A 72,089-nucleotide genomic window follows, 5' to 3' on the forward strand; every position below is an offset into this window, starting at 1 on the left:
CCAGGGACACAAAGAAAGAGGGAGAGGGAGATTTTGTAGCAGTAAAAATGCTTTTCTCACCTTGCACGTTGACTTTAAATGTGGTCTTGACATATGACTGCATCACAGCTTGCAAAAATGAGAATTCGGAGAAGCGACCGACTGGTTCCTGCCAGCCTATAAAGAATAATGTTGAAAGGCTTTTTTATTTACTCATTTCCTTCTGTAAAAAGAAGGTGATGATAGGGAGAAAAACTAAACTTAACAAAAAAGCTGAAGTTTTCTCTCCTCTGTTGCATTCCTTTACAAAGTAGGCTGCATCTTCCAGCCTTAGAAATCTCTGAAATCCCAGAGAGCAGGAAGCTCCCATTTCATCTCAGGAAAGATGGTAGCTTTGGCCCAGTGTTTGTTTTGCAGGGCATATACTTCAGGAACATAAAAGCAAATTTATTTTAATTATATCAATTTATGTTCATTAAAAAGTCTTCTCCATAACTAACCCTGGTATTGAATTGCTTTGTATCTCTTCCTAATTCACTCACACAATGTTTATTCAATTTAATTGACAGTTAGGGTGAATTTATAGGACTATAATTCACATTTCTGGTGAAAGGAAAAAACAACCTGGAACTATATTATTTGCTGCAAAAGTGAAGTAGGGAGATTCATCAGAGCAAACTGTATATACAATTTTAATATTTTCCTTCATCAGGATCTCTTAATAGGGTTTCTTTTGCAATTACTTTAGCCCATTTAAAACTGCTTATTATGAGAAGCTGCCAAACAATATTGAAATAAACTGAAGTATTAGAGGAGTTTTTAAGAGCATAATCTGTTCACTTCTTTCTTTTTTTGATACCACTTTCTCTGGAATAAAAATATTGAATTTCCAAAAATCTCCATTTGCTGGAGAGCCTGTCTGGGTCACAAGTAAGGAAGGTGCCTCGTGCCAAACTGTTGGTAATTCTTGCTCAGCTTTTCTTGGCACAGATCTGTGGAAAAATCTTCAGATAATTTGATATCAAAGGGCAAAACCCCCCACCCTTCCTGTTGGAAGAGCGTTTGGTGTGTGAAGGTGACACCTCCAAGAGGATGAGGGGAGGGTGGCTTTGCCAGACCCCACCTCACAGAGCTCCTCTGAGAAACCCCATAAAGCTGAAATCAGAGTCCCAGAGTGGGTCTGGCCTTTCCAAGGGGGGAGCAACCAACTGCAGCCAAGTCCTGGCAGCTTGGGGGCTTTGGAGCAGAGGGGATTTCTGTGTGAAGTGAATTCCAGTAAGGACTAAAGTGGCATCTGGCCACCTGACCCAAGTGGGGGGTGCAGTCTGTGTTTAAGGGATGGGGTTTTAAGAAATTGCTGAGTTGCCAGCTGAGTACAGTACCCTTGAAATTATGAGATTTTTTCCTTTTGCTCTAATAAATAAAGGTAATATGATGCTAAGAATTAATAAGGGGAGTTTATTTGTCCAGGCAATCACCCTTCAGTATAAAAATCAAAGGCACTGATGAACTGTGGCCTCACTGTGTGAAGATTTTACAATATCATGATTACTATCAGATCTCAATACCTTCCAGTAATGTGTAAGTAGCATCAACAATTGCTATCACACAATTTCATTGGGCTTTCAGATAAGTATCTAGAAGTAGAACCAGGTTTTAGAGGTATAAAGAATGCAATTACCATTTTAATATCTCTGCACAGGGAACAGGAAGATTAATTTTTGTAGGTCTATTTTTGAGATTTTTTTCACAGGTTGGGAGAGATATGTAAAAAGCTGGCAACAATACTGTAGAAATAAATTAAGTGCTGCTGATAGCTAATTAAAGCAGCACAACTAGATAGCAGAATTACTGAGAAAAAAAAAATCTCTTGTGCGTTAAAATCAGGCAGTACTTGTGACTGGGTTTTCAAGAAGAAAGAGGAGAAATTTTGATATTGTTGACTCTTGTTTCTTAATGAATTGTAAGCCAACATTTTCAAAGCAGAGCTATGTCTCAGAAGTCCAGAGACCGCAAAAAAAAAAAAAAAAGAAAAAAAAGTCTTTCTTCCCCTTTAGGCTATATTTATTGTTATAACACTTGTGAGTGTATTTATTGTTACATGTCAATTCCTGTACTGTAGTATGTGGATACAGTGTATTTCACAGCTTAATTTTGGGCTCTTTCACTGCTTCCTGACAAAGCTTTTAGAGTTGGTCCCACAGAAAATGCACTCAGTTTCTGAACAGTGTGGATATGTGACCATATTGAGAACCAGTTTAAGAAAAGAGGTGGAAGCTGCCAAACCTACCAGAGAGCTGGACTTCTTCTGGGGAGAAGCAGAAGTTTTTTGGCACAGAATCAGCAGGAGATTTGCTGGAAGCTGCTGGTGACCTTCTGTGTCCCTTCAAAACTCCATCTGACCTGAGCAGCAGTAGCTGAGCTACATCTGGGGGGCACAGGGGGGACAATGTATGGCCAAATCAAGATGGACTTGGTAGTTGTGATTGGGATGATGTCCCTGCAGTGAGCTGATGTCCCTGGTGCTGAGATGCTGCCTGGGGTGGTGAGGTGGGCAAACAGCAAATGGGATCAGCAGGAGGAGCGTGCACAAACCCCGCACGGGGCACGTTCCACCTCCATCCCCGTCCCTGCAGCATCAGAGATATCGAGCTTGTGTTTCAGACTGGAGATAAGGTATGGAAAATCCATGGCTTTCAGATCTTGCTCCAAATTAATCCATTCACCAGGCAGGAAGCTCTAAAGTGGGTTCAGTGTCGAGGTGTCACACGGAGCTCTGCGAGCAGGAGCAGGCACAGCACGCCGTGCCTCTGACAGCTCCCTGCTGCAGCAGCGGGCAGGTGGCACATTTTAATGGCTCATTAATGGACCTGGCCACACTTCTGTGAGTGCAAGGAACATCGGTGTCTCCTGCAGCGTGTTTCTGAGGGTTTAGAGCCAGAGGTGTCGAGACTGTTGCAAGTATTGTGTAGAATTTTCTGGTTTGGGGGGTGTGGGGTGGGAGGGAAGCAGAAGTATGCAAAATACATATTCTTGGGGAATTCCAGAATATATAGCTGTGTTACCTATACTGGGCTTGTCTAGGGGCAATCTGAAGGCCATAAACTCCTTGCTACAGTAACTTTAAAGGTGTAAAATTACACAGCTGAATGATATCCTTTAGGACATTGGCATTCAAAAAACCACTGTGATTTTAAACTAGCCTTACTCAACTGTCTTTCTTCAAGAAGTTAGATTTATGATCACACCATTGACATCTGTTTTAAAGTAGAATTTAATGAAATAAGATTAGTTTGTAGCTAGTGAAAGGAAGTAAGGAACTTTTTCCCTCTGTTTTCCTTTTAGTGAGGAGGATAGCACCAGCCTCCTGTTTCCCAGTGATTATGACCCATGACTTGAAATGGTATTTCTTGACACATTTTCCCTGCTGCTACTTTTCCCCTAAATGTCAATATTAGATGTTCAAAAAGAAAACCATTAAACCACTTCAAGAGCACAAAGTTTTCTAAAATCAGGAAAAGATGTGGAGTTTTTTTCTCCCAAGTATTGCTGATGACTCTTCAGAAACATGTTTTTTAAATGCATGCATCTGAGTTTTGCAGAAGATTATTCCAGAGCAGGTGCACCCAGGGGTTAAGAGATGCTGTGTGAGAGCCAGAGAGTCCAGAATTACAACACACATCATTTCTGGGCAGCACTGGGTACTCACCCACCCACACCTGCATATCCATGGGGATGGCCCCAGGTGCTCTGGTGTAAAACCAGTGGTGAGAGCAGGTCCTGCCTTGGCTGTGCCAGTGAGGAGCATGTCTGCAGTCACACCACCAGGATATCTGTGTGGGATGTGCTCTCCATGAAACGTCCTAACTCTGCAGAGACACCTCTGCCTGTGGCTTGTCATCCTGCTGTGACATTTTGAAGTGTTTCAGCTCTGCAGCCTCACAGAGAATTCTCCTCTCTGCTGGCGCTGCCGACGAGCTGCTCTCTGCACAGCTCTGCAGCTCCATGAATCGTTTTGGGAGCTGGATTTTAGTGATCAGCTCCCTGCGGGACTGACAGCCACTGGCTCCTTACAGACCTCACACTTACCTGTGCACTGGGGCTGGAGCTGCTCCAACCCTGCAAGGCAAGGAGGAGCTGGTCAGACCCACAGACTTTGGTGTGACACGGGGTAAATCCCTTAGCAGCCCTTGCTGTCACCTGGAAAACAGAAATAATTCCATCCTCCAGCCCTACAGAGGGTTACTGATAAATGCCTCTCCCTTTTGGAGAGCACTTGAATTTCACTTAGTCTTATTAATACAATTAGCTAAAGTGCCTGGTCAAAAGCTGATGGGTATCCCTTTTTCTAATAGAATTATGTGGCTTGGTGGTGCTGAGCACTCTGCACAGAACAAAAAGAGATGGTTTTAACTGCTTCCAGCACAGCCAGAGAAACAGATAGTGGGTATACTCAGAAAGTCTTTATTTAAAAAAAAAAAACGGCATGAGGAAAACTCCAAATGCAAGAGAAGTACATCTGTAGTTTCTATTTAATTTCAACAGACCTCTGAATCCCAAAACCCATCACTGGTTTTGGGGTTTTTGATCATGACATGGATTAGCATTGTCACTGGGGATTTCCAGCTGGCACATTGGAGATACAAATGAAAAATTCTCTTGCCAACGGTGTTTTACTTTTTAACTTCATAGGAGGTTGTACTTTAAAGAGGGCTTTGACTTATTACTATACCAGAAAATTTTTTAATTAAAAGCAAAAAAATAAAAAAAAAAAAGGGAGAGAGGGAAAAATGCTTAGAAAAAGCTTTTAAAATGAAAAATTACTTTCTTTGTGACTGTTTCTGTGGGCCTCTTTCATGTCCACGTTCTCTGGATGCTTCAGCAGAGTGTGAGGCTGGCGAGGAGGATGGCAGAGCAGTTCATGGTTGTGCCTCACCTTGCACAGAGCTGTGCTGGGACCACATGTGAGTGAGGCTGGCCAGCTCCATCTCTGGCTAATCAAAAGGGAAAAATGCCACACATCTGAGATGAATCAGCAGGGAAGAGCAAATTTTGACAGTTATGCCAAAGTAATTTGAATTAGACAAAGCTTTGATGACTACAAAGCTGGACTTGATATCCCGGTGGGAGCAGATTTTCTTGTTATATGTTCATTAAATATTTTTTTTTACTCTGGGCAGAAATAAGGAAGAAATGGCTTTTTGACAGACTCATATGCTTGATTCTGAACTCCCAAGGAATGCAGAGAACTAGCCAGGCAAAATCCTGAAGAAGAATTAGCACGAAACTGTGACTTTTATTTCTTGATTACTTTTTTATTACTTAGGTGTCTGTTTGTGTGTGTGGAAATGATTAACTTTTGAAAAGTAATTCCAAGTCCTTACTCATGTTGCAATCTGTAATAAATCCAACTTATAAAACAGAGGGGCAAATCTTCAAATGATGCAAGGGATTTGTTGCATATTTATGCATACATTTGTTGAATTGAATGTGTGGAGGTTCTGCCTCGGGTAGATGTAAATGCAGTAATGATCTGTGAGGAAGGTCAACGCAGAGGAGGCAAAGCACATTTTTAATTTACACACCTGTGTGCTCATGGCAGGTGCTAAAACTGGCATCACCGGTTTCAGGAGGGAAAACACAAAGGATAAGGGAAGATGTCTGGCATGATCAGTTTTAAGTCGTGCACTTGAGAAGGATACAGTGTGAAGTGAGGAGTTTTAATGCCGAGAATTTTATACTTCAGCAAGAATGCTCCGAGCCTGACATTTGTGGTCAGTTATTTCCCAAAGGTCCTGGCAGTTTTATAATTAGGGCCTCAGTTAGCAATGCCTTCCTGCTCCTGCCTCACCCCACACAGAGCTGCAGTGCCAGGAGTTTCTGCTGTGGGTGTGATGTTTGACTCACGCTGACCAGAAGCAACTGGAGCAAAGGAAGGACTGGGATTAGCGTGAGCCTGTTTGTTTAGCACTGAGGAGTTTTGAATCATGCTTCCACTTCAGCAGGCTCTTCAGGGTCATGAAGTGTTCATTGCATGAGTGGGAAGATGTATCGTTGCAAGAAGTCTTTTGTCACCCTGGGATAAAGAAGGACCGTGTTGCCTGGGGACACAACAGGAATGGCCTCCCTGATTCCCTCTGTGCCAAGAGCGCTCAGGGGAGCCGCCAGAACTGCTGGCCAAGAAATGTTCTCTTCTTTTAACATTTTCATTGTTTCAGCTATTTTCCTAAAAGCAAATGACTTGTCTGGAGTGAAGCTTTCCATTCCAGTGCCACAGAGCAGAAGTGAGTTGTGCGATCATTAGCTGGCACTGTGCTGCTCCTCCCCAGCACAGAGAGCAGTAGTGGCCACATAACCTGGAGGTGACCCCATTGAGGTGACTTTTCCCTCTGCTCATCATTAAAAATGCTGTTTCCTGCCAGAGTCCCATTCTCAGTATCTTCTTCCATGAAAATATGAAGTTTTCTCACACATATTACTTTTCAATATGACTTTCCACTCAGAGGGATATGTGAGACCTGTGTTTTGCAATCTGCATTTGCAGAGACTGGACTTCACTGTCACCATCAGAGATCAGGTCTTATATACAGGATCAGAAAGTGCCACCTTGGTAAAGCTCATAATAAGCAGAATGAGGGGAAAAAAAGAGAAATAGTGAATTATTTCCATTGTTTTCATATCATAGTAAGTTTTGAGAAATACTTAAAAATATATGTTTTTTTTTTTCCTCAAATCTCTTGCCAAGTTATGTCAAATTGTGAGTATGCAGAGATAAACTATTGGAACATTTTGTCTGCATTTGCATGCATAGATGTACATACTTATATGTATAAACATGTGTATTAGTGTATTTGTGCACAGGCCAGCTGATCAATAATGTATGTGCATGTGTTTCTGTGGCTATATACACACACATAAGTATATACATGAATACACCCAAGAAAGTAATTTTCCATAGCCTTTCTGTTGTTTAACAATACTAAAATGCTGGCATTCAACAATCGAAATCCTCAAACGTGTTGGAGAAACGTAGATTTTAATGGTGTTAAATGAACCATTTAGCACAGAGGGCCTCTCACCTTCAGTGGCACACTCTCAAAATGAAATCCAGTGTTCAGATACAATAATAAAAAGAAGAAAAACAATATTACCTGTTTAAAGAGAATATAAAAATCCAATTAAGTTCTGAATTTTAATTTGCTTGCAAGCATGGGTTTGCTGCTCTGTGAAAAGAATGAAAATGTAAATGACATTTCTGTGTGTTATCTACATAATCCAGAGGCTAAAATATCCTGTCATGCTTATTTTGTCTAGTGATGATAAAACTAAACAGTTTTAACTGAATTTCCTGTAAATGGGCAACTAATCAAAAATGAACATCTTTATATTCTGATCTTTCATTAATTTATGTACAAATGCTGCTATAAAGAGATTAGCTTCTGCAGAAGAGATTGAATTGTGTCTGGCAGCTGCCAGCAGTGCTGGGCTGTGGCACTTGGAGTGCTGTGGGTGGGAGAAGCTGGATGGAGCCACCACTCCTTGCTGAGCTGTGAGCTCAGCCAAGGACTGGGGGCTGAGTCCTGGGCCCCCTGGCACACCTGGCACCACACAGAACATTGTGCCCAAGTGCCACCAGCCTCTCCTGGCCCCAGCCAGAGACACACAGAACATTGTGCCCAAGTGCCACCAGCCTCTCCTGGCCCCAGCCAGAGACACACAGAACATTGTGCCCAGGTGTCACCAGCCTCTCCTGGCCCCTCTCAGCCCTGGGGCAGGGCATCACTCTGGCCATTTGCTGGAATGTCCAACAGGATGAAGAGGTGCTGACCTGAAGGTGCAGGAGAGACTCAGTGTGGCACAGGTGAATCTGTTCCAGCCATGCCTGGGATAGTAGGAATGCAGTAAACTCTACTGCCCATTGCAATTGAATGTTCCTGCCTTTCCTTCTTCCTTTAAATTTGCTTTATTTGGAATAAACAACATTAAAAAAACAAAAACAAAAAAAAACCCCACAAAACAAAAAAAAAAAAAAAAAACAAAAGAACAAACAAAAAACCCCAAAAACCTGTGCCTGGACTGCTGGACTGTAAGTATTGAAATCAGCAATTAATTTGTGTCTACCAAAGGCTGTCCCCCACTAGCCTGGCCTAGCAAAGAGAATGCCCTCACAGGGAAAAAAAACAACAAAATATCCTTCAATGGCCCTGCAGGCTGGGGTCATCCATCCATGCCACACCCTGTATCCCTGCTCTTGCTCTCCAAGGAGCATTGCCTCCCCCAGACTAAATCAGCACAACTTCAGATACTGAGAACACAGACAAGTGAGATGGTTTGTGTTCTTTATATTGATATTTAATACATTGTTAGGGAAGGGTGTTTAACAAATTGCTAATTGAGTTGCGCAGAAAAAACCTGTGCAAGTGGTACCTGCAGAGAACTGGGTGCTACATCAAGGCTGGTGTTGAGTCAGGTGACCCTCACAGAATAACCTTTTATGTGATTTATAAAGATAATTTAAAACTGGAAAAAGGTAGAGTGTCCAAGCCACATTATTTGAATAGACTTCTGTGCCTAATGGTGGGATTAAAGATTCAAACAAAGGAGTCTGTTGGGTGTTGATCAAGACTGAAAATTCTTGGTGTCTCAATTTTACAATACCAATCTCTGTAATGATGGGTGCCCAGTCTGAAGGGTGTCCAGCCCTCCAGTGCTGGGAAATCTCCTCCCTCTGAAACAGTCAGAGAGGCTGTTTATAGGATCTCCAGGTTTGGATATCAGATGCAGAATAAATTATTAAATTGTTCTTGTGAGCTAAAATTGTACAGAAAACAGGGCTGTAAAACTACCAGATCCAACAGCAGATAGGAAGCAGCTTTGTGTTTTCTTTCTTTTTTTTACAAGCTGTATGTACTGCTCCTGGTCTTTAATCTCACTACAGATTCTGACCCATTTGAAATGTTCATTATATTGCAGCTCTATGGCAGAGATGGGAACAGCAGCACCTGAACTCAGACCCTTCTGTGCATCACCATTTGTGCACCCATTCTGCATTTCTCCAAGTTCACAAAGTTGGCAACTTTTATGGCTCTTCATGTCCTGTAAAATAATTAAAGTACAGCCAGGTAAGTTTTAGATGGAAGTAAAAACTAATCTTGCCTTTTGTTTCCTCTATAGAGATTTTTTAAAAAAATATTATTTATACTGTCTCTACTCCTAGAGCATGTCTGTTGCTCAAAGTTGTTTGTGAAACTGAAAATAATTATAAATGTATGCAGAGATGGAAAACACATTTACCATGACAAAGCTAATACTGCATGGTCTTAACCTTGTTTCATTTAAAGCCTCAAAACCATCCCAGGGCCTCATTCAGTTTCTTACAGGGGATTTGTTATGCAGGAAACATCACCTTCAGCATCTCATATGAAACCACCAGGTGCTGTTCAGCCCTTCCATGTTAACCTCCTTCATGCCTCTTCAAAGGCAGCATGTGAAAATTATCCACCCATATTTGCAAACACACTATAAACATGTTTTCATACTCATAAAAATAAAATTACAAAAATCTGAAAAGCTGTGATGATGCAGGCAGAATTTTCCCCAGTACTTGGGTGGTTTTGTTCCTGCACACGCTCCCCAGGAGTGATGCATGGCAGCAAACCCCAGCAGGTGCAGGCAGCAAAGCTGCTTTGCAAGCACTTCACTTGCTGTTTGTGCTCCTGGAATGTAAGAACTTGAGCGTGCCCTTATTTTAAAAGCCAAACACTAAATTCAATCAGCAAAAGATTAAGCAGTGCAAGTGCATTCTGATGCAGCTAAAAAAAGATGAAAATTTCACCTCAAATGAGTTATTTGTGTTTGAATATTGAATCTCTATTGTATTTGCAGTGTGCCCTGTGGCGGGAAGGAATGATGAATCTGACTCCATGTTCTCAGAAAGCTAAGTTATTATTTTATGATACTATATTATAGAAAAGAATGCTATACTAAACTATACTAAAGAATACAGAAAGGATACAGACAGAAGGCTAAAAAGAGAATAATGAAAACTCGTGACTCTCTCCAGAGTCCTGACACAGCTTGGCACTGATTGGCTAAAGAGTGAAAACAACTCAAAGCAGAAACCAGTAAAACAATCACCTGTGGGTAAACATTGTCCAAACACATTCCAAAGGAGTAAAACACAGGAGAAGCAAATCAGATAATTTTTGTTTTCCTTTTTTCTCTGAGGTTTCTCAGTTTCTCAGGAGAAAAATCCTGGGCAAAGGGATTTTCCCAGAAAATTGTGAATGTGACAAATCCCCAAGAAGGGGTGATAGCTTTTTGCTGTAATTTTGTGGAGATGGAGTACATGATTCTGAACAGCACAGTGGTGGAACAGGACTGGTTACTGAGCTCCATTCTATTCAAACCAGCTCAGTTTGCCAAAAAGTCATGCAGTGGCACTTGTCCATGTACCCTGCTACTTTAAAGACCTGACTCAAGCACTGCACAGGAACCAGCAGGTCTGGGAGGGTTTCAGAAGAGCTGATCTCTGTGTGCTGCCTCACAGGCTGCTCTCACCACACACTGCAAGTCCCTCTCAGCTGTTTGTGACACTGTTTGTGGCACAGTTTGTACAAATGGCATCTCACCCTGCTTGCTTCCAGTCCCAGTGGTCCTTTCCAAGAAGGAGCTCTGACAGTTTGCTGGGATTGTGTTCAGGCTGCAGGGCCCCTGGAGCTGTTCTGAGTGCATTTAACAGCTGGGGTCGGGACAGAAAAATGAGGGACTCTGTGCTGTGTGCACTCAATAGAGCATAATGGCTCTGCTGGGCTGGGCTGTCACTCCTCCAGGAGTTTTGGGGTATGCCACAGCTGCACAGCACTGCTTTTGTCATGACCTGAGGTCCTGCAGGAAGGACAGGCCTGCAGAGTGTCTGCTGGAACAAAGCCCAGGAGACCAACCCCAGCAGACAGCTCTGGAAACTGGGGCTCCACTGGAAACTCTGTGGGCAAGAGGTTTTAAAACCCACAGGGGAGTTCTGTGGCCAAAACCAGCTCATGACACCGTGCTGGCTCTGGTCATTTGCTGGTTCTGGCTGGTCCATTCCTTGGTGGCTCCTGCGTCCACGTCTCTGCCCACAGGGACAGAGGTTTCTGTTGCCTCTATATGTACCTGCAGAGGCAAGGACCTGGGGGGACAGCCCTCCTGTTAGACCAGGTCTGAGCAAGCTGTCTGGGATGTCTCTGTGATAATCTCTGGTTTAGGCTGACCTCAGACCCTCAACCCCTGCAGCCAAGGTGTGAGTTCACTGCTGATGGAGAAGATGTCACTGCCCTGCATTTTGATGTCATGCTGGGCAGTAAATGCAGGGCACTTGACAAACTGTGAATATTCTCAGCCAGTAAAGCTTGATTTCAGTCATGGATTTTAATGATACTGTGCAAAAAACTCTAAAGCAAATAGATATGAAAATCTATGTTTGATCTTACAGAACCTCTCAAGTGCCTGAGAAAGTTTCAGGCCCAGTGGCTGAAGTTAAGCTAAATTAAGCACTGTTGAAATGCAGAGTAGGCAGGGAACAGCTTCCCTTTTGCAGTCCTGGCAATGCAACTGCCCGTGCAAGGGGAAATCCTTTTCAGTGTCAGAGAAATCATTGGCTTTGAAACCTCCATCATCTGTGTTATCTCCTTTAATCTATCCATCTATCCTTTAGTACTGCAGTTTCAGTGTCACTGTACACCTTCCCAGTCCAGTACATGTGTTAAATTTTCAATATCAGTTTCTGAGTTCTGGTGGTTTTTGACTGCTTTCTTTTTTTATTTTTATTTTTATTAAATGAAGCTGGGGTTAGATTTGTGTATACTGCAATGCATTCAGATATAGAACACAAATGACCTGCCTCTAATCACAGTGCTGCTTTTGATAAGAAAATGTAGAGGTAACTAATTCATCCAGCTGAAGAGATCTGAAGTCTGGTGCTCTTCAGATTTGCAGGACTCAGTGCTGTGAGCATCCATCTATGTGAAGACAGAGAGTAATTACAGAAAATTTTTCCACATAAACATACACTTTTTTATGCCACTCCAACCTATTTTCAGTTTAACTATATCATTTTACTATATAAGCAGAACTTCTAAAATTTATTTTCAGAGCCTTGTAACTACCTGATCCTAACATACCTAAAAATGTGTTTGCAACTTTCAGCTTAACACTGTGTGACTTCAATCCTGGCATTAAGCTCACCTGTCTCAGAGCTCAGCATCTCCCTAGGTGAGTGCAAGCTGACAAGGTTTCATCTTTTGTGAAGAACTCTTCTTTTTCCACACCAGCTAGAGAGTGAGAGGCAGGCTGCCCACAGAAGTTGTGATCAGAAATGGATGTGTCAGCTGTTATCACCAAACCTGCATGGATGTAATCATAGCTGCTTCTGTGGGCCAGAAGAAATTGGGATGTTTACAGCTTTTCAGTGCAGCAGGAAGGAAACAATCACAAGTGAAATACAAACACACATTCACATGTAAAAATGCTTGGGAGAAGCACAGAAGTGTGCACAGGCATGTGTGCTCACACTCAGATAAAGAGGATGCCGAAGGGAGCAAGCAGAAAATGTGTTTGCAGGTGGAAAACGTGACCAAAGAGGTAGAACATATGGCAGCAGAGGACAAAGTGAGTGTCTGCAGAGCAGAAGTGATGGCAGCAGCCTTTCTGTTCCAGGGCTGAGCACAAGGATGTGAGGGTGAGTCAGCTCCAACACTTCTGGGTCTGGGCTGGGACAAACTGCACACACTCTGTGCGCTGGGCACTCTTATTATTGAGGCAGAGAAAGCCAGGAGGAAGGTGTTGTGTTGATGGAGAAACACTCCACAGTATTTGCAAAATCTAAGAGGAACAAGCTACTCAGAAACACTGGTATGTTCAGTCAAATTGATGCTGCAAGGAGGATGAAAGGGTCTAAATGGAGACAGAAATTTTCTGAGGGGTAATATAGGTGTGGAGATGGGGTTTGTGCCTCCCTGCCACTATCCTTTCTGCCAGTTCACTTATCCCCTTCTCTCTTTTTGTTCTTGAAATTGTGTGACTCCTGTGCATCCTCACGTGGTCTGAGCAAGTCCTATCCCCTCATGTGCACAATAAGCTCCTGCACTACTTCTGACAATGAGGGTAGTCTGAATTGTTCAGTTTCATTCCTGCTAGGGATTTTTTTTTGTCTATATGCTTTCTGGGAAGTCAGTGCTCAAAGGAGCAACCTGTCTATCTCTGGCTTACATGCAGTTCCAGCTGAACAGCACTAGGCTTCCAACAGAAGGGTTGAAAGAACAAAGAAAAAGATTAATTTAATTTACCTTGAGGGATAGTTCATTTTTCAAATAGAGACAATTTGAAAAACACAAGGCACTATGCCAATACCTTAGTCACTCTCAAAAACAAAATTAAGTCTTTCTTGGTAGGAAAATAAATGTCAATGCTGTGTACACTTGCATCCAGCAGCAATTCTGAAACTAATTTTGTAGTAATTGATAAGCTGCTATATTGCTTCATTATGGGTGTTGAAGCTTTAAACATTCCTGTCCAGGCCAGACTTGGCCTGACACCAAAGTGGTCATTTGCCATGTACCCTGCAGGCTGTACCCAGCAGGCTGAGCAGTAATCAGAGCTGCCACAGAGCTTAAACAGTGATGTTCACTGGTGGCTGAATACGGTTCAGAACATTATGGGCCAAAAATCCTAACTTACACAGTTAGGCTGCTTAATGAATCCCAAAACTGACCTGGACAATATGAAACCATCCATCAGATTAGAAAAAGAAGTTGCCCTTCAAGCAAGAGACCATTAAATAGCTGATAAATGGGTGTCTCTATGAGTAGGATTTCAGGACACTAAATTTAAACCAATATCTTCTTTTTTTTGAGTGATGCCAATAAGATTCTTTATTATCTATGAAAATGAGTGTGAGTGACTTTCTCAGCCTTCTGAGAAAGGTGCATAGTGGTTTATTAATCTGTTAGAAGGCTGTGTCTAGGTAGGCTTCATTCAGGCATCTTCATTAACTTATTTTTAAATGCAGAACCCCCATCAGCTGAGGTGTGCTGGGTTATTTCCATTGTTTGTTCTCCCAGCACACACCCACTGACCACTGCTGGTGCTGCACAGTGGGCTCTGTGTGCTCAGTGCCTGATTGTGCACCTCACTCTGTGTCTGCAGTGCTGCTCTGCCCACTTAGGGCTCCTGAGAGGCAATTCACCTGTTTATTCCTGCTCCTTCTGCTGGGAATTTCTACCAGGGACTAATTTCTACCAGAGGTTCTCGTTATTCTTTCTAGCTGGACATCCCAGACTCCACTGCAGTAAAGCCTCCTGCTGATGAACTCATCCTTTCACGCCAACGAGGTGGCTTCAGAGTGACACTCCCACTGCAATTACAGTGGCAGCCTGGGCACGTTTAGGGCTGGGATGGAAACAGCCCTGAGCCTCTCTCTGCAGTCTTTGCTTGAGGAAGCCCAAAGTGAAGGACAGCAAGGTTTTGTCCTTGCAGGACACAGAAGGACACATGTGCTCTGGGCTCTGCCAGGCGCCACTCAAAGTGCTCCCTCTTGGCTCCTGCTCTGAACCAACCCCTGGAGGAGGCTGCTTCCTCCCATGGAATTCAGGATAGGCTTTAGGAACCTTCCTGGTCATATCTGAGTGCAGCAACAGGGACTTTGTAGCTAAAAAATGACATCCATGAAGCCCTGCCTGCAACCTGGACCAGCATAAGGGTGGCCCATGGGGTTTTGTCGCATTTGCAAAGTGCTGTTCACCAATTCATGCAATTTCTCTCCTACATAGCAGATCCTCTTCAGCTTTCTGCAGCAAGCAGGTGTTTCTCCATATTTCCAGTCTGCAAACTTTAAGAAATCCTAAAATAATTTGTCATTTTATAAATAAGTTATACAAGCTGTCAGCAGAAATCTGTCACCACGCAGACAGATGCAAACATGCGCAGTGTGTGCTGGTACTGAGATCAGAATAAAGGCCATCCAAAAGCAATTACACTTCCAGGTATTAGGCAAGCACAATTATTTAAATTGCTAGTCAAAAACAGTTGATAAAATAGATAATTAAAAAAGATTGACCTAAAGCTGATTTTAAATTATTCTGTAACATGCACATAACTCATATAATTGCTCTCTCATGACCCAGCCTCCATTAAAAAGAAATTTCACCTAGGAAAAAAATTACATATGCAGCGCACGGTGATTAAAATAAATACTTATTCTCCTGAATGCTGGAAATTATGTGAGGAACTGCATTAAAAAGTAGGAACAAATTAGCCCTACATTGAAGACTGTAGTGTGGTCTGTCATTTTAATAAATCACACTCAGGTGTTACTGAAATAGAACATATGACAATGCATTAGCCCACAGAAATAGTAGATGACCTAACACATCTAGATATATAAAAATTAAGTTGGAAAAAGACAGAATAAGATCATGAAATCATTTAGTTTGGAAAAAGGGCCTTAAGATTATGGAGTCAAACAACTAAGGCAGCACTGCCAGGTAGATGCTGAGATAATGGGGGAATTTTTCTTATTCAGAGTAAAGGGGCTCCTAAATGACAGGGGGGGTCCTGCCCTGCCATGAGCACAGACCTCAGGGGGCAGCAGCTGCTGTGGATGGATTGCATTCACACTGCACCAGGCAGAAAAGAGGCAAAGAAGAGCAAGAACTGTGGCACAGGCAGGTTAAAGGCCAGATTTCCAAACATATTTAGTGCATCTTGATGAGGAAGATGGAACCCTTGGAGGAGTCTCAGATGCCCTTTGTGACCAGCTGGGGTCACACAAAGATGAAAAGCAAGTGTGTAGGCCTGAGGCCAAATTTGTGTCCTTAGTGCTGGGAGCATGGTGGCCGTGTGGCCACCTGACTGAGCTGGACACAGCTGGGATCAGCAGTAACTGCTGGAGAAGAAAAGCAGCTCTTTGATTCACTTTGCAATTAGCACCCCTCCCTGCCAGCACCCCTCCCTGCCTCGTGTGCCATGGGAATGGCTCACAAACACGGTTTGTTTGTGCAATGCTCTCATAAAAGAAGAAAATCTTACCCTGCCTCTGTTGAAAGATGATGATTCTGAGTTAGCTTTTAATGTCTGGATGCCCAGCTGGAGCAAAGAAACTGTTGAGACAGTGAAACCACAGCACTTTATACTCTGTTCTGTTGCTTTTGGTCTTCTTCATTTTGATTGATGCTTTTGGCACCTATGGCCAAATATAAGCATTAACAAGAATACCATCAAATGAAAAATAAGTGAATTTTGACCTATGTCTGCAATTTGCTGAAACTGTTTGAAGACATGACCAGAAGCAAAGGACATTTCTTGAGGAGAATCCTGTAAGACTTACATTTTAATAGCATGTAGCTCTGCCAGTCTCATTGCAGAAACATGAGAGCTTTCAATTTAAAATGCTCTCCTGCACACGAAGTACTTCTCCAAACCTGTCACTTCTCAGGAGGCCCTTTCTCAGGCAGTCTGCATTTTAAATTGAGCAGTTATGACAGTTTTCACTGCAAAAGGGGAAAAATTAGTGAAAACAGAATATATAGGAACTCGGTTACAGTAACAGCTAAACAGTAACCTGCTCCTGGGAAATAACTGGCTTTGATTTTTGCAGTGACCATCTACAGGAAGAAAAGAAAGTCATGGAGGACTAAAAAAGCTCACCAGCTTTGTGCCTAAAGTAATGAGTTACAAAATGGCACAAGCTGAGATCATTAATCCTGAATTTATTGACAAGTTTGAAAGCCCCGGGTAGACATTTGTTAGAGATTCAGCTGACAGTGCAGCCTGCTCCTTTGTCTATAGTATTTTGAAGCCCTCTGCAGTTTTAGATATGTTTGTTTTCCTGTGATGTCTCTGAGACAGGGTGATGTGAATCCCAGTTTTGGGGATGGGATATTGAAGCTCTCAGGCAGGTATGCTGAAAAATTACTTGAAGCAAATTTTCACCTGCTCACCTCCATGCCCCTTCTTCCCCCTTTGCAGACAAGTGCACTTGCAGAGTAGACACAGCTAATTTCATGTTGCAGGTTTTTTACATGAATTCAAGGCTCAGTCTGTGGCTTACCGAGCACCACTAGAATGGAATGGTTAGGAAGGAGCTTTCTCACTAATCTGCTTTTAGAGTCCAATTTTCACTTCTGAGTCTTATGATAGGAGATCAAAGTCCCTCATTAGGGGACTGAATCCAATATTTAATACACTTAATGTCACTTTATATACTCACAAGATAGTCTGGTATCCATATAAAACAACATCCAAGCTCCTTGTGACACTTAATGAAGGGACAGGAGTATTTTTAAGCCCTCATTTTCCATGCTGTTACATGGTGGTGGAGCAGGACTGACTTCAGTAGTTAGATGTCATACAAGCAGCCTGTCAAAAGCAGGATCAGTCTCCTCTGCTTTCCATGAGGGGATACAGAAGTATCCTTATTAATGCATCTGTCTTTCAAAAACTGTGCTGTGATACCCTGCACTAACATCTTTGGAACATCCTGGATTGGGGAATGTCAAAACTCAGGATTTGAGTGCACACTGTTGCTCTGTAAATTGTATTGGAACTGATTAACCTATCAATCTCTATTATTCAGCAGCTACTGGAAACAAGACACAGACTTCTCTGGAGATTAACCTGGAGTGAGATCAAAAGGAAACTCCCTTCTCCCCTTCCTGCATAAAGGTGCAAAATTTGTTTGGACTAGTGATGTTGAAAATAAATAAATATATGAATTGAGTGACCTGAATAACTCGAGGATTCCCTGGTGATTAAGGCAGGAAGCGTTTGAAACATGAAAAGTTGCACCCATACTCAAATGAGAGAGGTCCTGGTTAATTATTTAGAGCAGCCGAAAGCTCATCAAAAATTTAACCAAGATGTATTTCTCTATGATTGTGCAGGCACCACAATGTGCAGAAATGGAGGCTTTAATTCTGTTAAATGAAACCCTTGAGTTTTCACCTCCCAGCTTTCCATTCCTGGCTCAGGGCGGGAGGAGTGGGGGGGAAATGCATCCTTTTCTCCCATCTCCCCTCCTTGCCAAGCTCCTACAGAAAATTGCCTTTGGCAGCAGTGATGCACATTAGTAAGGTGGATTGAAATAGCACACCCTGGCAAATAAATAGCTTAAAGCATTGGAAGTGCTGCTGGAGGGGTGGCCTTGGCCCACAGCAGAATGTAGCTGCAGCTTTCCAAGGCTGTGACCATCCCTCCTTGGTAGACAATGTCAAATACAAGCCAGGCTGCAGCAGAGCCCCATTCCTCCCCCATCTGTGGTGTGGCTACCAGTTCTGAACTTGGCGAGCCTGAGGAAGGGAGGGAAAGCATGGACTGCCTTCCCAGTGTCCTGTAGAGCAATTAATATCCATATTCCCTCCCCCTGTAGCACTGGCAGGAATAGAAATGTTCTTGGTGAAGGTGAGGAGGGGATTTTACAGGCTCAGAATAAACCTCAGGGGTGATAGTTTCCTGGTTTTCCACCCATCATCATGGGATAGGTGCTGCATCTCCTTTTCTCTGTTTCTCTTCTTTGGACTGTATTTTTGTTTGTTTGTTTATTTGATTTTTTTGTTTCTCCTATTGACTCAGTTCCCTCACATGAGAAGTGAAAGCTTTGCAGCTCACAGACTGTTTAAAGTTCCCTCCTGCTGGATTTCCCTGTCCAGAGGTAGGTGCAGCTGCAGGAGCAGCTCTGCAGAGAGGTCTCTGCCACCCCAGTGAGCAGCAGGTACCCACAGACCTCGAGCCTGTGCTCCCTTCAATAGCCACTGCTGCAAACTGGTTGCTGTTTTTAAGCAATTTAGTTCAGATCTCACCAATTTTGTGCACACTGCCTCAGAGCTAGGTCTGGGCCACTGCCCTTTTCTTTGAAGTCCATTGCATTTGTGATTTTCTTTGATCACTGCCGTGGAAATGATGGAAATGTTTTTCTCACAGGTTTCTATGCACACAGACATAAGAGGGCTGCAGTGAAGGTGAAATATCTGACCTTATCTTGACTTGGTTAAGATTAAAGTAACATTAAATAGGCCAAAATTATGTACTAAGTACCTTGAGAGGCTGATGAGGGGGGAGCAACAGTATTCTACTTCTATCAATACACTCAATACTTAAAGAGCTTTGCCACTAAGCTTGGTGAGTGTCAGGGATTTAAAAATGCCAGACAGTACCTTAGGATTTCTGAGGCATCTTGTTATACTGAGCTTCCAATGATGGCACTTTAGACCTAATATTCCCAAAGGAACAAAAGGGGAGAGAGGGAAGGAAGGGAAGGAAGGGAAGGAAGGAAGGGAAGGAAGGAAGGGAAGGAAGGAAGGAAGGGAAGGAAGGAAGGAAGGAAGGAAGGAAGGAAGGAAGGAAGGAAGGAAGGAAGGAAGGAAGGAAGGGAAGGAAGGAAGGAAGGAAGGAAGGAAGGAAGGAAGGAAGGAAGGAAGGAAGGAAGGAAGGAAGGAAGGAAGGAAGGAAGGAAGGAAGGAAGGAAGGAAGGAAGGAAGGAAGGAAGGAAGGAAGGAAGGAAGGAAGGAAGGAAGGAAGGAAGGAAGGAAGGAGAAAGAAAAGGAATCTATTCTTTCTTCTTTTCACACAATCTCTGAGCAGAAAGGTCAGAAAAAACAGCAAATGGGGTTTCCTAGAGAAGTCCTGGTCTTGGTCTATTGTCCCAGATTTCTGGAGCTTTTCAGAAATGCTCTGTGCACTGAGCCACTGGTGAGAAAGAAACAACTCTGCCCCGGCTGCCTGTGCTGATTTGGCTGATTTCTTAGTCCACATAGCTTTGTTATAAAAACCTAGTTAGTAGAAAAATCTCTGAGTCCTTGTGTATAGCTCCTGTAAAGGCCATTCAAAGTTGAGAGGTGATCAACTAGGGGAACAGTGATGGGAATAATGTGGAAACTGCTGGAGAAGAAAATAATGGCATTTCTTACTTACCATTAGATCAGTCTGTGGTGAACCAGCTCACAGACCCCATTCGGGATCATCTTCTCTGGAAAAGATGAGAAAGGAACAAAAAAGGATGGTGAGCAAGAAAATAATGTGAGTTTAGAAGGAAGAAATAGTCCATACAAGAATGAACATCAGGCTCTCTGGACTTTCAAATCATGAAAGATATTGAGAGTATTAACATGGAATAATTCATCTTCCTTTTTCACAGTACATGAAACACTTTTTACACTGAAAAGATATTTGGTGAACAGCTAAAACAAACCCCCAAAATCAAGGGGAATATTTTGATGCTTTGCAAGTGGTAACTAGGGAAAGAATCTGTACAAGAGTAGGATTTTCATTTGAAGTATTACTGTACATTTTGATTTCTTTGTCTCAGTTCATGACATAATGGAGCATAACTGATATAACTTGGCTTGATGTGTCTCCTTGTTACACATACTGGAGCAATATCTGCAGAAACATTTGAAATTACACATTTTTACAGACATCTATTTTAAGGATCAGTGGCTTCAAACAAGCAGAGCACTTAGGCATTCTTTAAAGGCTTATTTCCTGCAATCATGCATGGGTCATGGCTTAATCCTCATCAGAAAGCACACTTTGGGATCCTGATTACAGGAGGGGGCAGTGAAGGAAGGACAGAGAAAAGCAAAATTAGCAGAGTTTTCAAAGGGAGCTCAGAGTTCTACCCAACCAGTAAATCTTGGATGCTAATTTGGAAGAGAGCTGATTTTTCAGAATTCTGAAGGAGGGAACCCAAGAGGCAAAACAAAGTTGATGATTCAAAGTATCTGTTAGGAGAATGAATGTCAGTGCTCAGCAAGGTGTGACCACATGTGACACAAAGGACAGGCTTTGGAGGAATCAGCTGGCCTGGCAGGAAACAGACAGTCTGATGGGAGAAGCTGCTAGATCCAGTATTTCTTGTTAAATTACTGAATTCCTCTAGTGCTTTTTAATATGGTTGTTAACCAAAAGGCAGGTCTATGAATTATTTTTGAGTAAAAAATGATAGGGTGGCTGTGTTTGACCTTGGACTTCTGTCAAATGAGATGGGGTGTGAAAGGATCCTGGTGTTTCGCCTGAGAGAGGTGGGAATCCAACAGCTTTGTGCAGCAGATAAGAACTTGATCCTGTGCCACTTTAAATAAGTTAAGAAAATAATTACCTGTGAATAAACTACTCAGGGAGAAAAATGCTAAATATAATAACACATACATATGTTTTTTTTGCAGTTTTTAACAGAAGGCTCATTACAGTACACAGCTGTATTCAAGAACTCCCCAGTCACACACATTTTCTGCATATATTCTGTGCAGTCACCACTTAATAGAATACCCATTTAGTGGACATTTAAAAAACTTATAACATTAAGGTCTGTGAATAGATAGCAGAAATCTGTTTATGCCTTTCAAATACAGCTAGCTGAAGTGTCAAGCATCCAAATTTCTGAAGTAATTTAGTTTGTGAAAAATGAGTATGTGACAGTTGAACAGGAGGCTTTTGTATTTTAAAGTATGAGGAAGGGAATTTCCATTGCATTCACAAATTATTGAGATGCCAATATTTCTGGATCATGGGATCTTTAAGATTCTCTGTTATTAAAATTATTATTATTAAGAATTCTTCCAAAATGTCCTGACAGGTGCTCATGCTCATCATTGGAAGGGCTTTCCCATCTCCTTACACCTTTTTGCTTAAAGATTTTTTCAGTGGATGTGCTTTGCAGAAGCCTCCAGGCTGCTCTTGTTCATGCTGACAGAGTGACCTTGAACTGATCAGGCAAAAAAATGGAGGGAGCACAAATCATGCCTTCATTCCTGCCCTTTGTGTCCAGTTATTGTCCATCATCTCCCCAGAGACTACTCCAGATACTGAGTTGTAGTTTTCCTCCCCCTTCACATTTTTACCTGCTGCCTGGTGGTGCCCAGGGGCTCCACCTGCACTGAGAACTTGGCTCTGGGTCATGTTTATGAAGGGTGGCAAGCACAGGCAGCATTTTAAGGCCTATTTAATAATTCCAGTATCTCAAAATTTGATATGAGCTTCAGTTGTTCACCTGCAAGGCAGGATTCTTCTTCCAGGGAGGTTCTGGCCTCTTGCACCCTGTGCACCCCAGTTATTGAAGGTGCTGCTGCCAAACCATGTCCTGAGCAGCAGCAGAGGCAGAGTGAGAAGGAGAAACTTTTCCCAGTGTTGTAAAAGTAAGGGGAGATTTTGGGAGGTATTTCAGCTATTCTGCAGGAGTGTGATGAATAACCAACCAGTTCCAATGGCCCTAAAGTGGGGACAGAAAGGTCCTGGCTGTGGTGTGGTGACAGCCATTGGCTTTGTGTGCATTTCTGCACCTTCTGAGCCCTGAGCTGCTCTGGCCTCTTCTCCAGCGCTACCCAAACTGTCCCTGGTTGATTCCTGGGGAAAGATTTTGTGTCCCACGATGCCACAACTGTGGCAGAGGTATTTCTGCTGCAAATCCTGTAGGAAATGCTTGAGATAATTTGTCTCAGAGCATCACCGGGGTCTGCCTGCATTAGGCAGCATTCAGGGCTGTGCCTGGGTGCTGTTAAGGTGCTGTGTTCTCTGAACTCCAAGAGTGCTCCTTGACTCTTCTCTCACTGAGCAGCTGGTAATTGTGAAGGGTGTTTACAAGCCTTTCATAAGTGGAGAACAAAACCAAAAAAGGCCAGAGTGCACATTTTATAATAATGTTTTTTAATTCAAGAGTAAAATATTTTGATTTTTGAGATAGAGTTTAATCTGACTCCTGTGAAAAGCCTATTTCTCCCTACCTGTTACACTCAGGAGCACTTCTGCAGATGAAAACCAACTTTCCATCCTGCAGCCTCCCACAGACATATGCATGCACATTATGTCCCATGTTTAATTGCTTTTCAAAACTGTCTTATCTTGGCACGAACTTGTCTTTGGTTTATCTCTGCTCAGGATAAATGCATACCTAATCTTATTACTGGATGCACTCAGAGCAGACAATCTCATTAATAGGCACCCTTGAGGGATTTTTATCCATGGATCAATTTCATAATTGGAACACAGCTACATAATATATAAATATATCCCTTCAGTGGCATAGCTGTTCTCAGGCTGTTCAGTCTTGCACATATCATGAGAAAAAATAAAAAAGAATCCAGGAAGAAAGAATGTATTTTTAAAATGGAGATTCTTCTTGGAAGCTTGTTAGGTTTTCAGATCACACCACAGGCTTACAAGCTTGATTTGTCAGGTTCATGATTGTTAGTGGATATGTGAGTTCTATCATTTTTAGCCTGAATAGTCACTAAGAATAGTTTTCCTTATTCTTAGTGGCATTGCATTGCATTCTGTATGCTGTTTGTTGTAGCATATAGAATTCTATAATGGGAAAAATCCTATCGTGTTAGCTACATATCATTTTCTAAAGCAGCAGCAGCTATGCAGCTTTTAAGAATTAAATTATGTTCATTTATTCAGTGACTGCAAAATACCCTGCTAAGAGTGTAATAGCTTAAAGGCTTCCTAATCAACTTTACTTCATCATTAAATAATTATGCTTTGTGTATCTGAACTACACTTTTGTCACATCTCATATACAGGCTGGTTAGTGAATATGAGTCATTACCAGGGCTGAGTGAACCATTCATAATTAAACCTGAACCAAGCAAAACTGCCTGGTTTTGAGTTGTGTGAAGCTTTCAGCATGTCTGGGCTAATTTTCTAACAAACTTCAATTCACTTATATCCAAGCCCCAGCAAGATAAAACATATATTTACTGCACAGACCCTAACCACAGCAAGAATTGCTGTTTGGAGTTTGGTTAATTTTGCCCTCAACCCTGTCCTTCTGTCAGGATCATTACACCTCTGATACAAGGGGATTAATTTTCTTTCTCCATCCCCCTCTGCAGGCACACAGTGAGGATGGGCATCACTGAAGCTCTTGGAATACAAACCCAAGAAATTAGTGAGCATGTGTTACAAAGTTTTACCTATTTGTAGCTGCAAGTCATGCAGCTGTACACAAGGTTTGCCATGATGACACCACTGGGTGTTATGAGCCAGCTGGTCAGAGAGAAATTACTGCTATAATTCAAAAAGTGAATAGTGATAGCAGCGATAAAGATGATAATTCAAAAGAAGAGCAAGAAGGGTATGTTCATGTGTTTGATTATTAACAACAGATCCCAGATCACTCAGAAAATCAAATACCCTCATCAGCTGCCCACAGCCATCTTTTGATGCTATCAGCAGCAAATCATCCTGTCTCTGCTGCTGTGGTGGGAAACAGGCTGCAGTGAAAGCACAGACGTTCCTGGATGTGTTTTCTTGCTGTGGGGCTTTGCTGCTGCAGGGGTGAGGACAGGCTGTGCTGTGCTCACTCGAGAGGCAGTGCTCTGAATCCAGATCTCAGGAGATAAAACAGCCCCATACCAGCAATAAGACACCCAGTTTAAATTGTGATGACACCTCACCATCAGACTGATGTCCTTAGGGACAGGATGGAATACCTGCTGCCTGCTGTCTGCAAATCAAATCAAAACAAGAGCACATTTCAAACAAAATTGCTACCTAAAGCACACAGAAAAATGGAAGTGTTGGGAGGACATTTGATTGATAGGGAGATATCTTTGGAGTGCACCATTCAATTGCATCATTTATATTTCATTAAGCATGAAATTATGTTTATAATTGTATTAGACAACTTTGTGAGAGATATTAGCTCATAAGCACAGACTGAATTAAAACAATTATTAATTATTACTCTGGTTTTTCATTTTTAATGAAATTATGGTTCTGAATTCAGAGCACTGGTGCAGGTGTCTTACTTTATTCATGAAAAGATCACTTTGACTGGCTATTGTGTAACTGAGAGGGTAGGAATAGGTGTTATTTAATGCAAACACTATTTCATCCAGGGATGCAGTGTGTGTAATCTGTATGGAGAATGGAGATTCCCTGCTCCAAAAGGGACAAATGGTCACTGGCAGGGAGATGGTGCAGCAGCCTCAATAATGGGATGGCCACGCAGTGTGCAGGGGAACCCATGATGAGGAGACCAAAAACATAGGAAGAGTTTATAAAAAATAGTAATATAAAAACCCCCAAACCCTGCAAAAAATTATGGGAAGCAGAAAACAATCTGCAGCCTCAGGAGGTGTGAGAAAATAGCAGGAAGCACCACAGAGGGAGGCAGAGGGCAGGTATCACCTGGTAGCTGGAATCTTGCTGCTGTGCTGGGAGGGAGGTACAAGCCCTTTGCTGCACCTCCCTGCTTTGCTGTGCCTTCAGCCAGCACATCAGACCTGGGGACGATGTGTGACTGTGCCAAAAGTGACATAAATGGCCAGCTGGCAGCCAGCCCTTCTTGCTGGGATCACCCACAAACCCCTTTGTGATGGAGAGGGAGTGACAGCTTGCAAAAAAATGGGACCTTCTCTGTGGTTTGTCCAGAAATCAGAGCTGAGAGGTTTTATTTCACCTAAAATCTACCAAGACTCTGTTAGTCTTTTCCACTTCATCCAGTGATATTAATGCATATGCAAAAATCCCTTGGACTTCAAAAGGCCACACTCACTTGGTGTAAGAGCTGCAGGATGTTTCCTGAGGTGTTGCAGAAGTGGATGACTTACATTAAAAAATACTCCAATTTTTACACCAGTGTCATGGTACACAAAAAGTTCTTCAGTTCACCTTCATGTATTTTTCTGTACCTTTCCAGCTCTCACACTTATTCTGCTAATGATTAAGCATCTCAAGCACTTTAAAACAAAGCTTTTCACCTCTAGATATTTTTTCCCTCTGCACAAGAAGAGCAGATTCCTTGCTGGCATTTATCTTCCAACACGCTCTCTGGCACCTCGACCAAAAATATTTTGAAACACGTTCCTTTTCATCCTGGAGCTTTGTTGTGCGTGCCACACAACCCACTTTTTTTTTATTTTTTTATTTAAAGGCAGTTTTTTGAGGTTTTTTTTTTGCTTCTCCTTCTCTACTTTCTTCTCTGTGTGCAGCTGACCACATGGTTTCATTCACTGGAACAGCCGATTGCGAAATTAGACAAACACTTTGACTTTGCCGCTGGCTTTCGTGGTTGCCGTACCTCTGAAGACTCCATTCACCTCTAATTACATGTCCATCGAAATCCTGCAGAGAGGGAACAGTGTAAATCATTAGCCCTCCTAAATGAATGTGCAGCTGAGTAGCTAACAAAGGGATTAGCACTTGACAGGGGAAGCGTTGCATGCTGAAGGAGAGGGTCAGGGGGTGACTGCCTATTACACAGAAATAATTGCCACCCGGTGCTGGGGGAAGCGGTGTCTGCAGGCTGTGCTTGCTGCAGAGAAGCATTTTCTCTCAGCTCTTACCCCTCTGCCTAATCTGCCTTTGCACAAATCAAGGAGAGGAGCTGTTAGTGGCCTGGAAGCATGGAAACGGGTGCTGGAAATGCAAGGTGATTTGGAGTTCAAGAACCTTCCTGTTGGACAGAGGGCTTCCACCCCTAAATAAAACGTGTCCTATTTAGTTTTTAAAAATACTGCTTTGCTTTTCCTCCATTGCCTTAATACGGCATGTGGCTTTATACAGTTTGTTTTGAGTTTGGGAAAACAAACTCAAAACAAATTGTAACAAACTTTTTTTTTTTTTTTTAATATAAAGACCGCGCAAAAATCTTCTTGCCCTGCCTAACCTTTTGTTATTTGAAAGTACTTTATGATCCAGGATAATATTCACACTGCAATGAACCCTCTGTAGATTAAGCTGTCCCCAAAGAACTGATTTTTACCTTTTTAAGAATACGGTTCTTACTCATGGAGTTTAACAGATCTGTTAGTTCTGTGGCCACAAAGGAGGAACAGCTATGGCTGATTTCAAAATGCAGTAAGAATTATTAGATGCAATGGGTGGCTGAGTTAGGGGATTGTGGTCATCGCTGTCACTGTGGTGCTGTTGACAAATTGTGCTTGCTGGAAACATGCCACTACATTAGCATAATGGGGCATGGAATATCCTGTTTAGCAGTGAGAGGGATCTTACAGTTAGGAAAGATTCTGGGTGAGACTTCCTGCTGGAATAAATGCTCATCACTCGTCATCACAGCTGTTGTGATTCAAATGCGCTGAGATTCGCTCCCTTCTCTCCAAACAGCCAAGGACAAAATCACAGCTAAAATGATTGGGGAGCTTTCAGCACATGTTTGGAGTTGAGCAGAAAGGGGCTTTTTGTTCAATTTCTGATTTTTTCTTTGGTGCTCTACCTTGAATTGCTTGCTGAGATCACACAGAGGATTTCCAGGTGAGCAGGCCCTGGGTCTGGTGTCTGTTTGGTTGTTTTAACCTCACCAACAACACATGGTGGAAAACCTTTTGGCTAATTTTGGAATAAAAGATGCCATTTTATAGCAAGTTAGCTCAGTCAAAGTAATTTACCTCGACTATATATAACTATGATGTCTTTAGCCCAATTTAAAGACAGTGAATTTTAGTGCAGGCATTTTAAATTATCTAATCAGCCCCAAGAAGAAAATACCTTAAAGATACACAACTAAGTCTGAGTAAAGACACAACAGCAGTAGGGTGATACTGTGCAATGTGAAAATGTTGTTTATATCCAAACATCACACGCACAGTTGAGCATGAATTCACATTAAATCAACTTGAGCTCCAAACATATATTTTTAGATATGAGTAGAAAGAACTATTTTTCACTCATGTAGTCCCAATTTCACAAAGGTTTTAATCTGGTGAAATATATGACTTTTGAAAACCTGAACATGACTAATATTTCCAAAGCCTTGTTGAGTAAAAACATCTGAGCACAGGGGTGACACCTGGTTGCTGGTATTGTGAATACCTTTTGTGGCTTTATTTCTTTCTGTATCTTTAGTGGTTTGTCAGTTTTGCCATGAAAAGAGGTTTGGAATGAGTGAAGCTAAAGACATGAATCCATGTCTGTGCCTCCTGACATTCGAATGCTCCACTGTGGTGCACCAGCAGAGCAGGTGAGGTGAGGATCACCTGTGCACAGCCATCACCTCCTCAGGGCATGTGGCCACTGGCCCAGCTGAGCCACAGATACTCAAACAGGAGCCTTTTCACCTATTCATGCTGCTCCTGAGCAAAGTCTGGGGAAAGACCACGGAAAAAGTGATTATGGGAATAGAAGGAAATTTTTGCATGAGCCAATGGGCATCCCACACACTGTCTCCCATTCACCATGGAATACTCCTTCCTCTTGTCTGATAAAGTGACATCTGGTTAGTATATTTGCCTGATTTTTCAGTTCTCTGCATCACTGGGAGGAAAGTAATCTCTCTAATTGGTACAGAGAATTTTTTCCAGCATGGTTAGAACAGCAGACTCTGTACTGAGATTCCTTCATGGCTGTTGTTGCTATCAGCTTTAGAAGTCATGGAAAAGGAACCTAATTTTGTGTTTATTCGTTCACAGAGTTACCAGATTTGCAGCCTAAGAAACAGTATATAGGTCTAGTTACGAAGGAAATAAAATGCCCTAATTAATTTTCTGCTTCACTGAAATGGAGCTTCAGTCAAATAGGGAAGGCACACATTGTGGATGTCAGAGAGCTGTCCTAGGACCAAGCCTCCAGCACTATTTGGGAGCAAAAGGTAAAATGAGACAGTAGATGAAACAAAATGCTAATTAGAAGAGGGGTTTGGATGTGATAGGCAAATCTCCTTGTAATCTGAAATAAATCAGAAGTTTTCTTGCTGTGTTCTTATCCCATCCTTAGTTTGTTGTGCATTTTGCTCCTGAAAACAGCCCTCGGTCTACTTGGATCCTTCAGGCAGTCTGGTTGAAAAGACTATTCCTTCTCCTTATTTAACCCTAAAGGTTATTTCCTAGAGAGAAATAAGAGGGTGGATGCTGTCTTTACAGTGGCACAGGTTTTCTTTAGTATAAACAGGCCTGGTCTATTTGGTCTGGAGGGATTTTCAAAGGCCAGGTAGGAATCATTCCCTCAGAGGTGTCTTGTGTCTTTCAGAGCTGGACTACAAATCCATCACCTGGCTGAAATACCAGGCTGAAATACCAGGCTGAGGTATTTCAGGAACATGTTCTCAAGGTCAGGAACATGTTCTCAAAAGGAAGACCTGGAGACAGAGTAATAATGCAAACCTGCTGGAGGTAAAATGAGCAGGATTGTGTATTTGGGTCTGTTTTCCTTTTTGCTATAAGCAGCTGTGTTGAAGCATGGATACTACAGGTAAAAGTGGTATTTCTCAATGGATTGTATTTGCAGTGTTAGACTTCTTCCTACTCTGACTACCTAAAGTTCCTCAGGAGGCTTTTATCCCAGTATGTCTGAACATTTTAGCAGCACTCATTAGAGAGGATGACATCAGGTATTGACTAAGAGAGGTTTTGATGCCCCCTTCCCAGAAGTGGTCATCCAGTTGGTGAGAAAGGGACAAAAAGGGCTAAAGTTACCCTGCTTCCAGGAGAGCAACAGGCACTACAAAGAATTTTACAAGTTCCTTTTCTTAAGGATAAAACTGAAAGTGGTGAAATTGTAGAGCTTTGAAATAAAAAGACATTGTAATAGTCTGCTAATTCTCAAAAAGTCTGCAAAGAAGGTGCTTCTGAAATACTCTCCTGGTCACCAAAGGAGCAAAAAGGGTTCCTTGCTCTACATAGAGCAAAATTTTAAATCAGAGAATTGAAAAAGCTTCCTAATGAAGGATATTTAAACAGTGAACCTGGCTGCTAAGGGAAGCTGTAAAATCTAAGTTAGAAAAGACTAATTAGACTAACACCTGTCTGGAATGGGCACAGCAGGATTCTGCATCCATGCAGTGAAAATGGACTTAAAGCCACTATCATGCTGGGGTGCTGGTTTTTATCCTCCAGAGCCCCACTCAGGTCCTGTGATTCCATTTTTGCTACACACATTTATCTCCCTAGACTGTATGTGAGTTCTCTAAGCTCAGCTCTGAGGGTCTTCAGTATGCCTCACTTCTGTAGCTCCAGCCTGTCTGGGAAAAAAAAAAAATAAAGCTGAAGTATGTGAGATCAAAGTCTTCTAGTGAAGTCATGAGGATTAAAATTAATTTCATTACTGTGGGTAGAGCAGCTTTCCCTAGGGAAAAAGGTGCCTTTTTGGCTCTGTTGAGTTGGTACCTCAGCTGACCTCATTCAGGGCAAAACTCTACCCCATAACCATCTTTTGGAGGTACTGGGAGTTAGGGGTGAGGATCCTTGAGGAGACGGGCTATTTCCCTACAATCCTCAGTGAGATGTGCAAAGATTCTCCTTGTTTCCCACAGACACTGTGAATATATTATCTCTGAATGGCTCCCCTCCTGGCACACTGTATGAGAAGAGTGGACATGGCTTTCACAGCTCTGGATTTCCCTCTGGAAATCAGGCTCCTTCATGCCACAGCCAGTGTTGCTTGCTAGGGTTCTAAATTCTTGAATTTAATCTTAGCTATGAGATGCAAGAATGATTCCCAGCACTGTAAGTCAGCAGTATCCCCCAAATAAGTTGGTAAAGCAGCTGTGTTGGCTCTAGAGCAGCCTAACTCTAGGCTTCTGAGTATGATGAATTATTGTTTAAGGAGATGTATTCATAATTCCGTTCCTTCCAAGCAGGTGGTTGATATTTTGAGATCCCTGCTGTATCAGCACTATGTATATTTGGCACAGAAACTGCATGAATATTATATATTCTATATTTAATTGAGTCTCATAAAGAAATCCTGTAAATCATAGTCATCCCATCAAACAAACCAGGAAAATGATGTGGTGAGGTATTCAATAACACAGCTTCTTTTTGTCCCTGAGGGGTAGACAAAACGTTGTTGTTTCCCTTAGAAGCAAAAGAATGATGATAGTCAGGTATCTTTGATGTAGTTCTGTTTATCTGAAAATAACATAAAATCCTAATTCTTAGCATCAAAATCAAGTAATATGAGAAAATACTTGTACATGCAACACCAAGCCTCCATGAGCCAGCATTCAGCCAAAAAGGCTCTCTTTAGGCTTTAAGCAAGACCACAATGCCACTATTGAGTCAGGTTGTGCCCTAAGCTTTCTTGCTTCTTTATATTTTCCTTGAAATATTTCTTTGTGTTTCTGTCTCACACATGGTGGCAGAAAATACCACAGCATTGTTTGCTATGGAGTAGATGGCAAAACTCCTTTGTTTACATTTGTGATGTTAGGTGATATTATATATGCTGGGGGGTGAGAGTTAATATTTTGTCAACTTACTGGGACTGTTAAAATCCAGAAATCCTACTGTGTTCTGCTTTTCCTGAATGAGAAAGAGTCTAATAGTTCTTTCCATAAGATACACTCCGAGGCTTTGATAAAGGATCTAAATCACAATAAATTAAAGAGGGGCAGTTCAAACAAGCGTGGGTCTGGCCTAATAACAAGGGTAAAATACACACAGCAATGCAAGCAAAGGGAGATTTATACCCAGTTTCCTCAGGTGGGTTTGAGTCTGTACAAAGCTAAAACTGCTTTCATTGGGTTGTTTTAAGTTCTCTGCGCCACTGGCTCACAATGAAGCACTATTTGCACCTACTTTATCTGTAGTACATCTATTACATCAAATCAACAGGAGGTGAGAGAGGCTTGTACTAAATGACTGCAGTTCATTATTTAGCTGTGAACAAAGGCAGCGGGGGTTGATTTTGGCACCTGAGCTGCTCTGGCTTCTTTTGCCTGCAGAGCCCTGGTCGTGGGAGAGAGCAGTTTGCTCCCAGGAGCAGCAGACAGGCCAGTGAGCCCTCAGAACACTCTCAGGAGCACACGCACGGCCACGTTTTCCTGACAGGCTGCTTCAAGGGCTCTCCAGAGCGATTTGATCAGGTCCTCCAAACCCTCTTCACAGTGCTTCTCTTCGCTCCTCTCCCTGTGGCATTCATCACGGGCTATTTTATCTGGGTGAGAGAGGAGCGTGCACATGGCTTTGAGTCCATGCAGTGCAGCTACAAATAGACTGCTAGACAGGTCCCTGGCCTCGCTTATCACAGTGAAACGGCTGGAAAAGAGCTCTCCTTGAAAGGCCAAGGTGATCCTGGGGCATCACACCCCAGGCAAGTGCCAGCCCTGGCAGGCAATAGGGGACGTGTGCCCTCGCTTGTCGCAGGGCAGGGCCAGGCCTCGCCTGACAGTGTGTGTAGATCTGTGCTGAAAAGCCTTTGTGATAGGAGTGGATTGTCCAGGGATGGCAGGAAGGGTGCTTGAGATAAGGACATGGCAACTGTGTGGCACAGCACAACAGCGATGCTGAGGAAAAGCCACTCCAATTCCCAGCTCCTGTCTGAGTGTGAGGGGACACTAGAGCCAGGGGCGATCCTCACCGCACTGCCAAGTCCTTGCCACTGCCCCACTTCCCATCCTCTGATGCCTCAGGGTTTAGCTTTTACATTTTTCAGATTCCGTGCTGCTTTACTGTGTACTTCTGAGCTTCATATTAGGGGATGGTGAGCTCTCTTCACAGAGAAGGGAGACAAAACAATTTCTTCTCTAGCTGGGGACCAAGGACAAATGATCCAGATCTCAGGCCCAGGAGCAGAAACAATGGTGGTCTGAAGAGAGAAAAACAATAAGGATGTGACTTCATAACCTAAAGCTGTAACTGGACAATTAACTCCAATATGCAAATGGAGCAGAACTTATAAAAGGGACAGACCCTGTGACAGGTCATCCATTTTGTGACCATTTTGGGTCCATCTTGGGTGTAGCCCTGGCTGGGCTCTTGTGCTGCCCAAGGTATATCCATGGAGGCCTTCTAATAAATCCCTACTTCATTCTTCAGCTCTGTCTACTCTCTGTTCTAGGTCAGCCTTCACAAAGCATCACCTCCACCACAAACAAAACCCTGCAACAAGTTGCAGTTGTGTCTTTTTGAGATATCTATTTTGATCTTGTTCAGCAGCAAAGTGCACCCTTTACCCATAAATTTTTAGAAGTTTTAGAAAGAAAAAAAGCAATTATGGAAGACCAAAAGGAAGCTGGTGAGAGAACAAGCACAGGAAATGGTGTCTGCTGCTGGTTTCCAGTTTGCTCAGGGAAGTGGAATGGATAGCACAGCCTAAGAAATTAACATGGTTCTATTAAGTAATAGGCATGATTTACTGTATTTTCCTTTCCATTCAAAATCATCCACAAAAAATGGCCAACAGTTCCCTTTGCAGGAGCAGGAACATTGTCATATGTACCAAGGGGGTCACTGAAAGTAAAAATAATTGTAGAATTAGGTAACTGTGAATAAGATCCTTTGAGCAACCAGGATTTCATGAACCTGGCTGAAGGAGGCCTGAAATGCATTGGAAAGTTACTGTGCTCAAATGCAATTTTCACATTTTCCTATTACACAAAGTAAAAGATACTTTGCCTACCAGAAAAGTGCCTGAGCTTTACTGTAATAGAAGTTGAGAAGTAACTCTGCTGAAGCCATTGGTGTGAGCTAATGAGCTGTGAATATACTTTAATATATGAAACAATACCTGGACAAGGATTCCTGTTGATTTCAGAGGGACTATTTGTACAGCCAGTTACTGCTCTGTACAAGTCTATGAGCATGTGGGTTTCTGCTAAAATAAGATTACATGTCTATTAGACTATCCAGAAGCTACAACACTGCAATATATAGTATTACCATGCACTGGAGATAGGTCCTTGGGAAATTATTCAATAGAAATATGTAGGAGACCAATTTCCTCAGTAACAGCAAATCTTTCAAGCACTGCAGTTTAGGTGAGGATTCAGCTCTTGGAATAGAATCCATTTAACTTTGGATTTGGAAAGAACAGTGCTGGAAGTTAGGGAGCAGCAGATTTATGTGTCACTGGATTATAGTGGTGAGGCTATTTTGCAAATAACCTGCCCTCTGAAACTGCTGACTGTAAGATGCTTTAGGAATATTGACATTTTGCCACAAGTAAAGAAAGCTCACGCTCAACTCATATAATCAGATGACTTAACAACACATTTTCCTTGCATTAATGAAACAATCCCTGTGTCCTCATAACAATTATAAAAACATCTTTCACTTATTATGCTACCCTGCAGCAATAAGAAGGGTATTGATCCAGGCCTACGTTTCATTTACAAAAAAAAAAAAAAAATCTGGGGAGAAAACAGAGGATATGAAATACTCTAAAACATGAAGCAAATGGCTTCATCTCAAAGAAGAAACAGCCCTTTGAAGAAAAGTAAAATGCTCAAAGTATCTTAAGAACAAAGAAACACAAGCACATGGGTCCATGAACTGCTCTGGAGTAAACTATTTCGTACTGCAGTCATAATAGAGGCTCAAGCAAGGGGAAATCTTCCTTAACAAAACAAAACAAAAGCATGGGAGGTCACTCCAGGGAGTTTTATGTGGTTTATGCACGGGGAACTGAATAGAGACAGGCTGCCTTTTTTCCCCTGAGAATCACAGGGCCCTTGCTGGCATTGAGAACTGGCTCAAGAATTCCAGAGTCTCTATTCAGCCCTGCCATCCCTGCTTCAAAACCTGGGCCCGACAGGGATCTGTGATGACAGCACAGTTTCCATACCAGTGCTTTGGTAACCTTTCCAGTGCTCTGCAGCATTTACTCCTGAACTTGCCTCGTTGATGGGGAGAGGACAGCAAACACCCAGTGCCGATGCTCCAGGACAAAGTCCTCTTGATTGTCCTTTCAGCCTTGCTCCTTCTTGTAGCCAATTGTTTTAATATTGGATCAGAAAAACCGGCTATAGGCAGGGACAGTGTTATTGCAGGTGCATTTAAAGAGGGAAAAAGTTGAGTTTCACAGCCGAAAGCACTCCTGAGAAACCTGAGATCTGTCACTGCTTACACAGAAGCCCTGACGCCAATGTCCTTTTGAAATACTGCTAATTGTGCCCTGCCTGCAGCACCAGTTCCATCCATGGCACATGGACAGCTGTGAGCATGAGGAAGTGCTGCCTTCCTCTTCCCCAGGGGTCATTTGTTTCCCCTATTCCAAAACGTTTCAGTATTTTTATATTTGCTTTCTGTGTTATCTTTTCAGGTGTTCAGCTCTTGAGGAGCAATCTAGGCTCTGCTTCCTCAAAAATGTGTCAATGACATTGTCTGTATCACTGAATTCTAAAAATCACAGTTTCAGTTGCTACAGCTTTTATTGCATTCAGCTTTCCTCTTTTTCTGAGGTAGAGTTGTTTAATTTCCTGAAACTTAGTAACAAAATCAACACAGAAGGCCAGAGCTGGTCCTTGTGTTCTAAATACATATTCAAAAACTCTCAGCTAATTAGTGCTAAATTAAAATGCAAGAGGAATATCCTTTATTTTTAGGTTATATGGATAGATCACTTACTTTCTCTACTGTTTCTGAAGAAAGATCAGCCACTGCGTGCTGTTAGTGCTGCGGAGAATAATAAAAAAGTCATCAGAAAATGATATCTTGATAAAACACGACCTTTAAAGCTGAAGCTGTGGGAGCAAACCAAATAAAAAATGTTTTCAGAATGCACACGAAAAGGTCTGCAATGAAAGGAAAACTGATTATTCTCACATTGTTAATTATTTTAGAAGATTGATGCAATTAAATTAGGTATTATTTTAAAACAGTGGGATTTCATACCACGCTGGCTCCATTATTCATTTTTGAATGAACTTTTATTTTTTTTCTATTTACGAAAATACTGATTTTTATACTCACGCTTTTCATTTTACCACACATACCATAAAACAAGGACAAAAATTTTCGCAGCACGAATTGATTCCTACCTGGTCACTTTAAGCCATGTGGTCTTCCTCCCTTGTAATTACTGACTATGTCATTTGAAAGGTTTCTAGCAGCATACAACAGCTGGGGTCATTCTTATTGCTCCTGAGTAATCTTGTTTGGTACAAACACCCGAATTCACAAAGGAGCCAGCCACTGTCTCAAGGTTTCTGTGCACAGAAGCTCTCATGCAGTGAAAAAAAAAAAATAAATAAACCCCAAAGATCTTTGCCAGCATTATTTCATTTTCTTCTCCTCAGATTCTTGTCCTGATTTTTAAATTACACACAAGTGGTCTCAAAGTACTTAAGCCAAGGTCAAATTTTTTCTATGTTTTTGCATAATGCCTTAAAATATGAATTTCTAATCTCTTATTCTGACTGGGTAGGTCATCTGCCCTAAATATAACAAATAATATTAAAATTCAGGCTTTACTGATGTTGAAATTAAATGAGCGGCTGTGGGGATGAGCAGGGCTGAGGGGGTGCATGTGTGACCTTTTTCAGTAATCCCAGTTTGGATCTATAGATTAAATCTATTCTCTTTGAAGAAATACATTACCACAAAACCCCCAAATCAGCCAGAAAATGCACAGCATCAGCAGCAGAGGGTTAAAACTTGAATTAGGTTGTGGAACCAAGTCAGTGGGAGGGGGGTCTATTCTTAATTGAACTGAAATCCTGCTCACAGCGAGGAGAAAGCCTGTGAAACACCCAGCTAGGTTTTAAATGTTAGTCACATCCCACAAGGCTTTCCTGGCTCTTGTGGATTGGGAAGGTAGAGCAAGGGCAATGAAGGACTAAAATGTGAAGTTAAGACCCAGATCTGTTGAGGGCTGCAGAATTCCTGAGGCCAAGGAGCCGAAGGACGAAAAGCTCACCCCATGGGTGTCACGGCAGCAGCTCCATGGAGAGACTGATGGATGGTGATTTGCACTTGTTTTCCCAAGGAGGAATTCCCTCGGGATGTGGTTGTTTGGGACCAATTTAAAGCATCCCAGTTTGCTTCCCTCTCTTTCCTTTCCCTTTGTACAGGGTTCTCAGCAAGGGACCAGTCTCAGCTGACTCCTGCTGGTTTGTGTGGCAGGATCTCAGCTTGTCTCAAACCCCAAGGCACCCACAGACACCTGCAGGAAAGACACTTGTTACATCCAGCCAAAGGCAGATTCTCTAGATAATCTTGCCAGAAGCAAAATTCTTGTTAATTTTCCTATTTCACTTGACATGTTATTAAACATAAAATATCAGTGCAGTACAAAGCACACAAAAGAACAACATGGACACATTTCTAAGATGCTGAGAAAAACAGACTTTAGGTTCACTTAAGTTATTACTAAATTCCTGAAGGAGAGGCAGGATGTTTTGTCTCTTTCTACACATTTATGATTTCTTTCTCCTCTGCTCTTTGTGAGCTATTCAAACAAGGTGGGAGAAGTTTCATCTGAAATTTTTTATCCAAATTTTTCTCCAATGTAAATTTGTGAAACTGAGTCACCCAGTTTACTGGGTTTATTTTCTTTTAATGTTGATGTCTTCCTTTCTTCTTTATCTTTTCTACAACAGCTGGCAGTACTACTGCCAGATGCCACCAAAGTCTACAGAGTATTTAAAGCAGGCCAGCCCTAACCCTGGGCTTGAAAGAGTGATGATGTCTCAGCAGCCAGAGGACACAGAGGAAATGAGTGAGACAGAAGGAGCTTGTCAGAGAGCTACAATGTCAAACTAACAAAATAACAGACCAGAAATTCAAAATGCAGCTTGGTAACTCCAACAGCAGGCAGATGTGCTCACACATTTACTTTTTTTTTTCTGTCCTTTGGTGGAAATTAATTTCCTTGACTGGTTCTTGGACTTCACACATGACTGCAGAATTTCTCTGAATCGTATAGGTAAGAAAAAAATTTGGTTTGGAGTCATCATGAACAGAAAAATCTAAGGACAGTCTTCTTCCTTGCTGATGGCCAAGGCAAAGGTATGATAAGTAGATGAGGAAAGCAGTCTGGCAGATGGCCATTCCCACCTGGATAGCTTTCACCTGTCTGGTGAGGTTAAATCATCCTGGTCCTGCAGTCAATGACAGCCAAGGTGATATAAATCCATGGGTTTGTCCTCTCTTAGTGGAATCAATGGAATTACAGCCTTTAGCCCAAGTCCAGAGTGCTAAACCCCCTCCACATCTGTGCATCCTGATGTTTTCACTGCTCCGTCAGGAACTGGTGTGCTTACACCTATCACACCGTGTGATTCAGCAATGTGATTCTCCAGCAGCTGATTTGCAGTGAGGATTCATTTTCACTTCCAGAGGTTTCTGGAAGCTTCCAAACGGGCAGAGTTGTCCCTTTTGATTCTCTCTTTCTGAGCTGCATCTCGTGGTGCACTGTTGAAGCCAAGTGGCCTGAAATTTAGGCAGAGGATGATTTCCAGGGTGTTGGCCATTCACTGAGAGTTAGAGCTGAGGCAGTGGCTACTGAAGAGCCAACTGGAATTGCTAATGGTAAGGAGCTGAAGCCAAAGTAATCCAAGCCAACACAATTATTGGAAGCCAGCGAGACCTGTCTCTGGGGTCTGTCCTACTGAACATATGTTTGGAACTTGAAAAAGGAAAGGGACATCTCAAGGGACATGAATCAGACCAGTTGAGCAACACTGGAAACTTGAACATTGCTACAAAGCCAAAATGTCTTTGTTTTAGCATATCCAAAATTTATTAAAGCAAAGTACTGCAAAATAGCAGAGAAACAAAATCAGATCCGAATCGATATTTGGAATAAAATGTTGACAAAGAGCACAATCTATATGCCAAGTGTTCCCTTAGGAGCAGACTAATTTTGTGCAGACATTCCTGAATAGGAGATACATTCATAAAAATCTCTTGTCACTGGGTTTCAGCACAGCATGGGAACTCCTCACTGAATTAGTTTCCAGCCACGACTCAATCCTCTCCTGTCTCTCCCTTTCCCTCTCCTGCTATGACCAGCTGGGAGCAGCCACTCCCTCTCAGGCTCTCCACAGGGGTTAATTCTTTCTCCTGTGTTGTGCAGCCACTGGGATTGCCCTGAGAGTTTCCAAGGTAGAAAGAGAAAGTAGAAGTAAAAAGCAGCTCCCTGCATGATCTCTGAAGCATGCAAAATACAATAGTAATAAAAATAGTAATGAGCTCATTATAATAGAGATGGTCTCATTAGCAGTGCAAATGCCAATCATATATGTGGCCAGGTTCCTGATGGTGCAGGGAGTCCTTTAACACTGTTCTTCCCTGTTCCAGAAGTAAAAATCCTATTTTAAATCATCTATTTTTTCCAGTTCTTGGGTTGCTATCCCTCCCTTTGCTCCCCAACAGGCCACTGCAGTTTATAATGCCCAGACACATGGGATGTGGGGGGGTGAGATGCACATCCCTGTGCCCTGCCAAGGCCACTGCCTGCCCTTCCTCTCCAGGCTCCCACTGCCACAAGAGCAGGGAGAAGAAAACTCCATCTCCTCCATTGGCAAGATATATCTTGAGCATGCAATGGGAAAATGTATTTGGAAATATTTTAACTGGGAGGAAAACAGTTTCCATCAATGTGCTGGTAATGAATTTAGGGCATTTGCAGATGCACAGTAAGAATGGGGATAGTAACACAGTTTCAGACATTTTGGGCCAGTGGGAGTGCAGCACTCATGACTGTGCATGTCCTGCTGCTTCAGACATTCCTCCCAGGAAGCTGCAGTGCAGGGTGGTGGCATCTGCCTGTGGCTGGAGTGAGGTTCATCCTTCCTCTTCCACTCCAGACAGGTGGTCTGGCTTCCTCCCTTCCAAAGTTTGAGGCAGAAATATCATCTTGGCTGAGAATGTGTTGGCCACTGATCATTCTCAGGGAAGAAACTGCCAACCAGTACACCCTGTAGACAAAATTTTTGTTTTCATTTGTAATCTAGGCTACCAGAAATGTAGAACTCCATCATGATCTGCCAGGTAATAATGAGCCATGCTCTTCAAAAATGTACTTAAAATTGAAAGTGATTAAAGATGCTCCAGCCTGCAATTGCCTATTACTCACTTGTGCTCTAAACAGTTCGTTTTTCACATCATTCCAGGGAGTTGGAACTCCTTAAAGCAATGTTCCTGGTAATGAGGGGAGAGCAGCAGCAGCAGCCACTGAGCATTATCTGTGCTGCAGCAGTGTCAGGAGTGCTGCCTTCTGCAGATGACAGAACAAGTGTGACAGAGAGGCAGCACCTGGTCCCACTGCTCAGCATCTCACTGTCCAGGAAGTGAACACTCACCAGGACCTCAGCTTGGTTCAGAGAAACGCTGGACTTGGGGAGGCTTAAACCAGCTTGGTCTGAGCTTCTAGAATCAGTTTTGGACTCAGAAGGGAGCTCTGGTACCCCTCAGGAATATGGCCCTGCTGTAGTCTGGGCAAAATTGCTGCCTCTCTGAAGTTGGCCTAGGAATAAGAAAAGGCTTTTAGGAATCTATTTTTAGATTTTTTCATCTACTTTTTAATTCTGAAGCATAGTTGAAGTAGCTATAACAGACAGAAACATCCTGCCACTAAACCTCAACACTCTGCCTTTGCCTTCAGAGCCTTTATTCTGTACACATTTTTGATTTACCCATTTTACTTTTCAGACAAAGCTAAATGAGACCTAGGTTTTTTTCTTCTGCAAAAGCAGTGCTACTTTGGTCAATAAATGTATCAGAGTGATACCACAATGCTTAAATAAAGTAGCAATATAAATAAATAATTTTCAAAATCCCAGGCACTTGAGACAATCACTCTATACCAGACAAAGTAATTGCAAGACCAAGTGCTGTGGTTGTCCTGGCTGCCTCCATGCCCAACCCAGAGCACAGAATGAACCCTAATAATGGCTCAAATAGTTCATGACAGTGAAAAATGCAATTTTTATGCATATGGGCTCCTCTGGCTGGTAGCTGCCTCCCTGCAGAGATACACCTACAACACGCAAAGAGCATTATTTCATGTGTGCTGTGGGGTGTTTTTAGTTGTACTTCCCATTTTGCCGCTCAAGTTGTCACCAGGACATCCTCACCCCACCTCTCCTCAGGTTGCTGTCACTTATGACACTGCCTGATGGGGCCAAATCTCCTGAAAAGAGCCAGAGAGGGAGAGAAGGGAGCAATGTTGGCAGAGCAAAGGTGGGGTGGAGACCCAGGGCTCCAGGCTGTGCTCTCTGTGCTGGGTGCAGCCGTGCTGTGACACATCTGCAGCTCTGATGGAGACAAACCTATGCTGCACTAAGCATTCCTTCTCTCTCCTGTGTCTTCTCAAACTCTCTGTGATCAAGTTTAGTCTGCCAGGGCTTCTGTATTCATAGCTTGCCTTACACGAGCCTTTGGTTTGGCATGAGGCTTCATTTTAGCTTGGAAGAGGATCTTGTGTCTCATCAATGCTATTTCATCTTTAAGCAGAGGGCAGTGATCACAGCTGCTGACTTTGTGAGTTTTATCACAATAAAATAACTGTAATAATAGTTTTTACCTGTTTGGAAATAACTGTACACACAACAGTTTATAAACAGCAAGTGGCAATATTACTAATAATTACCCCTGCTGCTAATGACAGGGACTTATCTCAATATTAATAAGAATAATAAGCTTGTTCAAGATGACTTCATCTCATTTAAGCACAAAAATTAATCTCAATAATAAGGAAAAATAGAAGTATAACCAGTAAGATGTATGTAAAGACTACAGAGAAACTGTGTCATAACTGTGGTGAACAAAATAAACGTGCCTTCTTACTCTGGTATGCATGATTAAAAACACCCCAAACCTTAAGTTGTATAGGATGTATTTATGCAAGGGAAAAAGCTGCAAGGGTGAGGATACTCCTGGGCTTTAAGGAACAGTGAGTTCCCCAGTTGGAGATGGCAGGAGGCTGCAACATGGCACAGAAGCAACAGGGACACATCTGTCAGCTTGGGCAAGGGACAGCTGTCCAGTTCTGAAATGTCATCCCACTGCTGGCGAGGTCCTGTGCTGCAGAGGCTGCAGAAGAACAGGAGCTGATTTCCTGGGGAGGAGTTTGTGATGGCTGGAGCTGCCCCACGTGCCAGGCACAGCTAAACCCCCCCCAGGATCAGCAGATCTCCCTTCCGTGCAGAGCCTGGAGCTGCCTCTCACTGCTGCCCATGCAGGGCAGGCAGAGAGATGTGTGCCTCAAAGCACAGGAGGACAGCTGAGAACACGAGTGAGCAAAAGGAAATGAAAGAACAGCAACTACCAGATGATTAATGGCACCGATATGAACCCTGCTGACGGCGCCGAGCCTGGGCACCTCTGCTGAGACAGATTAACTTTGTCTCCTGAAACATGGGAACTAAAGGAAGAGAAGCTACCCACTGGGAAATGTCTAAATCCATAGAAAAGTAATGAGAATGTTTGGGCTGAAAGAACTGGCTAGAGAAAAATTTTGGCAATGTCTGCCTCTCTTTATCTGAGTGCTTAACAACCACTCAGCTCAGCATGCAGATTTTGGGTTACCAGATGCACGACTCCTGGCTAAAATGTCAAAAGGCAGTAGCACAGAAATTGATCTTCATTTTTTTCTGAAGTGGTTTGAAAACCTTCCTGAGTTGTGTTTTTCCACCCTGACCTATATTTCTGTGATGATTTATTTTTCTGTTGGTTTTTCTTTTTTTCTTTCAAAGGATGGCAGAGAGCACAAGCTTTGCCTTGGCTGGGTTTTCCCACCCTCATTGCCCCCATCTCTGCATGGTAAAACCATGGCCACACTTGGGGGCAAATCCCTCCTGGACCACCAGCCTCTCATCTCACTTACAGGATTAGAGCAAGTTGTTCTGGCAACTTCAAAGGCAGTAAGAAAAGGCCAATACACATTGAAATACTTGTTGCCTGAGCGTGTCTCTGTGTGAGACATGACAAATTTTCCATCATGGATTTATGGTGTATTTATTCATGTCATAAAAAAAAAAACTGCTCAGTGGCAAGCAGAAGTCACTTGTGGGTTAGCCCTGGCATGGAATTTCCACAAAGAGTAAATAAGAGCTTTTCCCATGCCTTGGGGTTATGACAGGGATCTGCGTCCTCCTTTGCCTGAGAGCACTGGACTTGCATTTACAAGTGATGTGAAATACAGGTCTGCACTCTGGAGCCGCAAAGAATTACCTGTCTGGGCCACAGCACAATGTGCACTTTATAAACAAGGGCATGGTTTCACTTTATGTGGCCGGGGCACTTGCACCCAAGCAACGAAACAGAATATAAATTTTATTGCTTTCCACATTTCCTTGTCTTGTTACCCTCCAGCTTCACTCTGCTGAAGAAGTTACAAAACTTTAGTATTGTGTCAAAACACTGGAGACCAGCAGGATTTTAAGGCCTGATTCATAACTCACAGAACATCAAAGGAAAAGTCCCAGTTTCCCGAGTTTCTTTTTCTCATTTCTGCATTTGGGGTCTGGCCACAGCTGATTTTTTGATATGCAGAACAAGCACAGCCCAAGCTGTCCAACTCTGGTGGCATCCTATTGGGTTGAGGCAGAAAAAGCCTTGCACAACATCTTCTCATGATTCATATTTTGGGGAGGAGGAACATCACCTCTAGGAATTCAGCTTTATTGGATACTGTAATCCAGAAGAGATAAAAGCACTTACTAATTACTGCTGGGTTTTGTTTCTTTGAAGAATTGGGTTAAATCTCTTTTGAAGGAAGATGTCTGTTTGTGCTCGTTAGATGTATAATTTAATTTGTTTAGGATTTTCTCCTTTTCTAGGGTTTTGTTCTAATGATATCTGTGCTTTTCCTTCTCTTTTTCCCCCTCTCTTTTCTTCCCAAAGTTATGAGCTTTCGATACACCCTAGACTTATTTTCTTAGTATAACAATCATCATCCCCAAGTTGGTGCATCTTCCTTGGGGCTTCATTTTTTTCTTCTTTTTTCCCCATTGAAAATTCATTCCCTTAAAAAAAGGGGGTGAGGGGGGGAAAGGGTGCTGCTCTTGCTTGTCTGTTTAATAATGCTGAGATTTCTTTGCTTATGGACCTTTCCTGGCTGAAACCTGTATTTATGCTACACTGAAGAGAGAACTCAAAATATATACTTTAGAAAAGAAAAAAAAAAAGGTAATATTGTAATTTATCTGTCAAGCACTACTATGCAACATTGCAGAAGCAGAGAAAATTGGGCTGAAAGGGAACTTGGGGCTTCATTTAATTCATAATTCTTCCCCAAGCCAGGACCAACTCTGCCTACATCATTCTTGACAGATGTTTTTCTAACCTGTTCTTAACAGCCTCCAGTGGCACTGGGTACACAACCTCCCACGGCAATTTCTATTAATATGCAACTGTTCTCACTGTTAGAAAGTTTTTCCTAATGTTTAACCTGAATTTCCTCAGCAGCAGTTTAAACCTGGGAGTTCTCATCCTGTTCACATGTATTTGATCTTGTTAAGTCAATCCAGCTGAAGGAAGTGGTTTAGCACAGCTCCCAGGAGCTTTCTGCACTTGTGTTGCTTTGCAATTTTAGACACATTTTGAAAAACCCACCCACTGAGAGCTACACCCAAAATGCAAATAGAGATCAGCTGTTTGGCCTGCCCATGCCTGACATCTCTTAGGATGTTATTGTGCTCTGGGGGGAAGAAGAACAAATAAAAACATGCACCAGGTTACACACTTGGGTTACAGCCTTTGAGAGTGGACTGGGTACTTCTGCACTGACCACATCAGGATTTGCATGATTTATTATAAGTGAACTCTTTCCCATTCCCCCCATCGTGAAAACAACACCCCAAAATCAGTAACACTCAAAAATAGGTAATACTTCTAGCTTGCTGTGCAAATAAAGAAACACTTTGATGGACTATCCTATTTCTCATCTGTGGGATGGGAAAATGGACACTGCTATTGACTCCTAGATGCTCTCATGGCTCTATAAATGAAGACTAATGTTGCAGTCAGCTTTGCCTGGTAGATTCATTTGGGTCAGACAAAGAGCCCTTCCTTTACCCAATTTCCTGTGTTAAAGGGAATTATTAAAAACCTCCAATACATTTGCAAAATGCTCTGAGATGTAAGTCTGAGGTGTGTCCTGTTTTATGGCTCTCAGATTTAGGGATTATCAGGGGAGTTGATGAAACTCCTGGGTGTAAAACTTCCCCCTCTATGAGGGGAAGCAACTCAAAGGCTTCACACATAAGTTTCTGACCCCCCTAAGGCTGAGAGGGATCTTATTTCTGGCAGCCACTGGTGCCCCCCAGCCTTTTCTCTTTCTCTCTGAAGCAGCAGTGGGAGCTTTTCAGGGCTTTTCCACAGGCAAAGGAGACATCTGCTAACCAGGACACAAAACAGCTGGGTCACAGCTCTTTTGCTGCTCCTGGCAGTGGCAGTGATTTTGCCAGCCCCTGGCACTGGCCTTGTCTGGCTATTAGTATTTGTTTTCATCATTAATTTTTTTACTACAATTCTAAACAACAATGGAATAAATTCCTTCTCAGAAGTGATTTTTTTTTTTTCAATTACTGCCCCCTTCAGCAATGGGAAGTGAAATATTATTGAGTTGGGGTGTGATTCCTTCATGCTGGGTGAGGGGCACGGGGAGCTATGGCCAGAGCAAAGTGGGTGTTGGAATCAGACAGGACAGGAAGGGGCTGCCTCAGGCATTTGGAAAAGCTGGCTTCTCTAGTTCTAGAGAGTTGTAGCCTTGGAGGCACAAACCCTGAAAATGTGGAGGTCCCACAGCATGATAGACCAAACTGGTAGGAAAGCAGGGAGGATCTATCAGACCACAAATGAGCGAAGAATTGAAAGCTTTTTTTTTTTTTTTTTTTTGATTGATGCCAAATGATTGTGTTGCTGGCCTTGGGAAAATGAAATACTGAACAACAAAACACCATCATTTGGGGCTAATCAAAGATTTCTTGCCTAGCCTCAAGCTGAAACACTTTTGGTTTGTTTGATCCGGAAAAAAAAAAAGATAAAAATATCACGGACCCATTTAAAAATGAGGTATTTTGGACTGGAAATAAAAAGAAGGACTAAATTACTTTGTTTTCTTTTCCAAGTTTTGACCAGCTTTCTTGTGTGAAACTGTTTCACAAATTTGCCTCAAATAGGTTTTGTCCAAGAAAAAAATAATACAATCACAACAACTCTTGCTTTAACTCAAGCTTTTTTCCCTTTGGCAGGGCACCATAAATGCATCATAAGGACTGCATTTCCACTGCCCTGTGATCCCTTCCATATCTCAAGGTGATGTGTCACGTCCCCCTGTGCAGGTCGAGCTCCTGCTGTTCCCAGAGTCACGGACAAGTAACAAAATAAATCCCAAACCTACCAAGCTCACATTTTGTTTTCACTGCCTGCTGAAAAGAGCTACGAGATTTGGCCCGCAAACCCTGAGACTCCTCCAAAAAGACGTTTGACTTTCACCTCCCTGCAGAAAATGTGACTGCAGCAGAGGCTGTGCTGAGGCTGCAGACACAGAGAGACCTCGAGCAGCACGAGGGATGGCTTATCACTTCCCTCCTAAGTGACAGATCAATAAAGGCTCTTCAAAACCAACCTCACAGGTCACACTGCAGCAACAAGCCTGTGAGCACAGGCATGGCTCAGTCTCACAGGTGGGAGCAAAGGCCCAATGCTGCAGTGTAAAACCTCAGAAGAACAGGGACAAAAGAAAGCAGCATAACACCAAGAGATGCACACTAATTGCCCTGTTTGCAGCACACCCCTGGAGCAGGAAGGTGCCAGTGGAAAATGACTTCTAGAAGGAACCAGGTGCTGCCCACAGCACAGGCAGGACACGGTCACTGGCTAAAGTGCAGGGTCAGGAACAAGATGTTTTTGCAAAGTGAGTACCTTAGGCTGGGCCTGAACTTTGAGCAATCAGAACAACATTTAAGAGGCTGATTAGCTGCCCTGAAGCAGACTGAGAAAGTCCCTGGTACAGACCTGAGTCAGGCTCTTCACTCCCACCCACTGTGGGGCAACATCCCACTCGTGGCATCACCCCCTGTGAGGTGACTCTCCTGGCTTTCTGGAAATTATAGTGCTTAGCATTCTCTTGTAAATACCGAAATAGATCTAATTATTCATTTAGTCAGGGGAAAGGAATCTCCTGCTGTTTTCTAAAACCAGGCAAAATGGCCAATTGCAGCAATGCAGGCAAGAAAGGCAGCCCAGTCCCATCTGGAGCACAAGCAGGAAGGCTCTCCCTCACTCTCCAGGCATCTGCCAGCCCTGCACCTCTCACCAGAAGTGTTTGTACAGCACAGCAGAAAATTCAAGGTTTATTTTTGCTACTCAATAAAACACACAAGCCCAAGCCAGTGAATTTTCCAAATCCAAATGGTACCAATGGGCACAGCAGCCCAGCCATAACCTCTTCCATCAGCTGCCTTGGAGGAGGGTGGATCTCAGCTGTGATGAGGTGCCCGGACAGCCTGGTTCCCATGTCCTCCTCTCGCATTGCTTTGCTCCTCTGTGGCTCATGGAGCAGAAAACAGGAGTGACAGCAGTGTGAGTGGCAGTGCCCTGCTCTCCATGGCTCCCTGGCAGCTCACTTAGGCTGTAATGAATGGGAACTGAAAGCTCCTTGGGCTGACAGCCCCAAACACCAGCTGTGGAGTTGCTCACACACCTATAGAGGACACAGGACTGAGTGCAAAGACAAAGCTTTTAATCACCCTGTGTGTTATCAGAACCCCTCCTACTTGCATGGATAAGATGAATGTCTTTGGGTCGCTGGCTCCTGACAGTGCTGCCATCATTCCTCCCTCTTTGAGCTTCCTTTCTCAGTTTTGTGTTTTTAATATGTCATTTTCTTTCTCTTTTCTTCCTGCAACCATTTTGCCCTGGTGTGTTGCTCCCCCCAGCATGCAGGGACGAGCTCTTTGCTCAACAGAGCCTTTCCCAAGGGACCACCATGTCTGCACCCACAGGAAACCCCTTCCCACCCGCTGAGGGGGATTCAGAAAGCCAAATTTTTTAACTTTACCTCTCCTTAATGAACTATCATTTCCAGCCCTTGCATGGACCAGGATGTTGAACAATCTGTTGTTTTGCTCTGCCCTTCCCTGTGTGTGGCTGAGTGCCCAGAGATGCTCCCATGCCATCCATGCCTGCAGATCCTGGGCTGCTCCCCAGGCCAGGCAGAGCAGAGGGAAGAGAAAGCACAAAGCCTCAAACCTGCCACCCCCCAGCATCATGAGGCAGAAGGAAATTCCCTGAGTTAAACTGAGGTGCTTGGCAATACAGATGGGAAACTCTCCTTTTGCAGATAGAGCATGACTCCAGATAGAGCTTTGTCCCATCATGGGACAAGGGAATGGCTCCAGCAGCAGAAAGCACAGATAATGGATTTGCCTCTGTAGTAATTGCATTAACTCCTTTATGGCTTGCTTTCCAGCCCAGAAATAATCAATAGAAGTTACAGAACATACTAAGTTATGCTTTGCTTGTTTTTCTAAAAATTATGAACAACTTCATGAGCTTGTTGTCAACACCAGAAAGGCAAACTAGAAGACTCCGTAATCTCTGCTTTAAGAATCTGACCATTGCCAAATTTCTTTCAAAGTCATGAATATTTTAAAACTAACATAGCCTGTGGTTCCTTTAATTTGATTTTTTTTCTTATTATTTCTCAATTTCTCAGCCATCCATATACCCCGGCATCATGATCTTAGAGTTTTCTCTACAACCACAAGCTGTTTTATAATTACAGCTTTTATTGTGTTCCAGAAATGGATGCTGTCAGTCAACATTTGAAAGTTCACAGTAGGTTTGTGACAGAGCAATCCTGAATCATCTCAGTTTATGCAGGAACTCAGGCTGTGTTTATTTTACTCCTACCCAGCAAAGCAGATATTGCTCTGAGTGTAGCCAGCTGAAGTCACAGCTGGTGGGTCAGCTCAGCTCTCGAGTCAGGGCTGGATGTCTTGCTGCTTACCAGCCTGGGCTGGTATTTCATGACCAACCTCAGGTCAGGTTTGTGCTGTTGCAATTCACAAATGCACAAATATTTGTTATGGTTTGGATCAGAGTCAAGCCTCAGCCAGCATTAGTTGCAGGGGGCAAAAACCTTTCCTATTGCACAAGGGAACACGCACAGGAAGAAAAGTTGGTGCTGTGGCCCAGAGTAAATCAGCTCTTGAAATTAAGACTTTGCTCCAGTGATGACTAATCTCTTTGCATAATTCCCCTCTGGATGTTTTGGATACAAACATGTTGTTTCTCCTGTAGCGCCAGATTTCAGAGGGTCTTTCTTACTATTCATGTCAAATCTAGTTGGGCTGCAAGTCTGTCTCAATAAAATGAAAAAATTGCTCATATTTGGAGACTCAGACATACCAATGTTTTCAGAAGAACACATCTCCCATTTTAAAACATATGTTTCCTCCTTTGTATCTGTTTTGTCTTTGGGTTTTTTTTTGCAGGCTTCTTAGGAAATGTGTTGGCATGAACAATATGTTTCAAGCAAAGAGAGCAAATACTTTCAGGAAACAAAGTTTTTAAAAGTCACAATGTTTGATTCATCATGGTAAACATCTGATTTATTTACTGTCCCTCCAGGATGGGCATCACAGTATTGCCCAAGACAGAAAGGCAAATAAAAACTGTTACAGTCCTGAACAGCAAATGCTGTAAATTATCTGTACCATATACTACATCCAAAAGCTGTTCACAGAAGGGTTTGCTATGATGACTCACTTACAGGGAAGCTGTCATCTGCTCAGGAGAATTTTAGGTGGCCAAAGGGAAGAAAAGATGCAAGATTAATCAAATACAAATTCCTCAGTGTTCACCCTCTTCCAACATCCCCAGAAGTGACCCATTGGCTGGATACACCCCACTGATTCTCTGCAGGGCAAAAGAACAGAGGTAAAAGCAGAATAAGACTTTTCTGTTCCTTTGATGCAACATTTATTTGTACTTCCCCAAATCATCCACCTGCCAGCATGATAGTCACTTATTTCCTAGACTTTCCTCCTAAAACCAGATCTACCTCAGGAAATGGGGACTGAACAGAGCAGCTACGGGAGTGAACAGGGATTTCTGAGCCTGTTCTGCAGAGGATCCAGTCTCCAGAATGGTTGAGGATGAAGGGACCTGTGGAGGTTGCCTGGTCCAGGCAGTCAACTAGAGTGAGTGGCCAGACTGTGCCCAGATGGCTTTTGAATATTTCCAAGGATGGAGAGTCCAAAACCTTCTCAGGCAACCCATGGCAGTGCTCAGTCACCCTCACCATCATGCTGCCCAAAGTTCAGATTTGCATCAGCCATGAAAAGCCTGAGACAGAGACAAGATTGTCAGATAAATTTCATTCACACCTTCAGCCCCACCTTGCCAGGCTAAAGCAGGAGCTGAAACAGCCCATGGGCTTTGGTCAATAAGTAAGCAACTGTGAATTCAATGGGTTTAGTGGATTCCTCTTCTGCAGATTCAAGCCCAATTGAGAGATTTGTTGTTATCCAGGAAACGCCTCTAGGTATCTTTCCTTAAAAATCCTTACAGATTATATCTGGTGTGGTTGAACACAGTCTCTGCTCTCAAAATTCACTAAAAACTTTGAAAAAATAGCTTTATGTTGTGTTCCAGGCTAAACTGATCTTTTGTATGGGACAAAGTGTCCCTCTAAAGTAATTTGTACCAGGTCCAACCCAACATGTGTTACCTTTTCCAGTTCTTATCCCTGTTCTCTGTGCTCTGGGTCACAGAGCTGGTTCCAGGCTCAGTGAGCTGCAGAGATGTTCTCTGCACGCTGTTCCCTTGTGAAGAAACCTCAGCCCTGATAGAACAACTGTGCCATTATTTGTTTTATTTCCACTGTCTGCTCCCAAGCACCTTCATCAGAGGCTTTGAGTTAGGAGTTAATTAAACTGACAGCGCTGCTTCAATGCAATTCAGTGCAAAACAATTGAACTTTTATCTGATCCAATTTCTCAGAAGTGAAACCAGGCAGTGCCTGGTTAGAGAGGGAGATCTGGAAAACACAGTCACGGGTCAGTGGGGTTGTGCTCCCCAAGACACAGCACATCAATAGCAGGAGTGTGGCTGGGCTGGGTGTGGGGAGGTTTGATGTGGAGATGGTGATGGCAAAGGGTCAGGGAGACTGAGGAGGTATAAATGGGGGAATTCACTTGAGACTTGACCTGGGGAAATCCTGTTCAAGAGAGTCATTTGAGCTCTTAATCAGAATCAGGGAGAAATGCCAATTCAAACAATTGTGAGGTGTTGAGTTTTTTTAACAAACTGTTTAAAATCACAGAATGCAACATCCCTGTTTAATATTTTTTGCTTATTAAATATAAAAAAAAAATCCTTAAATTACACCTTAGAGCCACAGCTCAGACACTCAGAATTATCTGTTGCCAGCTACCATGGGTATGTCATTGCTGTTGTAAAATCACAGCTTGACTGAGCATGGTGGGGTCACTGTGCTTCTCTCCCAGCCTCCATGTCTGGGGCTCTGGGCAGGTTGCCTCTGAAGTGAACTTGTACTGTGACTCAGTGGTGAGTCAAAGTGAGCTGACACTTGTTTCTCAAAGAATGGAATGACAAGAAATTATTATAAATTATAATTTATAAATTATAAATATACAATTCTAGCTCATCATATTGAGATAATAGACAGGCTTGGGTAGGATACAGTTTTTCTGTCCAAGTGAAGATGCAATTTTATAATGTCAACTCATTTTATCTGAAAAACAATGAAAGAAATCTTGCTCCATCTCTATCAGTGCATTTCCTTTCGTACATAAAATGTGCTTTGCTTGAATTTCAGCTTTGTTTAAAAAAACCAAATAAATCACTGTCCCTTTTTGCTTACATTTCCTTATGTGCATCTGAAATTTTACTTTAAAAAAAGAGAGGAGAACTTTTCAGGTCAAGAGATCTAGGAGAGAACAGCCTTCCTTGTCAACAAATTGTGTGAGGCAAGAGAAGTTTTTCAAACAGTGCTAGCAACTATGAGTAATTGTTAATACCAATGGTTGTTAAAGCACCAGCAATCAGTGTGATCAAACACAGCTCTAACACAGTCCTGGGAAACAATTCTCTGCAATTTTGACTGAACAAAGCAGTAACAACAACCACAGATTTTAACTCTATTGAATAAACAACCTCTCTCCTTCTCACTCGCTTGGCCATGAAAAATGCAAACAAGCAGCAGCAAGAGGTCAGGTTTTTATGGGCACCTGATAAGAGCAAAAGTGCCACAATTGTGCTCACTTGGCTCTTGGGCTGTGACCTCCCTGTGAGACACCTCAGCCACCACTGCCCTGGGTTATTTGCCATGTCTGTGTGGGGTGCACTCCCATACCTGAGCCTCAGAGAGGAAACCCACACTGTGTTAATGTGTGAACACTCTTTTATGTTGTTTAACCATTGTCCAACTTGCCTCAATCAATCTATTCTTCCACCCTCTGTGCAGCCATAAAAACAAACTATTTAAAGGGTGTTAAAGGGTTCCAACTTTTTCTTTTACTTTCTGCTTTATTAAGGTCACATTTTTCCCATAGTTTACTCATAAGGGCTTTCCACTGTGCTGTTCAATACCTCTTCTGACTAATTATCATTTTTCCATAGTTAAAGATGAGTGAGGATGAGATAAAAAATGCTGCCTTAGCCTAATGATATAAGATAGTATGAATAGATAAAACCGTTTTTACTCTGTGCTGGATCCAAGCCAAAGAGTCCATAAAGGTAAAGGAACCTTCTCAACAAGTTACTAATGTATATTTACAAAACAAATAACTGCAGACTAAGATAACAGGTACATTAATAATGTCTGGGAAGGAAATAGCATTTAAAAAATGGCAGATTTCTATGTTTACAGTACCATTTTTACATGTCTAGCACTATAAATGCCATGTTAGTTTCTTACTATGAGAGGATTTTCCACCACATTGCTCTATAAACTGTATTATTTTTCCCTAATATAGCATTCAAATTGTATTAACTATCCATATTAACTATCTGTACCATCAAGTAACAAATCATTGCATTGGCAAACTGCATTTCGAAAAAACACTTGGTCATAAGCAAGGATTTAAGACACAAATCAGGGATTTCAACCTGGCCTCTAGAACATTACAATAAAGGCTCTACCAAGATCAAAATGCAGAAACACAGCCACTCCTCTGAGATGAGACTCTTAAAACACATTGCTGTTTGATTGTAGTGTTTCCCCACAAGAAATTCTCCATTAAAAATCCTTTTGAAGTTATTTCAAGAAGCAGTCAAAGGGATCAGGGTATTTTCTTTAATTGTGCCAGTGAGCGAAGGCATGGGTCGGAGCTGTGCTGTTTGCTGGGAAGGAGTGACTGCAGCTGAATCAGGGCCTTAGGACTGGTGAAAATGAGTAATTTGAAAAGCACGAGCTCAGTTTGTACTTCTGCTAATTGACACAACACTCTGCTTGCTTAATATGGAAAGTCATGAGCTAGGAGATCTCTTCCCTTCTCCATCTCAAACCCAGCAGGGGTGGCTATTCTTGTGTGTGTGGCCTCCAGGAACCACTTACACGGATTTAGATAATCATTTCCAGGCCTTTTCTTGTACTTCCTCACACAGACTTTCCTACAGATGACCTTTGGGAGCTGGAAACTCTGAGTGTTGTGGAGAGAACATGATTTCCTGACTGCTACTGTAAGCGAACCTTGAAACAGCAGTCCTGCATCACAGCCCAGCAAATGAAAAATGTGAACAGCAAGAATGAACAGGGAATTATGGTAAAACAAATAAAGTAACTATCATCGAGGGAAGCTGAAAAGTCTGATCCTTCAAGACTGGAGGAACTGGTGCTCATTTTTGTACTCCATCTTTGCTTTTGAAAGCAGAATTTCCAGCACTTTCAAATCAAGTTTAGTAAAAATGGAAAGACATTGTCTCAGACTAGGAGAAAAAAAAAGCAAAACTGCACAAGTCTTTCCCACTGCAATAGAACAGATAATTTTTAAGTGTAAGACATCTCTGAATACTCATCACAAAGCACTTGGGTCCAGATGAGGGAGATCCCAGCATTTCACACAATGTTTATGCAGGAAATGGGAGAAATAGGAAGCCTATGGGGAAAAGATTTAATATTCCAGTTGAAAGAGGTATTAAAAACTGGAAGGCAGCATGTGCCACTTCCCATGGCAGTGACACTCAGCTGCAAGCATGCAGGCACAAAGCTCAGGGAGGGGAAAGGACTCCCACAAAGGATAGGATTAAGCATGCTGAGGACAGGATGATTTCAATTAAGGAACAGAGCTGATCCAGGCGTGGGCAAAAATATCTGTAGCAGAGAGAAAATGTCTTGGAAATTTCCCAGCACATCTTCTCCTGCCCAGGCTCAGGCTCTGGTGTCCAGCCTCACTCCTGGGCACACGGGCTGGGGTGAAAAACTGATGCTTTCATAGTGCTGCACAGCCTAAGTTGTCCTTCTCTTGGTCTTTGAGAGTGGTGATGACACAAAGAACAGAGGAGGCTGAGCTAAAAGCCTCTGAAAGTCATAGGTAGCAAATGGATAAAAAATTCAGCCTCTGTCTCTGTACTAAAGGGTTTTTGCACTGAACTAAATGAGAAGTACAGTCAGCCTCCAGAAGTGTGATTAGCATAGCAGGGCAGCAACAGGCAAGCATGAAGGAGGGAGAAATGCTCGTGTCTGCTGAGATGCCTGAGTGCACTGGGAGGGTTTTCACTCCCTCTGCCTTGAAGTCTCCTTCTTTGAGCACCACAATGGGAATTTCTGCCCCTTTGAAAGACTGCTTTGAAGAGCTGTACTTGAATAAAGTTATCCCATACACCACAGATAACTTGCTACAAGTACATCTTCCCAAAACCTCTAGTGTGCTCTCCTAATGAAATAAATTTATTTTTTCCATGCATGTATTTCCAGAGATGCATGCCAGGAGTATTTAGACACACAGAATCCTGAGCACACAAGTCAGCTGGGGGACCTGACAGAGCAGCAGGGGCTGTACTCTGCTCCTCAGCACTGGCACCAGCAGCTTTTCTGCTTAACCCAAGGCAGCTCTGTGTGCTCCAGGGAAAAGAGAAAAAAAGGGTAAAAAAAAAATCAGAAATCAAAATATCAAAATCTATTTTTCACCTTAGGGGCAAAACAATGATAGGCAAATTCATCCATCTCACAAGATTCCTGTCATCATCTTCTCTACAGGTTTGGTCTTTTCCCCATTTCCACTACATGTGTGTAGAAAACAGCAGAATGATGAAAGATGAAATAAGAATGACTTGATTGACAAATTCAGAAGATAGTATATAGTGAAGACATTCTCCAGAATTATTTAGCAACAAGATGTATCTTGTGTAAATAAGATGGAAGGTTTCAGCATGGCATGGAACCATCTCTGTCCATCTGGCTTTGCAAGGAAATTATGTGGGGAAAGTAGAATCACACTTCAAGCAATAAAAAAAAGAATCACTGAAATGATATCAGTGAGATTAAAACAAACAAACAAAAGAGAATCCTGACTAATGCCATCTAAAAATATGGAGCTGTTCTAGGAAATATAAAAAGAAGTGAGAACTGATGGAAATGAAGAACCAAGGTTTGGATTTAGTAAACGATGCTTACTTGATTACACCCATATGCAGTCACTGATGAGCTCTTGAGCAGAACTGATGAAAAATTGGATTGTTTACATGTATCAAACGGAGCAAATGGGAGTCTGAACTCAATGTGCCAAAAAACCTTGAGAATAAAAATGCTAGCAATAATTGCTACATTTTATGTGTCAATAGCACGCCAGCAAGGATTCTGCATCAAACTCTGGCCAATGGGAAAAGGTTGGGTAAGTGAAACTGTAATATCACTTATCTACCAAGCAGGCCACCTGATGACTGACAACTTTAATTTCAGCGTGAAATTGGCTGACTGGCTGTTGAAACATCCATCCCTTCTGACAGGGATGGTAGTCTCTGGATATTTACTACTAGAACCTTCCACAGTCGCCCTCCTGCTGCACTTATCTTCATTTCAAGCAGCAAAGAGAGGGGCCTTGGCCAAAATCACAGCTCTCCATGGAGGAGTGGGGCAGTGATGGCTTCTCATGGTCTCCAGGTCACATTGCCCCTGCCTCTCTGGAAAGGTCCTTGTGCTCATGAGAAAATATAAGTTCTGGGGAGCTGTGTACCCAGAGCACGAAGTGAGGTCTTTGAGGTAGGTGTGGGAGTAAAACTCAAAGAGATTTATTTTATATGAAATGAATCAGGATCAGGATCAGGAGTGCAGATTTTGGAGACCCACCAGAAGAAAAAAGCTTCCCTTTGTTCTTGGTCATGACCCTGCATGAGAAAGATGTGAATGTGGTGTTGCCCTGGGTTAACAGCACTCATTGTCTTACAGCACAGAATGCTACCATCAGTCTTTTCAAAATAAATACTAATTGGGGAGAGAATAGTCAAAATAACCATGACTACTACATGCTGAATATTGCAGGGTTCTCCTGCCTGGAAAGAAGAGATATTTAAATATCTGATTATTATCTGTAATTTGGTGAGCTGGAAGAAAAGTGTATCTTGTTTTTAAGCTGCAGTCTCATAGTTACAAAGACCTGCTGTGGTCCTGAAGCTGACTGCTTTGGATGTCTTTGCTTATTTAGGATCTTCATTAGTACTTGCAATCATTTAATTAGTCTGTTTTTGATATTTGCCATCCACTTTGGGTTGAGGGAACCTTTACAGCTAAACAACAATTAAAACAGAAGCCAAAGAGCAGATCCCCAAGCCCTTCCAAATCAGCCTTGAATTGTGAGCTCCTTCCTCCAGAGCAGCTTTCCACCAGAGGAACCACCAGCAATTCCAGGGGCTTTGCCACAGCACCACGTGCAGATTTTGCTTTGCCTCCAATTCTGCATTTAATCATACTGAGAATTCTCCAGAGCAGTCCAGGTGCTGCTAAAATGTTTGGTCTCATGGCACCCAAGAGGTCCACAGAAAACATTCTTCCATTAACTGCAACGAGGGACATTCCATCAGTCTGTGCCTGACAGTCCAAGAGCCATTCCTTGGAAAGAAGTGATTAAAAAAAACCCCAAAATTAGAAAACATGTCTGCCTAAATAAAAGCCTTCCATATGATTTTCTGGCTGTTAGGATCCTATTTGCCATTTTGTTTCTGCTGTTTTGGCTGCCTGGTGCCCCAGAGTAGCTGTAAACCTTCCCCACAGCAGCTCTGCAGTGACTTTGCTGTGCCAGAGCAGGACACTGGACACTGGTGGTGTTTAACTTTCCTAAAAACACCATCTCAGCAAGGGCCTGAGGGAATGGGAACGTGCATATGAAGCCTGAATGCTGCATTGACTTTTGGACTGCAACAGAAGGCTTCCACAGAATTGAAGGATTACTGCTAATTTTTGTTCAAAAAGGCAAAAATAGAACTGATGAGGATAACGCGTACACATAGAGCATGCTGAACACTGCATCAGCCCAGAGACTATTAGCACATAATTAATTGAAATGGCTTGGCACTTGGGCTTATGCTACTGACACCATGAGAGTTAATGTTGGCCCATTTTCCATGCTCATTACAATCCATGTCAGTAGGATGGACACATTTGAAACCACTTCCCTCTCTTTGTTGCAGTATTTGCCAATAGCAGGAGAAATTGATGCTGTGAAAGGGAGAAAAACATCTCCAGCATTGCAATGGAAGAACAAATTATTCTCTGGTGCACATTATAATTGCAGCATAATCTGGTCAGAGAAAATTAACTCCTTCTTCTGATACGGTCCAGGGAATTGTTCTGTGATGCTATGAAAGGATGCTTTGATTTGTGGTGCTAAGTAATCATAAACAGCCTTGGCTCTCATAAATACATGTTTGGGGGAGCTTGAGGGGCTGTCTCTCCCAAAGCTTTTAAGTTTGTAAGTTGTGAAGTCATCTCTCAGCAAGAAATTTTTTCCCCTTCTCCAGAATCAGATCTGCAGAGCAGAACTTCCATTTAATTTTTCAAGTTTTTCATTTTTTTAAATTTTCATTTTTTTGTTAAGGCAAATGAGTCTTGTCTTAAGGGTGGGTCTTAAGATTCATGAAGATCTATTCCTGATTAAAAAATCCCAAAAAACTAGATGTGCAGTCAGCCCTCAGTGCCTGGTTAATAGCAGAGAGGTACTATTAAGGTGAGTACAGAACTTCTTGCTGGAGCATCCCACCAAGATCAGCCTTGCACAAAGCTGAGTGTCTCCTGCTTTGGAAAACAACGCAGGAAAGGTAGATGTGTATAAAAATGAAATAAAGAATTAAATAAGTACTGTCAGATTGTAAGCTTCATGAGATAAAGTTTCAGCTTCTATTCTGGGGTGAAAATTTAGCCCCTTTCAAAATAAGGCTTTGCCAAAAACTATTTTCTTCCCCACTGCAGTAGTCAAAGACTGTGGGAAAACCAAAGGGCTGTTGCTTCTCAGTTTAAGGACTTTCTCTGACACTGCAGACCAGGGCAGATTGTCCCTGTGGGTCCCCTGAACCCAGAGGGGCTGCACTGCTTCTCCAGCTGAGGCTGCATCCCCAGCACAACTATCCTGACCACCCTGAGGCCTGTGTGCCTGCACATCCCACTGAGTGCAGGGTCACATTCACATTCTCTGAAAAATCCCTTCACCAGGATTTTTCTCCTGGGAAGCTGAGAAGCCTCAGAGAAAAAGGAAAACAAATTCTTATCTCATTTGCTTCTCCTGTGTTTTGCTCACATATGGAATGTGTTTGGAGATTGTTTATCCACAGGTGGTTGTTTCACTGGATTCTGCTGTGAGTTGTTTTGACTCTTTGGCCAATCAGGGCCAAGCTGTGTCAAGGCTCTGGAGAGAGTCACGAGTTTTCTTTATTCTCTTTTTAGCCTTCTGTCTGTATCCTTTCTGTATTCTTTAGTATAGTTTAGTATAGCATTCTTTTCTATAATATAGTATTATAAAATGATAAATTAGCCTTCTGAAAACGTGGAGTCAGATCCATCATTCCTCCCTGCCACGGGGGTCCCAGCAAATACAATAGTGCAGCTCCTGAGGAATTATTGATGTTGCAGTGTCACCAAGAGCTGGTTAATTAGCAAGGATTTCTGTGTAGCACCTAGAGGAGAGCAGCTCTGAAGAGCAGCACCATCCACGCCAGCCATGCAGCAGAGCACTAATTATTCCTGCCTTTGTCATCCTCGCTGCCATCACAGGGGACAGCTGGCATTTCCTCAGCTCCTTGTACTCCTGCTAGTAATGAAGAGTGTCTCAGCATGCTGCACGTTAGGAGATTTAATGTGCTGGCTGAATATTGTATTGAGTTCCTGATTTGTGTCAGCAAGGCCTGCTAATTCATGAGAAGTGTCACCAGAACTTATTTCCCACACATTTAGACACAGGTAAATTACTCTGGAGGAAGCCTGGCTGGAGCCATCAGTACTCACTGCAGATCTTGGCTGACTTGAAAGGTTGCTGAGGGATCTACTGAAGAACAGACAGACCTCAGAGTGCAGCAGCTCAAACACACCCCTCTAGGATATCTGATGCTGTCCTCGAGGAAAGCTCATGAATCTTATTGGTGCTGCCTCTGTTTGCAGAGAACCCTCCTAAGATTCTATCCCTGCCAGCCTGTGCTTTTCACTCCCGTGGTCTCTGCACAGATTCCTGCTTCTCCAGCATCCCTGGACCTCCCAGCAGCTTTGCTGGTCCTGTGGTGCCGCTGGGAGCAGTCTCAAATGGCTTTTGCAGCTCCCCTCACCTCTCCTGTTGATGTTGTAAAACAAACCCCACATTTCTCACCTAAAATCAATGACAAAATATGGAGGAACCCCACTGATTCAAAATGCTGTGTTCCTATTTACCACAAAGAAGGAAATCTACTGGAACCCCATGTGAGGTGATGCAGCTGGGTTTCCTCCTGCCCTGGGCGATGCAGGGACCCCTGTGCTCTGTGCTGCAGCTGTGATGGGCACTGGGGGTCAGACAGAGGGGAGGGAATGCTCCTGTGGCTCCCTGCTGGAGTCTCCAAGGCTGCAACATGTATTTTGATACCACAAAATCCCAGAACCCCTCATAAAATATTCATCACTTTTTTAATGCCACGTCTTCTAATTTTAAAATTCAGCCCTTAAATAATTTAGCAGACACATGGAAAAAGAAAAATACAAAATAAACAGGTCTCCAACAAACAAAACCCCCATCTAGGTTGTGGTACAGCTGCTAAACTTGTCAAATGTTCCCAACATGTTGCTTATTTCTTGTGAGGGTTTTATGGCTGTGCCCACTGTCACCAGGTATTGAGATTTTTTTGCTGCCTGAAATCCAGAAGTAAGTACCAATGATCTGCTCCTGCCAAAGGCTGTGCTGTGCTTAGGGGATGTGCAATATCACATTTGCAGGTTTGTGAAAAAGCAGCTGGTGAGACCCTGCCATCAGCTTTGCCCCAGATCCCACCTTCTCAAGCTGTTACAAACTGCACTTTGTGCCATAATTATTAAAACACAACTCACTGGATGCCCCACATCCCTCCCATCCCACACACGTCCTGGTCACAGTCCCTCAGGGCCATCTGGTCACCCAGTCTGGACTCTGTGACAGACCTGGGGACACAGAGATGGAGAGTGAAGACCTTTCCTCAGCACTCACTGCATAATTAAAGCACCTAATTTGCTTTGGATCTGTGTGCTGTCTGTTTCCAGCTCCTCAGCCTTGTTTCTCTGTGCTAAACTAAAAGGCTACTGCACCTCAAACTTTCTCTTTTTCCTTGCTCAGGGAATGCTGTCCCACAGAAACAACCCCAAGTTGCCTTCTAATACCTATTTATCAACACACAGAGAGACTCAGTAGTCTGCAGGATGAAATAAAGCTGTAAACCTCACTAGCCAGTAGCTGTTTTGCAATAACCAGATTTTGCCTCTGTGGTTTGTTGCTGTTCAGGGCTGACTTTGGACAGGTTACTGTTCTGAATGTAACCCCAATTCACCTCTCACTGCAAAAATACAGCATGGTCCCTGAAATGGTAAATATGCCAGCTAGCTTTCCCAATTTAATTAATTTTCCCCAATGGCTTTGATTAAACAGACTTCAAAGTTCAAAGGCAAAAAAAAAAGAAAAAAATATTCCATTTTAATAATACTCTTGACAAAAATGGGGAGAAAGTTTTCATAATTCAGTGCTGAAGTCATGGAAACTCCTGTGCCTAGCGGCTGTTTTGCCTTTTATAACATCAATAATTTAACACTTAATTGTTGTGCGTTATTTGGTTAAAGCAGATTATGACTCTAACATTTGCATTTATTTTTCAGTAATGGTGAGATAGCTCTTCCTCCGTAAGAATATATTTGGACATTCATTTACCCTGCAAACAAAATCACAGAGTAGCTCATGTCTAATGCTACTATTTAACCACTGAGAAATGAAGCCTCTGTCTGCTGGTGTATGATGAGAAATGTCTGTTTATTACCAAGCCATTTTGATGACTTTTCTGCAGTGCACTTTCCAACCATTTAAAACCCATATTTTTAGGGTAAAGTCTGGGATTAACAACCCCATTATATTGAGTTTAAGCTAAGTGAAATTTCTTGGTGTATCTTCAAAGGGCAGGAGACATTTCTTAATGCCTTTCATTTATCAGAAGAAATTAAACCCCCTGGAGCAGTCTGGATGCAAAGGACAGCCCTGTCATCCCTCAGGACAGCGATGGCACCCTGTCACTTGTCACATCTTAGAGGACTGCACAGACTGCAAGGCTTGGCACTGCTTTCCCTTCGAATTAAGGACCACACAGAGCCCACAGGCTTCATTTGAGACTGGTGAAGGGCAGGGTAAAAAACTGTTGAGTACCTTGAAACTTTTCCAGGACTGAGAGAATATCCACCATGAATCTGCAAACCCCAGGGGAGAATCCCTTGTGCTTCCCAGCTGCCTTCTCCAGGAGGTTTGCTCTGGGGACTTCTGCTGTCCCCTCTGCCCATCACACTGCCCTGCTTTGATGGACAGCCCTGCACCAGGACAGTCCTCCCTGATCCTCTCAGCTCTCAGGATTATAGGGGAAAATCCCATCCACTGTTAATTATGGGGGATCTCAGTGTTTTCACCTCAGAAGAATGAAGGCTTGATTTAACTTTTAAGAAATACCTCCTGCAGTCCTGCAAAGTCTTGCAAAGGTGGGAACTACTGACTGCTCACTCAATGCTTAGAGCACCATCAGAGCAGCAAGAATGATAGCAGAGATCTGAGAGGGAGAAAGGGTCTTTCAGGATTAGAAAGCAAATGTGAACTCTGCTGAGATTAAGTGGCACAGAAAATTCACCTGCTGTTTTAAACCCAACAATCTTGTAACTTAGAGCAATCTTGAGAGCCTAATCAGAGCAAATCACTTTCAACTATTGATTTTTTTAAAAAGGGACTGTTATACCCACATACTTCTTTTTACAAAGATGTAGGAAAAAAAATCCCAGAGATTTCAAAGAAAGCAATTTTGCTGTTCAGATCTTATGGACCCTTTCTATATTCTACCCTTTTGAACATACCCTGATGCAGAGAGGCAAGAAGTAGGGACCATGACCCCAGTGTATAGATATGTAAATTAAAAAAAGTTAATAGCTTTGAAAAGTTTACAGGTTCAAGAGGAGCCCTGGTTCTGTGACACATTTGATAAGGTTTAAATCGGTGAGCATTTGCACATGGAGCATAACATTTCCATGGCCACACTAACACAAATCTGTGTTCTGCAGAACTCCAATGAATTCAGCTCTGACAGCAATTAGTCTCACCACCTTATCATACACTACAAAAAGTCAAGTCACACCGAATACAAAACTAAAGGTTGGATTTTCTGAGGTTCCTAATGCCTGCTCAGGCATCTGTGCAGATTTTAAAAAATGTGCATTAATGAGACTCCACGGAACACTGAAGCTACTGCAGAAAAATTGACTCCCTGAACTGCAGGTTATGATTCTACTGGGAATGAATTTGTTTGTGTGTTTTGGGTGGTAGGTACACTGCCTGCTCTCTGGAAATAAGCAGCCTGAGCAAACTGTGCTACTCACTGAGCTAGAAGATAACATTGCAGGTTGATTACGAGCATCCATAATAAAACCCAGAAATCCTCAGGAACAATAAATACCCATAATACAACCTGAATCCCCTTCAGCAACAAGAATAAGCAATGACCTTCTGAGCACCTCACCTCAGAAATATGCGCAAAGTGGCAATCTGTCTGCATGCAGCTGGATGAGATGTGATTAACAGGGGCTCTGTGTCAGCCTGTGAGCTCCATTTTGGATGAGGAGCTCTCCTGCTGTCTCTTTACCTCTGCAGAGTGATAATACCTGCAGAGGTGTCAGGAGACGATCTTGCCCCTGGCACAGAGCTAACAAGGATCATTAAACTCTGATGAACATCCATTTAAATTGATCTTCCTTAGTCAAAAACCTGGCTGCTGTCTAAGGCAGCTGCTTCTGAACGAGTGGCTATCCTGGTCAGAGGAGGCTGGGAAGGGTGAGACAAACTAAACCACACAGGATGCCTGCGTCCAGGAGGAATTCCATGGAAAAGGCAATGCCATGGGCAGTGCAACCAGCACAGGAGTGCTGCTGCCCAGACACTGCACGGCAGGACCAAAGCTCAGCCTCTCCAAGGAACAGGCTGCTGCTCTGCAGCTCTCAGAGGGGTGGGCTGGAAACACAAGGATACAGGCTATTAACAGCAGGTGCTGTGTTAGAGATGGAGAACTGGCAGACATCCATGGCTCTGGCCTCAGGACAGTGCAGAAGCACACGCAGAAAGAAGGATTCCATCTGTGGGAGTCCATGGAAGGTGCTGCTGGGGGCCCTTTGGAGAGCAAACCCACATTTTGCTCAAAGCTTGCTGTGCTTTCCCTGTGTCTGCTTGGTAGTGACACTGTGATCCCTGAACGTTGGCATTCAACAGATCTCAGGGGAGTGCTACAAAGCAGCTCTGTTCAGATGCTTCAGCCCTGAAAACAGGAAATACTAAATAAGAATCCTGTAAGTCAGTTGGCATTTCCCTGCATATTGGGTGTCCATAAAAGTACTTGCAAGTGCTTAGCAAAGTATTTAATTAAGTGGAGCTGGGTGGTAATAGTTCCTCAGCTAATGCCTCTTTATTGGCAATTGCTTTCACTTGTACAATGGTCCTGTCTTTTGTTTTTAAAGGCCTGTGTTTTTGTCGCCACAACTTGCTCTTAGAAAGACTCCAAAATCTTTTGAAAATTACTGGTATTCCAGAACCTAGGGAAAAAAATTACCTGTGTTCTTGATAGTCAGTGCTATTTTCCTGGTTGCAAAGAATAAAAACTATCCTAAAATCATAGCCACTCTATAATTTGCTGTACTTTATCTTGTATTTAGATGTTGTATTTTCACATCACCTTCACCCAGCCATTCATGGAGGAACACTTTACCATTCCTTACTACCAACACAAATTACAGCTGCAAGTGGAACATTATCTAATTATTGTTTTAGGGAAAGCTAAATAGTAAAAAAAACCCTTGAAATCCCAAAAGGTGATTTGTGGGCAGATTTAAAGGGAGAGAATGCTTCAAGCTATCTATTATTAATGCTCAGCTATGCTGACCTTTGACAAATAATCTTAAGTCACACACAAAGAGCACAGAAAGACCTGAAAGACCTGACCCAAATGTCATTGAAAAGGCTTACACTGGGTTTTAGTGGGATCTAGATCAAGCTCAGCACTAAATTAATTTCTGGGTTGTTATAATCTTTATACTTGACTTTCTTTCATGTTGTGCCATATGGTTATCAAAATGTATTGCATTTCCATCTGGGTGTATGGATGAGCTGTACATTAACTCTCAGAACTGAATCCTCATTATGAGAAGAAAGAGGGTGATTTAATAGCTGAGGAGGTCTAAAGGTACAGATTCACCACGCAGTGAAACGTTCCCCTCGGTCTGTTTTATAAATGCTGTTTCTTGATTTTCCTCCTCATTTTATTTCATGCCTCGTACTACTGATAATGTTTACTCTGTGCCACTTTGCACCCTGTAAAATGGAAGGATGGTTTTGCTGAGAGAAAAAGAGTAAAAAAAAAAAACCCCAAACCACAAAACTCCCCATCAACCCAAGGCACCCTCATGTCCCTGTGACCACCACAGGGTTTGGCTGGAGGCTGCAGAGCTCAGGGAGGGGATTAGCACTTCCCCCTCTACAGGTACTCCTTTGGGAAACTCTCCTTTTCCTTTGGCAGAGTTTCCTGTTCAAATGGCACGCTCCTTTGAGAGGGAGGATCTGAGCTCACAAGCAAGATTTTGTTATGCTCTGGCTGCACAAACAGGAGCTTAAAACATCTACAGAGCCTTTTTTATAGATGGAGTAAACAGAAGCGCCGTGAAGGAGCTCACTGTCTGCTGTGGATTCATGAAATGAGAATGGGCAGGGTTTTCCAGCAGATAGGAAGTAATTCACTGCCTTCAAAGTTTCTGGCTCCACAAAGATCAGAGATCCAGATGCCCGGTACCATTTTCTGCAATTACAAACTGGGAATTGTGGAAATGCAAGAAATCTTTCCATGCAGAAGTCGAGTTCCACTCTGGCGAACTCTGGAGCACACAGTCCTCAGTGTTTTAGATTTTTCTGACTGAGGGTTGGAAGGGAAGAGGAGAAAGTGTAAGACGTGCAATAAATTACATTTATTTATAATTCTGCTTTAGTTTAGAACCCACTCAATTTATACCAAAAGCCCTTGGCTCAGAAACACTGTGTATTTTGCATGATACACAAGTACTCATAGAAAAATGTAGTATACAAAAAAGTGGCCAACATTTTTTAAAGTGACTAATGATTTTTGAGTGTTTAAATATAAATAATTTTAAAGGGAACATAATTTTCATAACCCTTGAATAAACCTTTCCAGATCTTCTTAAAGTAGATACTACAGTGCACTGTGGAAAGACCCTTAGAAATTTGGGGTAGCTTCTCCTTTTAAAATTCATTCTTTCAAAATTAGGAGCTTTTTCTCCTCCATGAGGACTGTCAAGATGCTGTCCCCATGTAATAAAAGTCCCTTTCAGGTTTCTCTGAAGAGCTTACAAAGGCATGGCATTTTTTTAACATAATGTCCCAACCACTCTTTTAAACAGCCGGGACTGTTTAAAAGCTTTGTTTTGGTTTTTTGGTTTTTTTTTCATTTTGCTTTGTTGTTTTTCTTAAAAAATAAAACCAAGTGGATATGAAAAAAAAGGTTTTGTAGAGAGCTGTTTGTGTCATTTTCCAAGTGCATCTTCTTTTGATAAAACGCCCTATTATATCTTTAAAGCTTCATCCTCCATTTTCTACATTCCACATTTTCATGCTAATTTCTGCATTTACCATTTTTCCTTCCTCCATCTTCAGATACTCTGCCCACTACTGATTTTGCTCCCAAATATTCTTTTTCTGTTGGTCACCTGACTGTGCTCTTCCCATGTCTCCAATATCTCCTCTTGCCTTGTCCTTCCAACTTTTCTCCTTTCCAAACCTACCAATTTAATTTCTTCTTCTACTGCTCAGGTGAGCAGAAAGAGAAAGAGAGGGATTTTGCAGTGCCTCTCTCAGCCCTGCGGTCCATTAGCTTGATTTTAACATTTCCCAATTTGATTAGAAGTGCTGGAAGTTGGGGAAAAATTGTCCTTGGACTAATAAACAGCAAATTTGATAAGAGAGCAACAGAAAGACACTGCCTCAGAAATATATCTTCCAGAGATGATGATATTATTTGTTTCAGCCTCCACAATAATATGTGAAATATGATTAATCTTTAGTTCCTCATGATGACACTGGGAACCCAGACTGTCTGGAATAACTGAGCATGCATGTGGATTTTTTTTGGTTGACCCATTTTGGTTTTTTCTGGGGGGGCATGTGGCATGCGTTCTGGTTTGCTGCTTTTTTTTTCCCTTGAAAAAACATATTGATAAGAACATAACCTTGGGGACAGCAATATAAATTCTGTGTCTTGGCTCAACAACTGCTGTGCCAGGAGACAGAGAAGTCAGTGGGAGACCTGAGCATGGTCTCAGGGCACTGTATAGCCCATGAATATTTTTAGACCTCCTCTTTACTTCTCCCTGCCTGCATGACTGCTGTTGAAATGAAAAGTGAAACCAGCTTGAAATACAACCCTTATATTTAAATTTTTTGAAAATGTTCCAGCACTTTGTTCTATCTGAGCAAATCAAAACCCGTGGCTGAATAACACACAAAGCCTTATTAAAAAATACTAAGTGGAATTATATGGAAATTAGGGTTTTATTGTCTTTCATCTAATAAAGGCTAATAACGCTACAGAGGACAACCTTCTTATCAAAAATAGTTTCTAATACAAATTGCCTTTGACTATATTTACAATGTCACTTTTAATCAAGGAAATTGTCAGGCTACTGCACTTCTGCCATCTACATGACACAAAAATATAATGAAGAGGGAAGTGGGTACAAGTGCTTTCAGCTTTAACTGCCTGCCCACTTCATACCAATTACTACCTATTTAGTAAGCTTGCTCTTCTGTTCTTAGAAAAACACTAGAAATAAATGTATGAGTTCCTCTGAAGGAGACACCATGCAGAAAAAAAGCTTATTCCACTTACCAAGACCATTTGTCTTTGTAATTACACCTACTTTTCTTACTCTTATGCAATTAGTAAATACAAGCTAAAAATAGCCACTTGAATGCCAATATGGTCCCTGACTGTTTCTCTATTATGCCACTTTTAGGTTAGTTCAATATTCCATTTGTTGGTGAGTTAACAGCTCTATTCAGATGGGTTTACTCCAGCAGGTGCCTTTTCACTCAGAGCACATACTCCCATCTCCACATGCAATTTCCACCAAGACTGAGGTACAGCCAGCTGTGCTGTGCCCTGCTCTCAGCATTCAGCTGCCATCCTGCAGCTCAGCCACACTCCAGCATGTTCCCTGGGCATATTGGGACATGTTTTTAAATACAGATGGAACTATTTCCACATTTTGTGGGTTTTTTTTTGTTGGTGGTGCTATTGTCTCTTTTGAGCTCTGCGCAGGAACAAGCATTTAAAAGCAGAGGCTGGATTTTCCCAGGGCAGGTGGTGCCCAGCAGCTCACCTCAGCTGCCTGCTCTGGCTCAGGCTGCCTTTCAGAGACTGCACTGCCCAAACCTTCTCTCTGCAGATGTTGCTGCCACCACTTTGCACAGCACAGCGAGGACAGGAGCTCCCTGCAAGGCCAGACTGGAAAGAGTTTCAGAATTCCACTTCCAGCCAAAAGCAGAAAGCACTGAGCACACTGCATCCCTGCACAGCCACTGGAGATAGTCCAGTGTTTTCCCTCATTGCTGGCTGGGTAGAAGCAGAGGAAAGCTTTGTGTATTTGCTGCCCACCCCGATGGTGTGTCTGGATCCTCAGCCAGTGAACAGCAATGGGGTTTCTCTGGGAGCAAAGGAAATGGGTTGGTTTACACAACTGTGGAATAGGAAATTCAGGAATAATGAGTCCAGACCTTCACTGGCATTGTTTAAATGAAGTTCTGAGAGCAGTGGAGTTAAGGTTCTAGCTGCCAAGTGTGCATCTTCTGATGTTTAGAAAAAGTGAACTTAATCAACCATTTCCTCTCTTTTGAGTTAACAGAGGTTCTTCACTGAGGCCAGCTGTCTATTTTCACAAAAGGTGCAAGAACTTAACACAATTCCATTACCAAAGGTAGGTGAAATATTGGGTTTAAATGTATTAGTGAAGAACAGACAGACAATGTGGACAGGCACATCTGAGAAGCTTGTCTGAAAAAGAGGCCTAAGTACTAAAATGTTTCAAGTCATAAAAAGCATTTTTCTTTCTTCTTTTTTCATTCTTCTTTGCTCAAAAGACAGGTTTCTGCCATCAGAACAAAATTATTTCAGCTGGAGAACAAATACTCTCAAATTTAAGCTTGAGCATAAAAAGCCTCAGAGCCTGATGGATTATTAAGATGAGAAAAAGAGCAAAGAAGAAATGCAAAGAATGAGAACAGGAGCCTAAACCTGAGAAAATCAGGAAAAAATCTCACTTGGTTTGTATGGATCAGGGGTCTCATTCCCAGGTTTTGAATCTCAAGCCTAATTTTCAGAGATGTCTATTAGAAGCTTCATCCACTTCTGACTTCCCAAAGCTGGGCATATTGGAGAAGTTGGCTTTAATCTGGAATTTTGCTCTTGAAATCAGGACAGTGTCAGGCAATCCTGTTCTTTTATACCTCCGTGAGTTTTTGTTAAGGGCAGAGAGCAGAAGTCAAGTGGCCAAAGTCTGCAGACAGCCCTTGAAATGTGGAGGAAAGACCCAGCACTCACAGACAGTGTCAGAAGGGTCTTTCAAAGGGCCTGGTTTATGATCCTTTAATTCAAACCTGGATGTCCACTGCAGCAATTTTTAGACATTTTAGATGTGAACAAGTGGCCTTGGAAGGAACTAATGGAGAAACTTTCACTAAGAGTTGAACAGTGTCACTAGGTGGCTTCTTGATACAGTTGCTGGATCAAGACAGAAGGAGAGGCCCATCATAGATTTTGGACTGACCTAAAGCAAATCAAACCTTTCCACAAGAACTTTCATATTGAACCCAAAATGAAGCTAAATTTTTGGGGAACACCTTTTATTTGAAGGTGTTTTACTTTCCTCTCAATATTTCCTCAAAAGGAAAGTTTCAAGGGCTTTGTTTTGAACTGAACCGTCACTTGTTCACATTTTCTTCTGGCTGAAACTCTTCTGTTTAATTCAGCACAAATCTGAGTATAATTTCTGCCCTCTCAGAACTTGTGTTTTGGGGGCAAACTGATCTGCTCGGCTGCAGTTTTCTATCATGTGTGACTTTAGCCCCATAGAAAGCAACATAAATCTGCAGGAAACCAAACCTAAGTGCCAAGGGCAGTGATCAGAGCACTGGTGACAGTCCTGCTCCTGCCACCAAGGGGTGCCAGTCCCACCACCTGGTCCCTCAATGTCCAACCACTCCTGAGGTGAGACAGGCTGGAGAAGTAGCCGGATACCAATCTGTCAGTAAGGAAGGGAGCCTCTTGACAAAATATTATTGAGCAGAGAACACCATCCCCCCTTCCAAGGAGAGGAAAAGGGGAATTTCTTCCATACCTTCCAAAGCCAGGTTTGCAAAGGTCACTTCATGTGCAGAGCTGCTGTCCTCCTCCTGACAGCTCTGGTCATAAATTCAGAGCTCCACAATGAGGAAATAAAAGTTTTGATTATATGCACTAAATTTCTATGATACTTTTCATCTCTTTCCTATCACTGGGAACTGTTTTCTGAAAACTGCCTCATAAAAATAGTGGTCCTATCAAGTCTGGTGTATTAGCTCCAAGATATTCTGATTTGGCTCAATACCTTTGTGGTGACAGGGCCTGCAGCAACCCCTAGCCCAGGGCCCTGGCTCTGTCCTGCCTCAGGCCACTCCACTGCCACATCAATCAGCCAAGCTCTTCTCTAGCAGGTCATGTCCTTTTTATTTAGGGGCCAGTTCTCCCCAGGTAACAGCCCCTCTGTCCCTGGAGGTACTCTATCACAGTCAGTTTTATCTCTTTCAACACTCCTCATGTTGAAGGCATCCACAAAAAGCTCTGACTACAGGACTTGTCACCATCTTTGTGCTCACCCTGAAGAGGTTTTTGTTGCCTTGTTAAGGTCATTAATTCTCCTGGCCCTCTTAACCTCTCTACCAAGGGCTGCTGCAACTGCTTAGCTGCCCTTCCTCACTCCTCTCCTTCCAGAGACCTCAGCCCAAGAAAATAAAGCACACTGGGGGACTGGGGAGAAGGCTTCTCCAGCTCTCTGAGGAAGCAAATACAAGAATTGTTTACACACTGTGCTGCTCCTGATGGTTGCTGCTCACTCCTGCAGCAGAGACATCAGCTCTGGCCCCAGGAAAAACAGCTCTGAGCTTCAGCTTTTGGGCAATTCCTTCCATTTTTTGCCAGTGTCTCTGCATGTAGACAGCTGGGTGGGGATAACCATTGCATTTCCTACTCCCTCTCCATGCAGGTTAACTGCCCAGGACCATTGCACACAGAGATGCCTCAGCCAGGGGCAGCAGCCCAGAAGCTCCAGGAGCTCTTGCATCCCACTCCTGCAAAGCCAAGTGCTGTAATCCCATATTCTCTATATAACAGACATTAAAATCTGCCTGAATGAAAGAGCTAGAAAACACACAACGGAGAGGAATGACCACTTTTAAAACCCACAGTCCTAAAATTCCCTTTTATATTTAACCACCCCAACACTCAGGGATCTGAAACTTAACCATTTTTAGGGAATAGTTTTATCAGCCACAAAATTTGAAAAAAAGTTTGCAGCTGCAAATACCAATTAGTAACTTAATTAGAATGGTAAAACATAGCTCCTACACAAAAATATAAACACATGCACACCTCCACCTATCACACGTGAAGGTTTTTCACACAAGTCAACTGGGCATTAGCTCTGTTGCTTTTTATAGAACAAATAATTTTATCTGTAAGTAACCAGCTTTGCTTACTGAGAAAGTAGTCTGCAGAACTAAGACTGTGCATTAAAATACTATAAAATGAGAAATAAAGTAGCAGTTTAATGGTTGGATTGCAGCATTTCTTTTTCTAAATACAAAGAATTTATAACATTGAGAGGAAAGGACAAAAGAATGAAGTTAATATATCTAATATTCCTTTTCTTCAGGAAAAAAAAAAATACTGCAGGACTAATTTTCTCAAATCCCAAAAGAGTGAAAGCTCCTTTTCCCCCCACTCTTTCTCAATGCAATTTTCATTCTTTTGTTAAATTAGAAAGGCTTTAATTTCCTTTTTCATTACAGTTTGAGTTATAAACACAAGCAGAAGCTTCTGGGGATTACATGTTGAACAGAAAGGCACACAAACCACACATGGCAACTCCAAAGTGTCCCTGCACAACGAGAGGGGACCTCAGGGCAGCTGTGGAGCTTGGCCAGCACCTCCAGCTCTGCTGCTGCTCCTCCCCAGGGATCTCTGGGCTCAGCATCCTCCATTTGTGACTTCCCAGACTGGCTGACAAGTGCCACTGTCACCTCTCAGTGCTGCCATCCTTGGTGAGCTGTGCCTGGGAGAGGCTCCCGATGCTGATGCTCTCCTTCCTCCAGCCCCGGGGGCTGCAGTGCTGCCCTGCACACCCCTGGTTTCTGTCAATGCACCGAGTTCCCAGCCCCAGTCCTCGCACAGTGGAAAAGCTGCTCCTTCTCGAGCACATTAAATTAGACGTTTTCACCCTCTAATGTTTCTAAAGCCTTGAAATCAGGTCTGGAACTACCAGTTTTCTTTTTGCCAAATTATAACTGCTGCTGTAATAGTGGGTCTGACCCTCATCTTATCAAAACTCCCATTATTTTTGTATTACACCACAGAAAAAAACCCCAACATTAGGAGTAACAGCAGAAATGTGCTGACTTCTTCAGGGGCAAAGCCACCTGCTTTCTCTTGAGTTAGGTTTCTGCCTTTGGGTCAAACCCT

The 72,089-nt window shown here is 42.6% G+C and overlaps 2 long non-coding RNA genes across 2 annotated transcripts; both read left to right on the top strand.

Moving 5' to 3' along the window:
* The first annotated feature begins 10,153 nt into the window (after nucleotides 1-10,153).
* On the top strand, nucleotides 10,154-28,974 carry LOC119706814. Its single transcript, XR_005258608.1, has 3 exons — nucleotides 10,154-17,679; nucleotides 28,383-28,561; nucleotides 28,939-28,974. It is a non-coding gene; the product is annotated as an uncharacterized LOC119706814 (long non-coding RNA).
* A 24,245-nt stretch (nucleotides 28,975-53,219) lies between these two features.
* Nucleotides 53,220-56,726, top strand: LOC119706815. The gene is made up of 2 exons (XR_005258609.1): nucleotides 53,220-53,604; nucleotides 54,808-56,726. It is a non-coding gene; the product is annotated as an uncharacterized LOC119706815 (long non-coding RNA).
* The last annotated feature ends 15,363 nt before the right edge of the window (nucleotides 56,727-72,089 follow it).

Source organism: Motacilla alba, chromosome 14 (assembly GCF_015832195.1).
Source record: "Motacilla alba alba isolate MOTALB_02 chromosome 14, Motacilla_alba_V1.0_pri, whole genome shotgun sequence".
NCBI lineage: Eukaryota > Metazoa > Chordata > Aves > Passeriformes > Motacillidae > Motacilla > Motacilla alba.